Source organism: Diadema antillarum, unplaced genomic scaffold (assembly GCF_040938485.1).
Source record: "Diadema antillarum isolate AM-2024a unplaced genomic scaffold, OU_Dant_1.0 scf00000022, whole genome shotgun sequence".
In the NCBI taxonomy this organism is placed as follows: domain Eukaryota; kingdom Metazoa; phylum Echinodermata; class Echinoidea; order Diadematoida; family Diadematidae; genus Diadema; species Diadema antillarum.
This window is the reverse complement of record NW_027270911.1, coordinates 1,845,449-1,898,620: the sequence shown is the minus strand read 5'-3', so window position 1 is coordinate 1,898,620 and position 53,172 is coordinate 1,845,449. Positions and strand designations below refer to the sequence as shown.

General features: G+C 38.1%; 1 protein-coding gene across 1 annotated transcript; it reads right to left on the bottom strand.

Annotated features, from left to right (window-relative positions):
- Positions 1-8,138: 8,138 nt before the first annotated feature.
- LOC139731021 (polyphosphoinositide phosphatase-like) lies at positions 8,139-51,705 on the bottom strand. The gene is made up of 25 exons (XM_071641907.1): positions 51,646-51,705; positions 50,674-50,772; positions 49,769-49,925; positions 48,442-48,496; positions 47,641-47,742; positions 47,075-47,125; positions 46,413-46,474; positions 45,068-45,208; positions 43,936-44,036; positions 43,153-43,315; positions 40,795-40,892; positions 39,726-39,859; positions 38,838-38,957; positions 37,915-37,963; positions 36,802-36,891; positions 34,837-34,895; positions 34,014-34,180; positions 32,242-32,377; positions 31,580-31,783; positions 30,079-30,159; positions 29,306-29,468; positions 26,326-26,405; positions 22,820-22,846; positions 10,667-10,768; positions 8,139-9,371 (listed from the first exon to the last, which is right to left on the bottom strand). Exons 1-25 carry the CDS (start codon positions 51,703-51,705, stop codon positions 9,191-9,193), a joined length of 2,682 nt encoding a protein of 893 aa, XP_071498008.1. The 3' UTR covers positions 8,139-9,190.
- Positions 51,706-53,172: the final 1,467 nt, after the last annotated feature.

The window sequence follows — 53,172 nt, the reverse complement described above, 5'->3', positions numbered from 1 at the left end:
CTTTGGCTGGAGAAGTTTTTTTTTTTAAGAATTAGGGTAATGAATGAATGAATGAATGAATGAATGAATTGATTAATTAATCAATTAAGAAAACATAAACGTCATGATTGTTTTTAATGCGTGCTTTCCATGCAGTGTAAAATCTTTGAAAATGGGGGCGGCAGGGGAACGGGAGATCTGACTTTTGAAACAACTTCGCTATATACAACAACTTACAAAAGCCAACTAACCCCTCCCTCCCCCCCTCAGAAAAAAAAACAACAACAACACAAACACACACACACACACACACACACACACACATACAATCAACACATACTAAAGTACGTTATTGAGGCACCTGTAAACTGTTAAATCTTTCATTTGAAATAAAAGAACTGGAAATTAACCTTCTAGAAAGTTGAGCACCTTTTTTTCCCGGAAAGTTGCTTCCTCTTGCTCAACTGATCATATTGTACAGTATAAGTTTATCCAGGGCGGTATCACACATATTATACTCCTTGGTCTATCATTATGATATTACTTTACACACGCACGTTATAGGAAAAGAAGTTAGAAAGTAAACGCATTCGCTTTTGCACAAGAAGTGGTCACACAATATTCACCATAGCATTTTATCATTGGTTTATTACAAAGCATACGGATGTTGCTCTTAAGTAAAATTGGAGTATTCTCCTTAGTGATTTGAAAAACAGATCTATAGGCCTCCTTAACGTGTCTTCTTTTTTTGGGGGTAAATCGTTATACAAAAATATTTTACCGAATTAATTACGTCTTTGAATGATTCTGCACACACAAAAACACACACACCCACCCACCCACACAAACTATACATATGCATAGTGAAACATCTTTTCTGTAACTTTTATTATAAAAAATTTAATTGTAAAAATCTATATAATGATAATATTGTATTGTGAAAGGACTGGCTTCGGCTAGTCTACTTGCTCTTACTGAATCTTTGCAAGCAATAAAGTGCATTTTAAAGTGGACTATTTTTGTTATCTGTTATGTTTGTAGACGATACTATTGCTTGGTAAATTTTATTTCAATTCACTACATGTATTTCATTAAATATGATATACTGTATACACAATGAATTAATTCTTCTTTTTTTTTTTGTTCACATACTCGCGTTTTTGCTTCCTAAATATTTTGATACCCCCCTCCCCATATTTAGCCACGTGACTACCAAAATGAGTGTGAATTGTAATGTTACGTTATGTTATGTTATGTTATGTTATATTATGTTATGTTATGTTATGTTATGTTATATTATGTTATGTTATGTTGTTATGTTATGTTATGTAATAATGTGTGGAAACAGAAAATAAAAACCAAAAATGCGTACTCATTGGGAAATAACAAGCTCTTAGTTTCAACACTCTGTTGTCCTTGTTTCAGTTTTAGTTTGATTCAAGTTCCGAATATTTCCACGGAAATTCTACTGACGTAGCGTCGACAGCTGAACATTTTGCCGAGGAAGATATTTCGTATTGAGAATAAAGTTTAACACAAATTTCAGATGAATTTCCATCACAGTTGAGCTTCTACTCTAGGAAATTCTGTATTGTCCATCATGAAAATGCTGTATGGTAAACTCATCCAGGCGCATCATTTCTGCAGTACAAACTGTACATCAAATCTTTCGTCTTCTTCCTTAACCTTAATGGCAAAGGCAGGCTCATCCCTGTCATACATGAAATTAGTTTTCTCTTTATAATTACAGTTTAAACGTTTTCCCAACATCGACTTTCGAGCATTTTACCCGATTCTTCCTCTTTTCTTCCTCACAATGTCCCTGTCTCCTATTAATATATTCTCCCGTCTCCGCACTAGTGCAACCTCAACTTCTAGCTCACCACTGCTCTTTAAATGTGTCTATATTATGCCTACAGTGGACTCCCGTAATACAACGAAGTCCTCGGGATCGGCAGCTTTCTTTCGCTATGCCGAAATTTCGTTGCAAACCCAAAAATAAACAACAACAACAACCCCCCCCCAAAAAAAAAAACAAACAAAACAAAACAAAACAAAACAAAACAAAACCCAACAACATAGAGTGGGTATTGCTGCGGTGTGAGTTTTAACTTCGTTGTAACCGGAATTTCGTAATAACCGTGTTCGTAATGACGGGAGTGCACTGTATTTGCACTCTCCCTATACACACCTTTTCACCCCTTCACGCTTCTCTTCTGTAGAATTTTCTCTCGCCAAACAAGTCCTCTAAAAGGTCTACAATAACCATGGTGTTCCCACAAAGCTCTCTATCGAAAGACAATTGAATTACATACAGTGGAAACTCGATACAAAGAGATCTGATATAACTAACTACCAAATACAATAAACTAATTTCTCTGGTCCCAATGAATGTATTTCCTTTGTGTTGTATTGTTTATTGACTATACTGATATAACAGAGTAACTGATATACAGAACAACAATAATTATCTTGGTCCCAAGGATCTCGTTATGAGTTTCCACTGCATGATAAAGTAAAAAAGAAAAAAAGAAAAATGAAAGAAAAGAAAAAGGGATGTGATGTGATCAAGTCAACGCATATTAGTATTTTTACATTATATAGGTAGTTTTTCCTATGAAGCAGGAAATTTTCGGACATTACCATGACTGAACGAAAAATGTGTGAAATGATGCGCGGGACTTATGTTCAGTGCGTATAAAGCCCGCCGCACACTTTTCGGTCGTACAACTTAGACTAATTGGGATCTGAAATAAATCGGAATAGCCTCAGAATAAACAAGCAAGTTTATTTTAGATCGAGAGTCGGTTAAGGTGGGATTTCACGGAGCACGCGAACGATTTGCGAAGGACGCGAATGACAAAATCCAACATTCGGAAAAGTTTTTCTCCGAATGTTTTCCGACAATGAAGCTGAAAACTATTCTTGCGCAATTTGTGCGAACTTTCCACGACGTATGTGCGAATGTCGTGTGTATCATTGCTAAAGTACAGCATGTTACGTTCACGAAGAACACGCGACGGAAATGCGAACAACGAAACATTTTCAATAATCATGGGAGAAAATGTACCCAAGGAGAGGTGGAAGCTGTCGTGAGTCGATTTTTTTCTTTCTTCTATTTCTCCTTTCTTTTTCTCTCATTTCTCTATCGTGTGCTTGCCTACATTTTTTTTTTCCTACAGTTTTGTAGGACGTATCTCCACTAGTAAAGCATTTGATCTTTTTTATTTTATTTTTGCAGTTCCTCCAGCACATAATCTCTATGCTTCAAATAAAATTTTACATACTTTAGATTAATTTCAAGTGTATTCTGCGATTTGTTATATCGAACATTTCTTTCTCTTTGCTAGTCTTTAATTTCTTTTGTTACTATAGTTGTTAATAATTGTTTGATGTTTAGGTGTATGCTACGATTTTTATTTGTAGAAAACGTATAGGTCATACATCCCCCAAACGTGCGCTAAACGTTCGCGAGAATGTCTCAAAAGGTACGCGAACAGTTTGCGATTTCGTCGTAAAATGATCGGAAAAACTTCGCAGATTTCGCGTAACATACGCGAGACATTCTCCAAAGTTTCGGAGTCTGTTTGGGGTTTAACGAACATTTTGCGAACATCGCGCGTGTCTTGCGAAGGTCTTGCGCATATGACGAGGCTTTAAAGACACTTTCGAGAACAATTCACGAGCAATTCACGACCAAGTGTGCGGAAAAGGTTCGCAGAAAATTTCAAACTTTTTTGAAATTCTCGCCGAAGTAAAAACGACATTCGCGAACAATTGACGACGCTTCCGAACCCTCACGTTCGTTTGGCGATCTTTTGCAGACCAAAATGCGAACGCTGGATTTTGCCATTCGCGTCCTTCGCAAATCGTTCGCGTGCCCCGTGAAATCCCACCCTTAGTCGTGCGACCGAAAGTCGTAAAGTGTGCGGTGACCTAAGACTTGGATACCCTTAAAGGACAAGTCCACCAGCATATACATAAGGATTGAGAGAATGCAGCAATATAGGTAGAACACATCAGTGAAAGTTTGAGGAAAATCGGACAATCCGTTCAAAAGTTATGAATTTTTTAAGTGTCAGTGCAGACACTGCTGGATGAGAAGGCTACTACAGTGTATGATGTCACATGCGTACAACGATATAAGGAAATTATAAAGAGAATTTCACAAAACTTTACTTTTTTTGATGAAGTGCACATTTCTTTGACTTATTACTGATGTATGTTAAGGGTAATATTATTTCCCCCTGCCTTCTGAAAGAGAGAAGTCGAGTGTTCTTTTGTTATGGAAATATGCTGGTTTTTCTTTCTTTATGTCGTTGTACTCATATGACATCACAAGCTATATTAGTCTTTTCATGCAGCCGTGACTGAGCAGAAACTTCAAATATTCATAACTTTTGAAAGGATTGTCCGATTTTCCTCAAACCCTCTGTACTATTATTGCTGCATTCACTCAACCCACATGTCTATGAAGGTGAACTTGTCCTTTAACTTTCATCAGAAAAGCCGGCCAGCAGGATATCGATTGCCGAATAAATGTGGGGAAATTTAACCACAAATACATGTATATTTTAGTTGTAGTTGTCGCAAGTCGTTATGTCATGACGTTGGTGTCACTCTATTGTAGTGGTTTCCAGCAAAAAAACAAAAACAAAAACAAAAACAAAAATCAAAACAAAAACAAATACCGAAAAACAAACATGCAAATAAAATCACTGATGATCATAGGAATTAGATTTACTGCTAGGTACAGGTATACATCAATTTTATATTACCCTACCTCTGACGATAAATTCTCTGGTTTTGCTTTGTTTTGTTTTTCTTTCGTCTTTATACATTCCACCTTGTGTTGTCCTTTTTGGTCAAATGACATTCAAAATACTTAAAAGATTTACAATATTTGTTCTACGTGTGTATAATTGTTCCATTCCCCTTTAGTTAAATAAAAAATAATAATTGTTACAAGGCATATTATGTTCAGAGGCCGTTTTGCTTATTGATAACGGTCTCCTCCACCTGTACACTTAAAGATCTGTAATGGTACTTATGTATTATTTCACATGATTATGCATTTGTAATCCTTAATTTTGTCTATATTTTCATGACTTGTGAATAATACGTGTTCGATATTGTTATACATGTACTTATTTTCTGTTTTGTACAAGTGGAGAAATAAAACTTACTGAGACTGAAAACTGAAATAAGGAGAGGATATCATCTTTTTTTTTCTTTTTTTTACAGTGTACAATACGCAACACAATAGAACTAGGGGCAATTCATTAAGTACATCCGTTTAATTGCACTTTTTAATCTCACTGGTTACTTACAAATTACACAAGCCAGTAAGGACAGGTTTATCAGACGCACGTGAGTACATACATAGATATATGACTACAGGTGTTCTGGGACAGGCGTATGTGTACATTAATAGCTTACACAAATAACACACAAACAAACAAAAAAACACACACACAAAATACATGTCCAGCAAACTGAATTTGGAGCAAGAAAATTTCATTCGAGTTTGGTATACTTGTGTTGCACAATGAGAGTCCACTTGGTATAAGCCTTTTGATCAATCATATTGCAACAATCTTTATCGTCTCTATCTTATTTTGCCCAATTATACAAAATGTAAAGAATCAATTCAATCCAGGCAAGTGACATGCGAACAGATGGTTTTGATGACATAACAGTCTGGTATTCGATATTCGTTCTTTTGTCTGCAACACACACATTATAAACAAACACAACTCGTCCCCGTTCTATTCACAACCTTGCTCTGTTTTTGTTCTTTTTTTCCCATCACCATCCATTGATCTCACAGAATGTGTCAATCTCACACAGCTGTCAGAATACCATGGCATTCAACGGTCGACCTCCAGCAAATACCAACAGATGATACTTTAAACAAAAGCTTACACACTCTACAACAATGCAGACTAAGCCTTGAGGTTTTTTGTATTGTTTTGCTTTTGTTTTTTGAAGAAGTTAGGTGTAAACTTCATCCGTCAAAACAAGGTGAAAGGAAATATGCACAATGACATTGTTACACTGTAGATTTCACTTGTGGAATGCTTTAGAAAACAAAAGAACACCACAAGCGCAATTTGTTACAATTCTCTTGTTTACTTCGCTTCTTTGACACAATAGGTTGAGAAGATGTCCCCAGCTATTGGAGTGTCAACTCCACACTGCACAAGTGGTATCATAGTTTGTTTGTTTGTTTTTTGCTTTGGTTTGATCGTTTGTTTGTTTGTTTCTTTGTCTGTTTCTTTGCCTCTTTTAATGAAACAAGTATCACCCACATACATTGTAACAAGATTCTTCCTGAAATAACATGGATGGTAAAATTATCTGACAAATTACCAAAGAAGATTTGTTCTTAAAAGGTTGAAATTGCTCAGTGTTATTCTTCTTTAAAATCTCATTCATTGTGTTTTTATTGGATACCTTGTAGAACCTCGCATCACCGCATTGTTGGACAATAAGGACCGTTTCAGAAGGGAAGAAACTTGCAAAATATGGTAAACCAGAAGGTTGCATATCATAAGGTCTCAGATCATTCAGGTCACACACACTGCCTTCCAATCAAGTAAATAATGTGCATAATCTTGTGGTAAGAATACACGACTCAAAATTTTTTAAACACACACATTGTTAATTCCTTCATGATTAACTGTTTCCATACCCAGTCATACTAGTAAAGGCAAAGTACTACCGAAGAATGAAATGCTGGTATGGCCTTCAGTTACCTGTAAGGTACATCATGTAAAACTTATGTATATAATATATATGTATATATATATATATATATATATATATATATATATATATATATATATATATATATATATATATGTATGTATATATATCCCTGCAACCAACCATGACATTCAAATACACAGTTCAAATATTTGTGTGGTATGCTTTTTCATAGCTGGCATACTTGCAAGTCTGTATTACACATCTTTTGAAACTGACTTATGAAGAATTTACTCTCGGGAATGTTACAAAACTACCAGAAATAATCAACATTAATGTGGAATTTGGTGCTAGCATGGTCTCAAAATGGGCAGGTCACATATGAGAAAGTTATTTTCAAATAAAAGCACTGAAATAAAAAGCCAAGGATCAGAGGTGGTTACTGAAAAAAAAAAATTCTTGTAATCTCAGAATTATAAGAAAAAGTACTGACATTCTGAATGTGGCCATAACTTCAAGTTTGACATGCATCAATGACTTGGATAAGGTGGCTTTGGTCATGGGACTGAAATGCCAATACATATTCCGAGCAGGTCTTTATTCCCTCTGTACCTTAATTCTTAAAAGACAACAACAACAATGAAGTTTTTACCCTCTTCAGGCTGCATCAGACACTGCATTTATTTTCAAAAGTTCCCTTGTATATAAAAGGTATAAAAAAATTAGAAATGTTGCTATGGAGACTGGTATGCCTCTGCCATAATGCATGGTTCTCCTAATAGGTCTGTAGTACAATGTCTTGACAATGTGTGATAACAGTTTCACACAAGTGGCAAAATATCAAAATGACAGATTTGCCACAAATGTGATGAATGTTTACTTTCCTAGAACTAGGTTCAATTGGATGAATGATTAAAACGTCAGAGTGCAGGTATTTGGGGAACTGATAATTTTTACTTGACTTTTGACCCTTTTATAAGTTTATGCATTGAGTAATTTTCAAGGTATTGAGAAAAAGTATAATTTCAGTATCAAATGGTAAAATAGTATTATCTAAACCAGGCCTTTGACCTTTGACCTCACAGTTCCCAAGAGAATCACTGTTAGGTAGAACATGCATAAATATGTAAGTTTCATGATGATAATTTGAGTTACTTTCGAGATATGGAGGAAAAAGTGCTCTTTAGCACTTTCACTTGACCTTTGACCTTTGACCTTTTGGCAAGAAACTTCCCACATAATATATATTGGGTAATACATGCATACATCAAGTTAAAAAAAAATCCTTCAGTCATTGCATAAATATATAGAAAGTAGTGATATTTTGAGGAGTTGACCTTGACCTTTGACCCCCTGACCTTTGACCCATGACCCCCAACTTCCCTAGATAATCACTGCCCATCGGTACATGCATATATACCGTACTAAGTTCCATGAAGATACCTTAACCATTTGCGAGATATGGAGAAAAACATGAAATATCAACATTTTGACTTGACCTTTGACCCTTGACCTTTGACCCCGTGACCCTACAATCCAAACAGAGTATCATCCCCCCAGGATATACCCTCATACCAAGTTTGATGTAAAACCACCACACGGTTCTTGAGATATCGACAAAAACAAAACAGAACGGACGGACGGACGGACGGACGGACGACCCGAAAACATAATGCCTCCGGCCACTTCGTTGGCGGAGGCATAAAAAACACCTCTCCAGTGAATTTCTTCAGAGAAATAATATTTTTGTTCAGTTTGTGTGCAGTATGAGCTGCTCTAATGACATCGCTGCCTCTTGACCAAGCACTTTTCTGACTTTAGCATAATAACCTGTCGTCAAAGACAGCAAACAAATTGAGAGTCATGATTTCATTTTTCTGGAAAAGTCCATAAACTTAAAGGGTTATTCCAGACAATTAATATACTTGTAATTTCACATCATGTAGCACATTATTTGGTAATGCCATGAAGAGATTTGTGGCATTCATTGTAGTCACTGAGCAGATAAACCAGTAATCTGCAAAACTGAAAACATAAGAAATTGAACTAGGATGATGGAATAGGAGGCTCATGTAGTCCAGTAATGTAGCAATGTAATTCCATTACAATACCACCTGTCTAGAATTTATGCACGCTTTCTTCTTTTGTTCTGCCTCCTTGAGCACCCAATCATGCATTCTTATGTGAAGCTACTTATGACATAATGAGCTGCTATGACGTCATAAGCTGCTATGACATCAAGAGCTGCTGTAATATCATCCTTGTTCATTATGATTTCTTTAAAACATTCATATTCCTCATTGCAATAACTATAAATTCTGAAACTCTGTACACAATATAACCAATTTATAAATGTTCAAACTAAAGCCTAAATAACATCTGGAGGTCTCCTTAAGACCGGGAAAACCAAAATTGCACTCCTCTTGAGATGAACTAATGGAGAGTACACTGTCTCGTATTTGACAGTGCATCCCACATTGATACGGCAGCACGATCCACATTTTCAGCGGAAGCGCACCTCCCTGATGTAGCTCCTATAGAGGGCGACATCCTTTGCCAAGCATGGCTTCGGACCGTTGATGCCGCAGGACACGTGGGCCTCGTACTTGGCCCTGGAGACGCGGCCCACTGTGGGCGGGTCAACTTGGAACGATGTATCTAGGGAGAACACGCTGCTGGGAATGCTAGGAAGGAATGAGCGTGGATTTCGAAAGAATAAATGGATAACTCTACAAAATGTAGTTTAAAGATGAAATGAAAAGGCATCACATGGACCCCTTCAGCAGAAACCCATTATGTCATTCAAGATTAACTTTCTTTCCATTTTTTTTTCTTCACAAAATGTGGTTTGTTTACGACTAAGTTGGAAGGAGAGGAAGTGATAATGGCTTTGTTTTCATCACCCCTGTGGAAGGTAAAGTGAGAAGACTGATGCCCTATTCAGCCACAAAATGTGCCCCTATTTGCATCCAGAATGCTCCTACTTTTTATCTCTCAATATGATGTGCCCCATCACAAGAAAATAAGACTAAAAGTTTTGGAAAAAGACTAAGTGTCATTCCACTGCTAAGTTAGGGTACAAATGATAAAAGGGACATCAAACTATAAAAAAAAGGGTTATTGAAGTTTGTTTTTGTTTTTTTGCATGTTGGAATTGGGGTGCCCCTTACCTCCCTCCAACAGGTTTCCAAGCTTTGGAAATTTGTATAATTGTTTTTCAATTCTTGCAAAGTCAAACATCCATTTCCTCTCAATTCATTCCTATCTCCCCCTTCCCATCACATATTGTCCTCCAAACACTCACTTGATAACATCATCCTGTTACCCTTACTACATCCCAATCCCACCTCTTCCCCATCTTCTCCTCCTCCTCCTTTTTCTTTGATCACATCCAACCCAACTCCATAGCAATCCTCTTCCTTTCTCTATCCAGCCACCTTACTCCATACCCCAAACCTTCTGCACCCCTCCCCCTCCCTCCATCTTAGTACCTCCTCGCTCCATACCCCAAATCTTCCCTACCCCACCCCTCCTCCATCTTTCCTACAACCACCTTATTCTAAACCCCTAACCTTCCCTACCAAACTCCTCTTCCCTCTTTCCTACCACCTCTTTACTCCATACCCTAAACCTCTCAAACCCTACCCCACCCCTAGTCATACCAATCCTCCTTACCACACACCCCTCCCCCATTCCTACCACCTCCTTTCCATACCCCTCGCCCTCCTTCCATCTTACCACCTCCTTGTTCCATACCCCAAACTGTTCCTATCCTACCCCAGCCCTCACTCAGTATCCAAGCCTCCCTACCATATGCCCCCCATTCCTATCTGCTCCTTACTCCACATCCTAACCCAATCAGTTTCCTATCCCATCCCCCCTCCCTCCACCCAACTGCCTTCTCCCCATCCACCCTACTCCCTTCTCCCCCCTCCCCACCCCACCCCTTTCCCACACAAAGCAGGGAAGATCTCCTTACATCCTTGTAGCTCTCTTCATGCAGCGTCTGACCTTGGTGTTGGAGATATCCGAGTGGGCTGTGATACACCCATGCCGCATGTTCATCCCAATGGTGGTGTACCTGCATCCAAAAGCCCATAGATAGACAGTGATTAAACCTTATTCAACAGCCATATAATATGTTTTATTTATGTTTTGTTTTGTGTCATATCACTTGATACCCACCATGAAGACACACTAATCATTGATTGCATGCAGGATTCATATATCTTCATCTATTTCTATAACTATATCTATTTTGTCTGTATGTGATTCCATCTTTATTTCTCTCCATTTTTACATAATGCAGAGATTGAATGCATAAAACAGATAACACCACTTTCCCGGTTTATTGAAGGAAGATCATCCTTAAATAGAGAATAATAAGATCTTTGTAATGATACTGAATGCCTTACATAACAAGAGATATTTTTGAAAATATTAATATACATGTAGATATCACACATACTTTCAGCATTTTCCTTGTTTTTCATCAACTTTTTATCTCAAATATCCTAAGCTGATGAAAAATAAATATATACGTTTTGTGTTGCAAACTCTATATACATATATACAAGTTGATAAGAAATACAAATAAATAAATAGATAAATGAATATGGTACACGTGTATATATATATACTTCATATACATACGTATATATATATATGTAATAACTAGAGACAGACAGAGAGATAGATACATAGAGAGAGAGAGAGAGAAAGAGAGAGAGGTCAACTACTTCACAGAAATCCTAAGACCAGTTTAGTTTCAATTTTCCATTTCAGTCATTTGTGTTCTAGCTATTATCTTTTAAACAAAATATTTTTGGCAATCTGGGAAGGCAACTTCAAGACGGGGGGGGGGGGGGGGGGGGGGGACTCAAGCAAAGGGGAGATGTTTTCAGCAAAGGTGGGAGGCATTTGCATCAGCTTGATTCAGAGCACACACATATCAGTCACGTTCACACGGCGTTCCTAACGTCACAGTAAGCTAACTTTGATGGTAAGGTCGAAGTTAACCAGTTCCACGCTGAATTCTGAAATCCCAATAAACTTAATATACAGGCTGCCAGGTTCTTGTAGGGAAAAATGTACCAAGATCACTCCAAAGTTAGCTAACTTAATGATTACTTGAGGATGAGCACCACAAGATTTCTCAGGGTTTACACTCTATGCATGAGTTGCAGGGGGGGTTTACGCATTGTGTGGACAAGATACTGTATGCCATATATTTTACAAGTCTAACTTTTCAGAAATCGGGACTCCCCAGACAATTTTGTGAGTGATCAGATTTGTGATCGTGGAGTACGGTATCGAAAGAAGAAACATATGCATGCATGTCACATTTATGTCAGAATGACAGTTGATGTTTTGTCGCGTGTTTAAATTCACAAACAGCATCCCACTCGCAAAATCCGCCAAAATGAATACCTCACAAAATATTCGGCGTATAGAGTAATCAACAAATTTGAGAGTAAGCGTGACCTCTCCATGAACCCCATTTCATTGCTCCTCGTACTGAAGTCATCACAAAGCTTCAAGTTCTGTGGTTTAATCACTGAGTGGAACTTTTGCTCGTATTTACGAGAAAAAGAGCTTGTACTTGATGATTAGCCACAATTAATGATGAGCTTTGTCTTGTGGACATGCATCAGAATTCAGGGGGCACTAGCTTTTCATTGCAGTTAGATTAACTTGAAGTTCAGGAACAGCATGTGAACATAACTACTTGTAGTATGTTCAACAGCATACACCAGCTGAGATGAGCACAAAATTTCGCAATGTTGAGGGAGACAAATGCTGTAATGTGCACGGCTGGGATACCACAGTGCAAGCAAAATCATTTTAAATCATTTAGTTAAATGCTAAATGCTGGGATAAACAACCGAACTTTTATCTGTGTTAGCAAAAAATTTCTTTGATACAGAATTTCTACATAATATATATATGCTGATATTCTTCTTCTTTTTTTCCTGGCATGTATGATATACTGAAGAGAGTGTCTGAAGATGGATTTGTTTTTCCCCACAAATGAAAAACACTAATATCCTCTGATGACTAAGCAAGAAAAATTTGTGATAAACAAGATAATTTCAATTCATCTAAACTCAAAACAGTTTATCACAATGGAGGGTGAGTAATATGTTCATTACATGTTAAGTACTTTACACATACTCATGGTTTTGCATCTGTCTCTAATCTTGCATTCTATGAGTTGCACAATTAGCCCATTGAGGATGGACTGATTTTGCTACAACACGCATTTCCCAGACCCCTGCCCGAGCATACTCAGGACTTGTCCTCAACGGGATAATTGTGCCCGAAACAATCATATATTTTTCATTTCCTCACTATCTACCTGGAATAGTGATACCCCTGAGCATATGAACAATCTTATCTTTGAACTAGTATCACAGAGTAGAAAAAAAAAATACCACACTACCAAATATCTTACATTTAAAGTAATCCAGTGCTACCCTAAGCTTTCTGAAAAGAAATATAAACATGTTCATCTACCTTCTCTTTAATGACAGTTTTAAACAAAACTTCTTTCTTTTTCAAAGTGAGAAAAGGAAGGGTGTGTCATGCAGTATCTAAGAGATAGATTTCAGGATTCATCTAGTCTTTTGACTGTTTGAGCATAGCAAAACTGTTTGCTGACTTGCATCTGACCTTTGAAATGACACTGATCTGAAGATTGAATCCACTGGGGGGAAGAAAAACAACATCTGTCGCACAATATTCCCATGAGAAAAAATATATTCTCTAGCCGGGCAAGGTGTGAATAGAATTGACGACAAACAAATGGTTCGATCATTGCCATAGATTGGATGGCACATTGGTCGCATAGCTGGACACACTTCGCAAGGTTGACTTCACAAAAGACTCGACCTTCGCACCTGCAAATCTGTCCGCACAAAACATCCGTAATCCTGTCAAAAGTTCTCAGCACATGCTGAGCTTTTCCATAAATCTTTCAACCTGAATTTGGCATCATCAAAAAAATTCCTGTCATATTTCGATGATAACAGTCCACTTTCAGGAGAAATAAAAGTCAAGGGATGAAATTCTTCCCACTTCATTGTAAGCATGAGCAGTCTCAGATACCATGTGGGGATACTGTGATATACCGTATGTCCAAAAAAAATTACAACGGGACCCTCTGCAATGATAACTTTAAATTCCAGAAAAGCACTCTGAGAGCGCAGACCTCTGCCAAGTAGCTACTTTCCACCATGATCTTGCTCTTCCATAGAGATCAGTGATTTCCATCCACTGAAAAATCGCCCGATTACCCAGTATAGAAGCCTTTGTTACGTCATAAACCCTCAGATGCGTGGCGCGCCTCACCCCAGTAGAAACTCAAGCACGCACTTTGCGTGCATGAAAACTTCAAATATGCGCAGCTTGAACTTCTAAGTTGATTGACCCTACGTGACAAAATTTCGAAAATCCTTCATACAACCCATAAATATTTCCGTATCACTACCACAATTTAATCATCTGTACCTTGTGTCATTCTCAACCTTTCCTGCAAGTTTCATCCAAATCCGTGCTAAACTTTTTGAGTTATTTTGCACATGGACAAACAAACAAACAAACAAACAAACAAACAAACAAACCAATGGTAACGAAAACATAACCACCTCCCTTGGCGGAGGTAATAATGAATCAATCAAAATATGGTTTCAGGATATGAAACTATAACTTATTACGCACATCTTACAGAAAACCCAATCCGATTAGCTTCTGTGGTCAAAGAGAAATGAGGATCTTTGTACAGCATGTCAGGAATCCCTTCCCTCCAAGTTCTGTCCATTGTGTTCACACATTAATATGCAAATACCAAGAGTACCCAAGCGCTAAACTTGGAAGAAAACAGACCCATGACATGCTTTACAACGATCCACATTTCTCTGTGACCACTTCACCACATTGAAAGGGGGTTTTCTGCAAAATATACGTAAGATGTTATCTTTTTAGACCCTGAAATAATATTCAGACAGTTTAATCATATTGAAAGTTATCAATGCGGAAATCCGATTGTACCCACGTTTCAGTCCTGCTGAGTTCTTACATCCTAGGAAAAGATGTTTTGCACCCACAATGTCTCTCTCAACCTCTGTTCAAATATAAATGTCGCTACAGCAACTGGTATGCCTCCACCATATTGTATCATTCTCTCAATAGGTCTATAGTACATCTTGACAATGTGAGATATCCGTTTCACATGATTGGCAAAAAAATAAATTAATAACTTAAAAATTGAATTGAAATCATTGAGAGTCTGATGGCACAACCACAGAAGTGTTGTGTTTACACCTTCCATCACCTAGATTTCATATGGATGGCTCGAATGATTCCGAGAGCAAGTACTTGGGAATGTGTGGTTAAATGCCATGTCCACTCATTACTGTATGCCAAGTATCACTGGGATACCCCAAACAGTTCTCAAGTTATCGATTATTGATCATGGACGCAGAGACAGATGGACAGACAATTGAAAAACATAATGCCTCCATTAACACTTTGCGGCAGAGGTATAAAAATTGATACCTGGCATTCCTCAGTGGAATGATAACGGCAGGGCCATCTTTAACCCTAATCCCACTGGGTTTTTGGAGGGACTTGAAACCACCGGGGGCCTTTTTGGCCCCCCCTTCAGATCTCGGTCATGGATCGCGCGATCCTCGCGAAAATTTGCACTAAGGTAGAGGCCAATGTAATCTACAAGACTGTATAGTTAGATTTTTCAAATTTTGATTTATGTATTTTATATTAATTAATGCTAATCTATGCAAAAATAAATTTTTGCCTACAATTCAAAAAATAAAGCTCTAAGACTTCTAATTTTTGGTGAACATATTCTTTTTAATATCCTCAATAATATTGAAAAAAAAAATTCGGCTTCATAATTATTTCTTACGTGATTTATTGTTTATTGAATTTCTTATGTATTTCATTGTTTTTTACTTTTTGTTTTTGATTGAGTTTTTTAGTCAAAATTTGTCGGAGAAACTTTTTTAAGGCATAATCAGGCTAAAATAAAGCATTATCAGCCATTGAAAGTAAAAATATTAATTTTTACATGAATTAATTGCAAAAACACATTGTCAATTTACATTGGATTTGTACACAAAATCATGTTTTTGAGCAATTTTGGGGTCGATGAATTTTTTTCAAAGGGGCGTGGCTTCAAAACGGTATGCCCGGGAGCGACAAATTTGGTCTCAAAAGTTGCGTGATACTTGAAGGAAAAAAGTCATAAAATGTTGCAGTGAGAGCATCACGTGTTGCGGAATAATCACGCAAAACGTCAACCCCCCCGGTGGGAATAGGGTTAAAAGAAGTGCTAATAATAAAGACGCTACCCTGAGTAGCCATTTAGACCATAGCTTCTTTAGCCCCTTTATTGTCACCCTTGTTCTTCCCGAGGATTTTGCCATCATTAGTGAAGCTCTAGGTCTGTGACGCGGACAATACGACGATGCGTCCTCCCTGGTTGGGCAGTGAAAACAGCTGTCTTGCGTGTATGCAAAACACCATTTTTGGCCTAATTAACATCATCCTCGTGTTCGCAGCATAGAGCTAAAGCTCACCATTATTACCCCAGCATCGTCCGTTAATGATGATGATAATGAATAACACTTATATAGCGCTTAACACTGATGTTTCAAAGCGCATTCATCCATTACAGGGGCAAGAGGGGACAGTGAAGGCAAAACATCATGTCCAAGGATGAACACTCAGGCTGAGATTTGAACCCATTATGCTCTGCCTAAAGATTGTGAGTCTTTTCCACGATACCATGGTGCTCTAAAATCTGGTATTTATCTTCAGCATGTAATCACTGATTTTGGAATTACTATGTCACGTTACTTTCTCTGTCTTTTTTTTTTTTTTTTTTTTTTGGAAGGATGTTGCATAACCATTAAAGGGATAGTACAGTTTTGGTTGAGATGAGAAATAGGCTTTCGAATTTTTGCAAGATACCAAGAAAACACTTATGATATAGCACAGAGCATACCATTTAAAGAGGAATTCAAAGTTTATTTGATGAAAATCGGGTTTGGAATAACTGAAACATCCAAAAACAAAGTAAAACAAAGCAATCGTTACAAAGTGTGGGTCCCACACTTTATTAGAATCGTTCTTTTTTGGATATCTCAGCCATTTCAAAACCAATTTTTATCAAATAAACGTTGGATTCCTCATAAAATTGCATGCTCTTTCATATTTCATATGATATTTCTCATTATCTTACCTAAAAATGTTAGAAACCTGAAATTAGGTCTCAACCAGAACTGTACGATCCCTTTAAGCATGTTGCAGTAACTAGCTGAAACCCTTTGCAAACCACTCTGTATACAGTATGTCCTAATTTGGGCTCAAATCATAATTAAATAAACTATATTTCACCATTAAGTTGTTTCAAAGATTTATTTCTATGTCCATTGTACTCTGACTTTCTTTAATGAATTGATCTGAGTAGCATGACTGGAGTTGTCTCTTTATTTTCCCAGTCAACTGCATTTAACCCATTAAATCTCCCAAACTATATTTCTGTCATTTGACACTATGATCTTAAATTCATATTTGCTTAGATTCATTTTTGGAAGAGTAAATATCATCAATCATTAATAAGCCCTCTACAGTTCATAATCGTACAATGATTCTTTCTGTTAGCTGCCACATCTTCTACAGCCTGCTTCTTATTTGCTAAATTTAGAAAATTTGGGAAGACTGAATTTACTATTTCTCTCTCCAGTTTGGATACTTTGGTAAACTTCACTCTGACTTTGTGCAGATTTAACTGAATTCAATGTTTCCCTCAAATCTTCCCCCAGCACAAATTATATGCCATGAAATTCAGAGTTGCCAATCTAATAAGATAATGATAATTTCTCCAACAAATTTCCCAAGGAACTGATGGGGGTAAACAATTACGTACCTGTATGTGCTCCATAGCATCAAACCTTCACAGATTCCTTATAGACTAGTATGAGATTGCACTGATCAATGAAAGTGTGGAGGATGGGGGTAGAGACGTAATATCATACCATTGTTCATGCAGGCAAAATTCACATGCAATGTAACTCAAGCACGTATTCAATACAACCACACAAAATGTTTTGCTACACAAAAGGAAGCTATGAAACAACTGTCAAGTCGAATATGAGAGATGAATGAAATCACAAGGGTGGGCAACTAGATTGTTGTTGTTGTTGTTGGGTGTGGTGATTTTTTTAATCTATTTTTTGTGGCGGTAATAGGACAAAAAGCCATGCCGTCTTTGCTAGCAGTGAAGCAACATTTTGCTTTTATCTCACAATCTAAAATCTATCTAATATCATCTTCATCATACATCCGCTTTGCCACAGGGAGATATGCCCTTTTAGACCATAGTTTTATATGTACAGTAAGTCAGAAAACAACAAATATTTGTAATTTCCTGATTTGTGGTGGGAATAACAAGAACATTTTGTGAAAAATTTCCTGTCACCTACTCGTCTATTCATTCTGCGCACAAAGGTGCAAATACATTGTGGGATTGGCTATGAGCTTTAGAAGTACTTACTTGCTTATTTTTCATTTTGCCACAATTATAGGAATCTTCCTGAAATGCAACTCGCTATTTCAGTCATCATACACAGAATTGCATAATGATCACATGTGGAATAGGACATTAAAGGATTGTCAAACTTTCATGGGATGCTTTTCCCCAAGAAACATTGATTCTGATCAAAACTGTATGTGGAGATTAGATCCCGTGACAATGGCACCACTCAATAACCCCCCAACCCGTACACAAAAATCATGACAGTTTTACGATAATTTGATGTGAAAAAAAAATGGAGCAAAATCGAACAAAGGGGAGAGGGATTGAGTGAGGGGGTTGGGTGAAGGGTGAGGGATGGGGCAAGGCGGAGAGGTGGGGTGAGGAGGCAGGGGCGGAGAGGGAGAATGAATTTCCATTATGACAAGAATGACAAACTGTTGATACAATTGATGTCAAACTGTAAGAAGCAGAGGCAAGCAGCAAGGAAGATGATGGTACAAAAAAAAAAACAAATTTGGACAAAAATCCTTTTTGGCTTGCAGACTGAGGAGGCACATACAGGCTGTATGTTCATGAAGCTCTCACATATGTGTACTACTGGTCTCTTTCCAACACACCAAATCACAGAGAGGCAGAAAGGGCAGCTGCAAATTTTTTTATTTTTTTTTTTGGGGGGGGGTAGGTTCAACCCCCCCCCCCCTCCTTAGAACTCCTTTTTTTTGGGGGGGGGGGGGGTTAAGGGGTTTAACACCAACCCCCCCCCCCCCATGGTTTTTTTTGTTCTTTTTTTGTTCTTTTTTTTCATCAGCAGATTTGGCTGGATCTGCCTCTAAAGAGAATTCTCTCAAGAGTACAGAAACAATTCACAATGCAAGCAAAACAAGGCACATGCAGTTCAACCTCGATTATCCGGCCTCCTTTTATCCAGAAATCTCTACTAACCGGACACGTTCACGCAGTGACAGACTTTTTTGTTTTTCATCCAAAAATTGAAAAAAAAACTAGTGATTTTAAGCTCAATTGAAATTTCTACAAAACTCCCATGATTTACCAACAATATTCCTGACAGAACTAACATAAATTCACACATCATTATTATCGTAAAAGTACGCAGTCGTGATCTATAAATTCACCACAAGAACCACCGTTGCGGGGTACGCTACCTGTCTAGCTGCCAGTGCACTGGGACGGCAGCTTGGATGGCAGCTATATACATTAACATTGTGTCTCTCATATCCGATCAATTCGCTTATCGGGATGAGCGGCGGTCCCGACATGGCCGGATAATTGAGGTCGAACTGTATCATAATTAAGCTTGACAAATCTGCTGCACGTTTAAACATAGCAGATGATAATTTCTGTTCTCAAGCAACAAAAGAGAAATACTTCCCCCACTTTGTTTAAATTGTTATTTTTGAAAGTCATTTATGTCCTTCGGTCAACCCAATCTAACGACTCAAGTGCCTGGTACAACTTTGCCAAAAGAAATTATTGCAAACACACAAACAAAGCAAGAACGAATACAGTGTACTTTATGTTATCATCATTCACATAATTTTCATTTTGTACATGATGAAGTGAATAAATGCTAATTGAGCAACAAAAAAAATGGCTTAGGCTTGACTTCATAATGTCCTAAGGTACAGGATGTGACACAAACGCGTGAGGCATGAGGCATATGTAGATCAATACTTGATTTTCATAATCTTTTGTGTCATCGAGTATCAAATCAAAACCCAGCATGCTTCATTACAGAGTAAATTGCACCACTAGGGATGCAAAGAACTAGACTCATGCATGTATATTATGTTCTGTACAAAAATGAGAAGAAAAAAAGGATGAAGAAAAAATGTGCCACTGATGAGTCAAGCTTCGTATCACTTTCATTTCTGCCTTTCTACATGACAAAGGGTCAAAGACACACAAAGGGGAACCCTTTCAAAGATCGAGGACAAACTCAACCATGCCTTCTCCCCCTTCCCCCCCCCTTTCTTATTTTTTTTTTCTTTTGTGTGTGTGTGTGAGAGTATGAAGTACATCCAACAAGCACCTCTTCGCAGTTTGGAAAGGCAACATTGTGCATGGCAGAATACACAACATCTGTACTTTAACCCAATAAGGTCTGGGGGAAATTCTGCTGCAGAAATTATCGATGTTGTCTTCGGTAATCTGGCTGTTGTGCATCTAAACGCGTATCTCACAATTGAGTAAAAAACATTCGGATGGAACTCATTGAATTGATTTCAGTCTGGAAAAAAACAAACAAACAAAGTACTGTATACGCCAAATATTTTGCGAGGTTTTTATTTTCCCCAATTTCATGAGTTGGGTGCGATTCGCCAAATTAAAGACTCAGTCTGCTCCCCTACGTGAATGTGATGTACGCAATTACATTTTCCTTTTAGTACAGGACTCCACTATAGTGAATTTAACCAACTCGTGAAATCGTCTAGAATTCCTGATTCGCGAAAATTTAGACTCACCAAATATATGGCGTATAACCTACAGAAACATAATTTTCATGCATTATATCCTTATTTGAGAGAGAAACAGGAATCCACGACACATGATGGTTGTAATCTTCAAAGTTTTACACTTTGATGAATAGCTTGTACTGTATGTCCCCCCCCCCCAAAAAAAAAAAAAAAAAAAAAATTACAACGGGACCCTCCGCAATGATATCTTTAAAAATATTGAATCGATCTAACTACAAATTCAGGGTATAAAACTATAACTCATTGCCCACATCTTACAGAAAACCCCATTCGATTTGCTTTAGTGGTCAAAGAGAAATGAGGAATTTGTAGAGGATGTCGTGAATCACTTCCCTCCAAGTTCTGTCTATTGTATTCACTCACAAGATCATCGAAATGCTAAACTTGGAAGAATCAGACTCATGACATGCTTTACAACAATCCACATTTCTCTGTGACCGCTTTTTCCAAATTGAATGAGGTTTTCTGTAAAATAGAACTAAAATGTCATATCTTAAGACCCTGAAGTAGCATTTAGACAATACAGTCATATTAGGTGTTATCAATGCGAAAATCTGATTGTAATTTTTTTTGGACATACTGTAGTTTTAAACTACAATGTGTGTCCACATGACACCTACTCTTAAGACCAAACGTTCAAGGAGAGTCCCGCTTGATGATTACGAAATACAGACATGCAGTTCTAGCGATAATCTCGATAATGTGCGACAAAACAGTAGTGCACAACACACATTGGAGGTTGACCCAGAAGCTAAGGGGGAATGGGGTTTATCGAGAGGTCATGCTAATATTTGAGCTTGTTGATTGTCGTGTCCATACAACACTAAACTACAATGGAGGACCCCCATGACTTGTGGGCACAGTGTAAACCTTACGAAGGCTTGTGATTCTAATCACTGACTAACCTTTATGATTGCTAACTTTTGAGCATCTACAAAGGGTCTAACTACTAGCTAATCATTGAAGTTTAGAATCTTTCAGATTTGGAATGCCATGTGAGCATAATGTAAAGTCTTCTAAAATGTGTTGTCAAGTAAAGAATCAATTTGTAACCTCAAAGATTTAAAAAAATTCTGCAACCTAAATACAACAATTACATATGAGCAACGTAGGGTTCAATTGAAAGAGAATTTTTTTTAAAACTCGACCTCAAGAATCACCAACGATGAATAGTAAAATATGATAAAAACAGGGAGGTGTTATAGATGGAGAAAGAACCACTGCTCTCCTTTCGAAGTCATGCTCAGCACCGATATGAAGTATTAAATGCACTTAATACGACAGGTGGTACCCAGGTGCTTTGATGAAAGAGAGCATTCAATGATCAAGACTAAGAGCTCTCACAGCAGAAAAGATTTCCCCTGCTGCAGTTTTCTCTTTCTCTGTCTTTCAATGCACCGGCAACAATGAATGTGTGTACCTTGAATAGGAGTGGCACAAAAACCTGCAGTGTAAAAGTTACAGTTTCCACGACAAAAAAGTAGAAAAAGCACACTTAAACACAGTGTAGCAGAGTATTTTCTTTACAGAAATACTCTTTTATAGCTAGATGAATTCTGATAAAATTCTTTCCTAAACTCTTCTGAACAAATGTTGGTATTTCATTCAAAACTTTGCACTGGAAATACAGCTTGTATTATAGTCAAAATTTTGTCTTGGAGCTATAGCAGCACCACGCATGACTTCAAAGCAGAGAGGCATGGTGGGCATCTCATTGTAATGCCCTAGAACCCAAACAAGTGTTAGCATGGATTACAGTGAGTTGCCATTCCATCTATAACAGCTCCCTGATAACAAGACACGGCAACAAACCAAAGTAATGTGGTTTTTGGACTTGATGGGTTAACAAAGCCAAAGCCATGAGGAAGGGGAAAAAAATGCAGAATCGATATGCACACAAGTTTGGAAGTTATGGGTTAACACTTGCAGTATATTCCATGCAATTAAAAAATGCATTTAAAAAAGAAGAAAGAGTATAATTATGCAAGCATCATGAAAACAGGAAGAAAGTTAAAGCAGAAGTATTTCATAATTTCATGCGATATGCAAAGAGACTTTGTATCAAGAAAGGATTTACCCTGCATACTCCATTATTGTAGATGACCTGTGCAAAGATAGATGAAGTGAGCACGGCAAACATAAAGATGAAAACTCTTAAAGTCATTTCAGCGTTTCATTTGACCGCTATATTAAAATTAAAAGAGCTTTAAAGAGAAACTGATAAAGTGTAAAGTTAGCCTGAGAAATAGTGCAATTCTGAGCTTGCATCAGCTAATATTGTTATGCAGGCATCGCTCCGTCCCAAAATTGAGCAAAGATAGACTCACGATAAAGGGAATGCTCAAATTCAGCTCTGATCGTAAAAACATCGGACCATTCACAAGGGTATCTTAAACCACCATATGATCGCCAATGGGAGTTTCTCTGGCTCTTTGAACTTTGTGAGTGGAGGTAAAATCTTTGGCAGGCAAAAAAATAAAAAAACTAGTCTGAAGGTCTTGCGGAGGTCCATTTCATGATAAAGATTCCCATCTTCGTGCAGCCTTCCAGTGTAGTTTGGGTGTCATCGAGTGACCTTCTGCAGGCATTGTATTTGCTTCAGCGCCCGCTTGGTTTTTAACCAGGTTTGGGTCAACTTTGTCCGAAATTGAAAATTTCATATTCATATGGCCATCTTGTGTCAATTTTGGGACAGTGTGACTCCATCTTTACAGGGGAATTAGTCACAAGAAGAATATCTGACTTGAACGAAACCAGTGACGTACAAATGACGGAGAAGTGAATATCTATAGAAAACTTGACGATCGACAATAAAGTCTCTATGCCTGAACATGTATAAAGTATCTCCCATGGCACCCTTCAGGTACCTAAAATGGCTGACTGCTCTTTTGAACATCAATACAGTAGCAAACCTTATCTCAGTCATTTTGAAACAAGAAGATGAACCTAATCTAGAAGATTTAGCCTATGGCGTGATGTGAACTCGGTGCCCTATGCATTATGTCTCTGTAAAAAGATTGTAGTGTGGTAGTAATGGGTGAAATGCTCCCTACAGATCAGTGCTGAGTTGAAGTATGCCAAAAAGATTTTTTGTTTGAGATTCTTCAAACTGGAAGGTTGAGGAAGGGAGCACTGACCCTTGAAGTTGACCCAACCAACCACAAGCACTCCCCCCCCCCCCCACACACACACACACACACTAAACAACCTTTAATTGGGAGAACCTGCATCAGCCTATTAAACATAAGAGTATGGGAAAAGTTATAATCTTTGACATGTAAATAATAATCACTGCCTTTATTCAAACAGCAATGTGTCTAAAATGCAATGAAGGATTTTGTTTACCACTGAGTGATACTGATATTGGCAAGCACAAAATATAATATTGAAAAGAAAGAAAAGGTTAATGACACGGCAATACAAGTATCAACTATATGCATGCCATGAATCTTGGAATTTCACATGGCAATGGAGTATATGCTTTTACAGGTAAATCATTTTGGTAACTTTGCTTCGCATTTTGAAGGGTTAACCTGAGAATATACACCAATGTCAGTGTCTTTCAAGCAATTTTGGGGGCATTTTCTTTTTTTCTGCTGCAAATCACCAACACTCTTATTCATGATATATGCAGCCCTAGCCTCGGAACATAAATATGTAATATTGGATTAGAATACATGAGGTCCCTGCATGTTTGTTGATCATGAAAATTTTCAAGCATGTCAAAGACATGCACTGCAGTAATAAATGCAGGGTAGAGATATAGAGATTTTTGGGTTGGTGTTTTTTTGTTTTTTTGCCCACACCAGCCTTGTGGGACTTACTGCATGTTTACTCAACTGTTATAAATGTCAACCCTTGCCTCCATCATGTTCGTTTTCAGTGTTTTAAGTCTAACTGCGAGCAGCCAAGAAATGATATATTTCACTTGCAGAAGAGAAATATATATTTTATTAAAATATATGAACGAACTACATGAAGGACGCAGCAGTGTGTAACGGCATATCTACCAAAAGTGATGTCCATGGACGTGGGAATTACAGTTAAGTAGCATCCACAAGTTAAATAATGGTCCCTCCGATCTGCTAGATCAAATTCATGCCACATTCTACCAACACAAGCAACATGCTGGGAGCGGGGATTCCAAATTTGCTTCTCCCAATTTCTGTATCTTATTAAAACCACGGTCATTACTTGGGCTAAATGCTTTCAGTATTAAAAGACCTCTACAGTGAATCATGCAAACAAGAAACAAATAATGACTACTAGAAATGTCGCTATGGCGACTGGTATGCCTCCGCCATAATGCATGATTTTCCTAATAGGTCTAGATAGTACATGTGGACAATGTGTGATTACATTTTCACAAAACTGGCAAAATATTGAAATGACAAGTTTGTCACAAATGTGTTGAATGTTCACCTTCCTTGACCTTGGTTTAATTGGATGAATAGGAGAGCATGTATTTGGGGATCTAAGGACTTTAACTTGACTTTGACCCATTCATACATTTATGCATTGAGTAATTTTCATGGTACCGGTATGGAGAAAAAGTGCAATTTCTGTACTGAATAGTAAATTGTTACCATGTTCATCTGGCCTTTGACCCTAAAATTCATAAGATACTAGTAATCACTTTCAGGTAGAACATGCATAAATATGCAGTAAGTTTCACGATAAATTGAGCCACTTCTGAGATATGGAGGAAAAGTTAGTTCAGCACTTTCACTTGATCTTTGACCTTTTGACCTTTGAGGCAAAAAAAAAAAAAAAAAGAAAAAAAAAAAAAAAAACTCTCCAGAGAATTTCTATTAGGTTACACATGCATACACCAAGTGTAAAAAAAAAAAAAAAAAATCCTGCTGGCATTGCATGAACATGAGGGAAATAGTAAAATTTTGAAGTGTTGCACTTGACCTTTGACCCCTGACCTTTGACCCCATGAACCTACATTCTCTAGATAATCACTGCCAGTCAGTACATATATATACTACAATGTATGTTCCATGAAGATACCTTGAACAATTTTCCAATTTACAGAGAAAAAAAAAGAAGTTTTAATACTTTTACGTGACCTTTTGACCTTTGACCTTTGACCTCATGACCCAAACTTTCACCAGAGAATCTAAATTGGGTAGTACATGTATACACTAAGTTTCAAGAAAATATCTTCTGGCATTGCATAGATATGGTGGAAATAGTGAAATTTTATGTATTTGACCTTGACCTTTTGACCTTTGACCTTGAGCACGTGCACCCAAAAGTTGATAGGCACAACTTCACCCCCTAATACACATACATGCCAAGTTTCATTAGGATACCTCAACAGGTTTTGATAGTTACCTTGTCCACAAAATTCATTACGGACGGACGGAAAGACGGACGGACGGACGGACGGACGGACAACCCGAAAACATAATGCCTCCGGCACCACTTCGTGGCGGAGGCATAATAAATAAAGATTTATGTAGGACATTGAGAGCAGAGTGCATAATAGAATACAATGTGCGAGCAGTATTATGCTGATGCGAGATGAAGGTTAATACAAGGCAAGACCAGCTTGAAGTGTAGGGTAAAACTTACCGTTGGTAGAGGGCGATGTCTTTCCTCTCGGGTGATTTCACTTCTACCCCATACACAGCTTTGGTGGTAGGGAAGAGATCCTATGAAGGGGGAGGGGATGAAGTATGGGTGTATTAATGATATAGACTGTTCTGAACATTTTTTGGTTTTGTTGCACAGAAATTTACACATTCATTTTATGTGTAAATAAGGTATGTGTGTATCATAGAAAAAAAAAAATGTTCTAAATATCTTTTAACATGTTGAGAACTAGTCCCGAATAAACTCGGGCAGGTGTTTATGGGAAACGCGTGTTGTAGCAAAATCAGTCCGTCCTCAATGGGTTAAAAACAGAAATAAATTTACATTAGCAAACTGTTATTTCATGTGTAAGAAGCTTCATTCTGATGTCTTCACTGTACAGTGCAATCCTGTTATAACGAACACGGTTATAACGAAATTCCAGCTATGACAAAGTGAAATTTCAAGCCGCAACATTATCTGCTCTACGCTTTTTTATTGTTTATTTGTTCGGTTATGATGAAATTTCAATATTACAAGAGAAAACTGCCAGATCTGATTACTTCATTATTACAGGAATCCATTGCACACTTTATTGGAAATGTCTTCATGTGTGTCTCATTGTTCAACATTGTTCAGCTGTGTTCATGGGGAAAAAAAAAACCAAAAAAAAACCAAAAAAAAAAAAAACCCTCATTCACCTGTAGTGAAATAATTGAGGATGTAAACAGAGTAATTGGAATTGTTATAACATGGCAAAATAGAAGCACTGGAATGAGACTGACTGCTCCATCCTTAATATTTCTGTAAAATTTTCCGCAGTACATTCGTTTTTGTGTGTCTCACGGTACTATTGGTTGGCGTGAATTCTAAAACCCGCAAACATATCTTCACAATTTTCTCTGCACATTCTGAACGAGTTGACAATTGCGTAGCGCAAAATTCAAGAACCCGCAAATATGTTTTTGAGCCGCTCAGCCTGAAAAATTATATCGACATTTACAGTATTTCCTCCAGGAAATGCAAGAGTCTGCATGCATAAGAAATGACATGGATTATTTACTGCACAAGAGGAGGGTGAAGAAAAAATCCTGTTGTCTGACAAAACATGTAGACCCAGAGCTGTCAGTCACTAGAATTCAAACAGGCACAGGATGACAAGCTCTTTGGGAATTAGCTGCAGATATTACCATCATGTCTATTAACCCTATTCTAACTGACCTATTTGAGACCAAGTTTTTACTGAGGGGGGGTCAATTTGACCCCCCGGGCCCCCCTTCAGATCTCGGCCGCCGATCGCGCGATCGCCGCGAAATTTTGCCTGAAGATAGAGCTGGATGTCAACTACAAGATTACATGGTCATACAATAAAAAAAATATTGCCTTTCTATTTTTAATAAATTAATTATGCAAATTTGTGCATGAAATCATATTTTCACCTATAACTCCATTAAAAAGACTGGAGGATTGCTAAATTTTTGTGTCAGAATTCCTCAAGACACGTCAAACAATTTTCGTGTAAAAAAAAATGGCACAATCGAAATCAATTTCTTTTGTTTTTTATTGTTTTGTTAATTTCTTATGTATTTTACTGTTTTTTAGACCTTTTGTTTTCTATTGTTTTTTGCCAAAATTTGTTGCAGGCACTTTTTCAGGCTTATCTACACTAGAATTGATTATTTTCAATGGTTAAAAGTTGAAATAATCTAATTTATATCAATTTAACCAAAAAACACAATTTGCATTGGATTTGCACACGATATCATGAATTTGAGCAGTTTTTGGGTTGACATGCATATGCAAAACATCACGTAACTTCAAAACAGTGTACTCGGGCGTCGCAAATTTGGTCTCAAAATATGCGGGAGATTTCAATGAAAACAGTCGTGAAACGACGCGGCAAAATCTTTGCGCGTTGCGAAATCGTGGCGCAAAACGTCGAGGGGGGGTCAATTTGACCCCCCCAGTTAGAATAGGGTTAATTCTATGAATGTGACTGTATACCTTATACTGGTGAAAGATTAGATGGAATTGGTTGATGCCTTAAATCTGCATAAAATCAGAAAGATACAATGTAAAAAGTTGGCAACTTGAGAAGTAAAAACTCTCAATCTTCTACATATGCGTTGCCAATTTTAGGAACCATTTACAAATTCATCTTTTGGGATACTTTTGAAATTTCTGTAGCAGAAACAAAGATTTTTATACAACAACAAAAAAAATGTTTCCAAAAAAAGACAACTCTTTCACTCTGTCTTACAAAATGCCATGGAATGGAACAAATTTTCTTCTCCCTTCGAACAAAATGAGGTCAAATGATAGCAGCATTTTTTTAACAAAGAGATACAGAAGTAAGCCACAGAAATATGGTTTCTGGGACTAAGGGGGTTTAACTCTGTGCCACTGTCAGTCTCGTTGATGACTTCACCAAGCTTTCTGTCCTGCTCTCTGGGAGGAGTGAAGTGGGAGAAGATCCTATCAAAGTACGCGAGGGTTGCGGCTCTTTATAGCATGATAAAACATTGAATTGCTGTATACACCATATATTTCGCGAGTCTAAATTTTCGCGAATCACGAATTCCCAATGATTTCGCAAGTGGTTAAATTCGCAATCGTGGAGTCCTGTACTGAACGGAGAAGTGTACACACGTACGTCACGTTCACATCGGGATCAGAGTCAATATTTTTGCGTGTCTTTAATTTCGCGAATAGCACCTGACTCGTGAAATTCGTGAAATCAAAAACCTCACGAAATATTTTCGGCGTATACAGTAACTGCCTGTATGTGAAAACAAACAGCACTTTCCTTTTTCTTTAGGGAATGTCAGACACACATGTACATACATGTACACACATGTACGCACATACATGGGCATTATTTGGTGTTCATGTCCCCCCTGAAAATTGAACCCGGAACCTTACGTTTCCAGCAGTCACACACATCTACATGTAACCACTGAGCCAAGCGGCCTCCCTTTACCTTCATGCTGACAAAAGAACTAGAAGCCACCCCGGTTCCACCGTCAGACGAACACTCCGATGTCTCGTCACTGCTCGTCGACGAGTCGGGGGAGGAGGAACCGTCTTCCGACGAGGACTTTGGAGTGCCTGCCCTCGTGGTGCGGCTGGCCTTGGCATTTGAACTAGAACCAATGACAGGAGCAGAGAGTGTGAGTACAAATACCAAGCATTGCCAATGTGGTCCACTGATTATGACAAATTAAATGACAACATAATATGTGAAATGACAGTAATAACGATGGCAAGACAATACTTGAAACGATGACGTTGATAAGGATAATAATACTGATGATAGTAACACTGATAATGAGTGATAATGATAACAAGATGATGATATCAATAATACAATAACAGTGACAATTATAACTGATAATATTGATACCAAGTCCTCAATGCATTAAGACAAATTTCATAAATTCGGCACAAATCAGAAAGAAATTTCTTTTAAAAATGCTATATGTCCAAAGGAAGAAACAGAAACTTGACTCTTCCAAAATGAATGTTGCCAATTTAAGAGTCACTTACAAATTCAGCGATTCACAGACTTTTGAAAATTCAACTACACGACTAAACACTCACATATGAACACAAAACATTTTACACCACCCTATGAAACACTTCAAATGAACAGTACAAATCATATCAAAGAGATACAGTACCAAAATATAGAGAAATGTTTTTTGGGGGACTTCCAAAAGTCAAACTGTCCAATGAAATGGCCATCTTACATACCTGTTTTCATCTTGCCTCTTGCTTCTGACAACTCGTGCCGTATACGGGCTGGGATTCTTAGAATCCTTTGGCATGAAATTTCTGAGGACAAACGATCACGTGTAACAAATTTAAAGACGAAATTTTTTTCTGGTTTAATAAAACAGTACAAAGACAGACCATTTGATAGATTAACAACACAGCTTGAAGTCAGAAAGTCTGATAGATTAAAAATTGCCAGGTGAAAAGTGAAACAGGCCCTATTAGTATTACAGGTTGCAACTTGGGGTAGAGTTCGATTGACAAATTTCTAATGGCACAAGATCTTTTGTTCCCATATGTCACATATCCTTCTTTGTTTTTACCAATTACACATGACTGCAATTATAGATGTTGAAAGAATGACATATTCATTTCATATTTACCGTATACGCTATATTATTTAGCGAGTCTCAATTTTCGCGAATCGGGACTTCTGGACAATTTCACAATTAAGTGTCATACCAGGTTAAGAGTCAATATTCATATCAGGCTAAGAGTCAAATACTTTTGCGTGTCTTTAATTTCGCGAATAGCACCTGACTCGGAAAAATAAAAACCTCGCGAAATATTTGGCGTGTACGGTACTTTGCAAAAATCCCCCAGATGGGACTGTGATGTGAGGGATCTCCAGAAACACTCGTACATGAAATCAATTTGAACATCTCCCTATAGGAAACGTAAAAATTCTTAGAAAGAAAATGATCCATACATTTTTCAAGGCATATGAAGATTATTTTGTACATGTATATTATTAGACCAACAATTATGATAGGAATTCTTGTCTTTTTGCTCCAGTTTTCTATGTTGTTAAAGACTTCCAGACTTTTTGTTTTTAATATCTGCTTCAATACTCATTAACTCTTTGTGAGCCATGGTATAAACCCCCTGTGTACCTCATTATTCTGAGGCTCAACACATGAGCACTTTGGGAAAACATTCTGTTTTTCAAAGCCTTGAAAAGTTTTATAGAAGCTTTCATGCAAAAGAAGCATTATGACAAAATAGTAGGGAAAATTGCAAGCTTAACTGTGATGTGAATATTAAGTCATTGCTCTGACGCTTTCAAAATGTACAGTGGTATATCACGATTATTGATCGTTTGTGCAGGGTTGTGCTTTTTAGCAAAACAATGAGAAGTTGGCAACACCCATCAACTTCAGTCAAACATGCAAATGTGACGCCATAGAGTTATATTGTGAGATAATGTTCCAAACGCTTGAGCCATGCTCTAAAAAGAGAGAAAAATGAAATGATAATAAAGTCAAACCTGTCTATAGTGGCCACCAAAGGGAAACAAAAAGTGGCCATTATAAACAGGTTGCCTCTATAGACGTGGTCTTTCACATAGCTTTTCGGGACGGGGGGGGGGGGGGGGGGGGGAATTTTTAGTGGCTGTACACAGCGGCTGGCCACTATAGACAGGTGGCCACTAAGGAAGATTTGACTGTATGAGGATTCAAATAGCACTTTTTGACCTCACCTCATGGAATGCGGGATGAGCTTGAAGAAGAGGTTGTCTTCGAGGAGAGTGAGCTCGCCGGGGCGGTACAAATCAAGGTACGTGTCGATGCAGTCCGGGGGAACCTCTGCAGGCAAGACGGCTCCCTCGGGCACAGACTTCTTCACCTCCTCCATGGAGAGCGGGAGGGCCTCGAGCACCCCGGGGTCGTACCAAAGGGTGCACCTACAGGTACAATCATTACACAGATTAGAGAAAGAACATAATCACAAACACGTTTGTGCAGTCACACAATTGCTCCTTAAAAAAGAACACTTCTTGCAAATATAAAATGCCAAATTACATATGACACCATGATAAAACTACATGGAGCATATTACACATGATGAGACAGTATCATACATTTATCAGGAAATACGGCAAGTTCTTTTTTGTTGTTACTATCCATGGATAAGATCATTAACTTGTATCTGTATCATTGTGAACAGCAAAAGAAAACAAAAAACAAAGTAGGAACTAGCATGGGATTTGAACTCGCATCATCTACTGCTTAAAGGGCAGCAGTCATGCCATGTAACATTCTCAATTGTTTATTTTTTTTTTAATTAATTGTCTTTTGAAAAGCTCTGATATAATCCACTGCATGGTCTCATGATTGAAATTAAAAAGCTCTAAAATATTACCGTTTTTCCACACCGGTGCCCACTGCGTCCGAGTGGTGCAGGTAATAGTCAGTGGGTAGGTCCCAGAGGTTCGGTAGGCCTTCCCTTGGCACGTAGATGCCGAGGAAGAGATTAATGGCGCTCTGCTTGTCGGCATCTGCAAAGGCACCAAATGACACCAGTTCAAAGAATGCTACACCACTGCCTACTCAAATCTCTGGCTAGCTATGTATCATGTTACCAATCAAATCTGTAATTCAATCAGACACCATATTGTTCTCTTTTGTCAACTGCGGCTGGTTTCGCTCTCTAACCTTACAAAGGACACCCACTGTCAAATACCAAGAGTATTTTGAATCACAAAGAAGAACTAAAGTTATGCTACTGTGTTGGACATACACTGGATTTTTGTCTTCTCTTCACATTGAATGAGAGTGGAAACTAAATTCAGATTTTTGTCTTCTTATCATACTGAATGTGAATTGAAACTAGGTTTCTTTGTCTGCTGACAAACCTATCTCTATGCTCTTCACTCACCATCAGAAACAATTCAGTGATGAGAAGGAGAACCCTCTTGTTCTATTAAAATGTCTTTCAAATGTTAAGATAAATGAGACGATGTTAAAGGTCCAGTTTACCTTTGGGAGCAGTGATTTCAAAAATGTTCAAGATATCACATTTGATTCATATGTGTAGGTCTGTTGTGTCATAAAACATCCTACCATTTAAAAGTTTTGCAATAAAGCCTAAAATATAAGGAGATAGCAGTGTTTTTCTCAATAAACCGTAACTGTATACGCTTTAGTCTGGAAACATTTTTATTATAATTATTGTTTATATTTTGTGTATTTAACAACACTTGACATCGATTATACGGATTCAAATTTTTACAGTGGTTGTTTCTATCCCTAACTCACATTTTAGAACAATTTAAAGCACTAATGCTAGGTTTTTGTTTCATCTGCAAATGGTAAATTATGCCTTTAAACTTAAAGATTCTCTCATGATCAAGCTAAAACAGAGCGACACAAAACTGCAGCCAAACTGACCAATCTTTGGGGTCATTTTACTTCTCATTCATCACCACATGCAATTTGGAGGAAGGAGAAACCAACTTCTGGCATTGAGTTGTATTTCAAAAATGAAAATTGTGAGTTTAAAAAAAAATGGTAGCTTACAGATTCTAACCATCAACCTATAATAGAGCTCAGCAAAAACTGTAGAGAAGCAGACATGATTCTTGTCATATATTGCATTACAGAAGCACATTATTACCTGTATTCATAGGTACAGACCTCACATATGACCCTTAATCTGAATGTTAGCAGCATTCATGAAAAACTTTCAGTTTTTACTAGAAGATGACATTACATGTGAGATAAGTACGATGTATGTGTGAAGTTGTTCCCACATTATTAGCAAAGCCTGAGGCAAAATTTCCTTTGCCGTGGTCAACTCACAATGCACACAAGAAATTTGAAGTTTGTAGAGTTTTTTCTTTATCCATTTAATCAACATGCAGCCTGATATTCGTCATCAGACCATTGTTGAATGTGATTTCCTTCATTAGTTACTTTGTGAGCAAATCTGACAGTTATTCATAAATTCCATCTAAAGTGTATCGAGGATCAAGTTCACTTTACTTTAATATCCGAGCTGAGAATCTCCTATATCTTTATTAAAAGATGAAGAAGTACTATCCTGACATAACGACATAAAATTCACAGCCAGGGACACATGGAGGAATGCAAAAAAAAGAGCGGGGGCTGTCCCGACTGCCCTGCTTCACCCACCGGAGAACGCGTTGCTATAGTAACGGGAGAGTGTCTGCTTGATGTCCCTGGAGTGCGAGGTCCATGGGGAGATCTTGCGGTAGGTGCTGATGGAGTGGACCAGCTGGGAGCCTCCGTACTGCAGGGCGATGGTATCCCCCATGTCTTCATAGAGATCTTCCAACATTCTGGGTATTAGGATGAATGAGGTCAAGAGTGGGAAAAGAACATGATCTCCATCACACTTTGACAGCACACTGTCATTTGCACCTGTTGGAGGATTCAAATTCACTTGCTGATAGCTACCGCATACATAGCCACACTTCATGAACATAACATTTTGTGAATCACAACTTCTAGGCCAATTCAAGTCTTTGAATAAGCTATCGTAAATCACAACCACTGAATGTAATGTACATATCAACCCCAATTCACGAGGCACTTTCCCACCTTGGAGACGATATTCGTGTACATTTAAGTCATGAGAGGCTGTATTTGGGCATGTCATTATTTCACATTAGTTAACTCACAAGTGAAGAAAACATGAAATTTATGATTATACAGTATCTATGCCTAGCTTTAAATAGCCTGCTCTGCATACATACATATGTAAAGAACATAGACAGGTGTATGTAGTGCAGACTAAACTTGAATGCAAGCGTAACAGCACAAAATGCAAACAATGTTAATGATCAGTCTTTCTTTGGAGTTCATCTAACCCAACATGGTATTATTTAGCCGACCTTGGATTAAAACTGTACGTAATTTTATAATCTATTAGCCAATGCAACAAGGAATGTTGTATTGATGAACTGAGAAAAGAATGATTTCTGGAAGGCAATACCTGACAACGTCGGAGCCAAACTCCAAGTGTGGCTTGTCAACCAGTCCCAGCGAGTACAGCTGTAAAGGATCAATCACACACGCATACACACACACACAAGAAACAAGGAAAAGTAGAAATTATGCGGTGCGTAATATATGTCCCCGCCGGAAGTAGCATTTAGTAGCAAAATGTACAATATAGGTAAAAAATCAAGGTCAAAGGTCAAAGAAGTCAAAGGTCAAAATTCTGTGCAAACTTTTGAAGCCCTCACCTAGTGCCATCACATAAAGGAAACAGAATCGAAATCGGGTTAGAAATGGCGAAGGAGTAGCATTTTGTAGCCAATGTACAATATAGGTAAAAAATCAAGGTCAGAGGTCAAAGAAGTCAAAGGTCAAAATTCTGTGTAGAAGTTTTGAAGCCCTCACCTAGTGCCATCACATAAAGTAAACGGAAGTGAAATCGGGTTAGAAATGGCGAAGGAGTAGCATTTTGTAGCAAAATGAACAATACAGGTAAAAAATCAAGGTCAAAGGTCAAAGAAGTCAAAGGTCAAAATTCTGTGTAGAAGTTTTGAAGCCCTCACCTAGCGCCATCACATAAAGCAAACGGAATCGAAATCGGGTTAGAAATGGCGAAGGAGTAGCATTTTGTAGCAAAATGTACAATATAGGTCAAAAAATCAAGGTCAAAGGTCAAAGAAGTCAAAGGTCAAAATTCTGTGTAGAAGTTTTGAAGCCCTCACCTAGTGCCATCACATAAAGCAAACGGAATCGAAATCGGGTTAGAAATGGCGAAGGAGTAGCATTTTGTAGCAAAATGTACAATATAGGTCAAAGGTCAAGGTCAAAGGTCACAACTGAAATTCTGTGTAGAAGTTTCAAAGCTCCCATATAGTGCTATCATATAAAGCAAACAGAATCAAAATTGGCTCATAAATGACAGAGAAGTAGCAAATTGAAGATTTTGATCACACACGGACGCACACACGGACGCACACACGGACACACGGACGGACGGACGGACACACGGACACAAACACGTACGGAGCCCGTTTCATAGTCCCCTGCTCGAACTCGTTCGGCGGGAACAATAAAATGTTAATGTTGAATCTGAGCAAAGTAATTGTGAATGCTGTAATATCCTCAATTTCCTTTTATACAGACAGTATAAGAAGGTAAGTGTAACACTTATCAAACAAGCACAGCACTTCAGTGACCAAACGTAATGCTTCCGTTACCTACATGTAGGATATCACTACTAGTCATAGGCTAATCAACATCAATGGATACCCAGACATGAAAGTTTACAATGTGCACTGACACAATGACAGAGCATGGCAGCATATTTGATTTTATGAACCTTTCAATAGATTGTGAAGGAAATAATTTCTTGGGTCAAAGAAATTAACGTGAACCTGGACCTCCATTCTTCCAATTTTTTCATCAAATTTTGCCTAATTCAGTGATATTTCAAGTACGTTTCCTGCCAATGTATCAACCTGCCCTACTCACCCAAACAATGATGATACACTAGTATTCAGAACTTGATACAAACAAATCATCAACAAGATATATGCAATGGCAATGCTACTACATATTCAGACTTTTGATTGTCTCATTGATCTTCACTGGGTTTATTATTTCATCAAAGTTTCATTAGTAGGTCTGCATTTAAAAAAATTGTTGCGGCAGTAGAGACAAATGCAAATTCGGCAGGACTACTGATCTGACAACAAGAATAGTCCCCGCATCAACTTTGAATAAACAGAGCGTTCGCACTGGGATCATCTGAATATCGTAACTTCATGTGTCAGAGCCAAAAAATCAATGATGATCGCCTGGGTTTGTACAAAGATAATCCTAAATTTCTAGCAACATTTCAAACAAGTCATCAGACACATTACAAGTAATGTTCTCGAGCATATAATTTTCATCAAACTGGATGTTTAAAAAAAAAAGTTCAGATATTCAGGATGCCCACCTGGTGACCCAAGGCGTACTTGCCGATGACAAACTGGGCGGTGTTGGTGCGGTCAAGACAGTCCACGCAGTTTGTCCTGACCACTCCGGTCTGCAGGACAAAAGGGAACCGATTACTTCACGAAAGTCCAGGAGGGCGCTGCCAACCATTTTACATGGTGTATGGAGTGAGCGCCATTATGATTTATCAAAATATGTATACTTTCAGGGGCTTTCAAAGGTGAATTTTGGCTGTTTTCTGTGTGTTCTAGCTGTACACAAATTTGATTTCACGGGTATTGGTACATGTACATTTTAAAAGCATGTAACAGAGACACTTGACATTCATTAACTGTCGACCTAGCCATTAGTCTCGACTTGTCAAAGTCTGGAAATTAAACCCTCATATTGTTCTGACTTTCTACTCACAATTTCTTAAGAAACGTCCTCATTCCCAACAAAAGAAAAGAGTAAGAAAACAGAACAAAGAGAGAATGCTGAGCATTTTTCCAACTTCTGGACTACAGCAAACGGGCTAGAATAAAGTCACCATTTCTTCTGCACATCTACAAAGTATCATTATAGGCACGGTCAGACTGGCAAAAGATCGAGAAGTTTAAGATCGCGATCTTTAAGATCTTGAAGTTTGGCCAGTGTGACCGCAAACTTCCAGTGAAACTTCCCACATCAACTAGGGATTTTCCCCCCCCCACCCCTCCAAACTTCTTGATCTTTTGCCAGTGTGACCACGACAAACTGAAACTTCACAATCTTTGTCACGTGACCAGTCCACCACATGCTTGCGGACAGTGTCTCCGAAGCGCGAGGCCATTGTCACGTACAGGCGCGGATTGTTACGTCACAATCACTAGCCATCAGAAGGCGCGCTCTCTTTTCTTTCTTGCGCGCGCACGCCGATGACCCAAACTTCTCGATCCAAAAATCGAGAAGTTTGGCTGCCGACAGCACGACAAAAGATCGCGAAGACTTCGCGATCTTAAACTTCTCGATATTTTGACCGTGCCTTATGATGCAAAAAGGCAGGTCAACCAATATATCGATCATATACATGTATGTATGCAAACTGGCAGTGTATGTACTCTTTGGGGCAAATCTATGCCCTACAGTCACTGACCTGTCTGATGAATATGTGACCAGGTAGCTCTTCATCAGTGACCTCCATCCTGTGGGACAGCAAGTGATAACAGAATTATCAAACCTCAACATTTATCATCTAATGAGGACCAAAAAAACCCCCGAAAAGTAGCCAATAATATGGCCCTTGTAGCACACCATGAGGAATATTTCATACATTTTGTGAATATTTACACCTTTTAAAAAAAAAACAGAACAGATCGAATTCAACACTAGTATTTTTTTTTAATATTTCAAACTTTTCAATTTCTTCCAAAGCATTGCACATCATTGTCTTGAATTGACCTACTAAATTTTTTAATCTGCTGCATACATTATGTGACTGCATCCACACCTCCAAGTCAATTTACATTATGATGTGTGATCAGCAGGCATGGATTTCAGATAGTGAAATAAACTACTGTAAAACATGATATATTCGCGGCACGAAATTTTCGCGAATTGGAGCCGACGGCCTTTTTCGTGGCAAGAAATTTTCGCGAATTGCCTCTTGCGTTCAATGCATATAGTGTAGATGAGAAATTTCGCGTGCATTTTAATTTCGCGAATCTTGGCGCTCGCGAAATTCGCGAAATTAAAATGCACGCGAACATTTCTCGTTTTACAGTATACAATGCTGTGAAGCTCAGAGTTTAAAAGTGAAGTGATACCAAAAGTATATATCAGTGGGCAAGCTCAGAGTCCAGAGATTGTTGGAATAATTAATTGAAATTCAAAATCAGCACTTTGTGATTTTATCAGGATTTCATTTGTGACAAGTTACATATTTTTCACTGTTGCATGGACAACAGTCCAATATGCTTCACCCATGACCATGATGCTGAGACAATGCCATTCATGAGAAGTCATTCGTATAGATGCAGGCATCCTCCGTCTCCAAGGAGGAGAAGTTTTTACCCTCACCTGGACTCGTCTCTCACCGGGACGCTGGGGTGGATGGCTTGACCACAGAGGAAGATACCCGTCCTCTCAACGGAGCGGGCTGCAATCTTCTCCAGCCGTGCCATCACATCACTGTGCTTACTGCAGAGGGAGGGGGGTAACAAAGAGAGGGCGGGGGGGGGGGGGGGGGTCAGTAACATGAAGGAGAACTTACAGACCTTAAAGACATGTTCCTTCCCTTAGATGCTGGCTAGGGTGGGGGAAAGGAAGAAATCTCATGCACCGTTTCCTCATGACCAGTTTTAGCATCCATCAAAGGTGGATTGTGCTATAATTATCCTGAGGCTGTTTTAATTGGAATTCTAAGCCACTTGGCACGGCATTCTAAACATGTGTACTAAATGAAAATTTTATGAGACATTGATATTCATATTGAGGTGCAAAGCTCTCCCGCATGCATCATTTAGGTGAATACAAAAGGATTTTTTTTTAAATGTTAAGCAATATTTTGTTGGGTTGCAGGCCCGGGAAAAAGGTATATTCCTACCAACTCCCCACCCTCTGATCAAGGGACATTGTCAAGGGACTTTTGGAGCAAAGACCCTTTCATCTTCAACCAGCATGAATAGGCGCCAAACATGTTAAATGTGTGTGATGCCTATCACTACCTGTTCTGGCAGTGAAAGACATGGTACAATGTCTGCAAGCAAATTATGTCATTTTTTAACCCTCAAAATTGTTAAAATCAATCAAGGCCCCTCGTAATGAAACATGTCCAATATAACATACAAATTCCAAGGACTGCTGTGAACCAAGGGACGACCTGCAGGACAGTAGTAGTAACCCATGTTACTCGAAAGAAGGACATTGGTAGTGTCACATGTAAGCCATGGTTGAGACTGAACTCACTTCTTGGTGGATTTTGCCATGTCAAGATGTTTGTACTGGATGTGGTGCTTTGGTGGGAGAAACTGGTTGAGATACTTTACACTCTGAAAGAGAGCATCAGTCAGGTAGCTTTCTCTTTTCCTCTTTTCCCGTTTCTACACAGAGGACATCGAAGAAAATTGATAGAGAATACAAGGTACAATGTAAAAGCATACGCAGTTTTGTTGCATGTGTTACACTATGCAATGAGATACAAAGCCTACCATGCACATAAGATAATTTTGAAAGATATGGGATGGATCTGCAGATATGGTATACTACTGGTTGAGGTGAGGATTCAGCTTTTAACTTTTTGCAAAACACTTAGAAACCACTTTATGAAATGTTTAAGAGCACACAATTCTAAGAGGAATTTGAAGTTTATTAGATGAAAATTGGTTTTGAAATGGTCAAGATAAACAAAGTGCAATCCTAATGAAAGGTGGGTCCAACCTTTGATTAGGATCGCTTTGTGTTGGATATCCCAGCCATTTCAAAACCAATTTCCATCTAATAAACTTTGAATTCCTTTTAGAATTGTGTACTCTTAGACATTTCATGAGAGGCTTCTCATCATCTAAAAAAAAAAAAAATAAATCATCATCAAAAAATGTTGGAAACCTGAAGCCCCATCTCAACCAAAACTGTACTATCCCTTTAACATGCAATTTTGAAATCTGAGTCTTGACTAATACGAATAACTTGTTATTGCAAATTATGCTTTCAGACCAGACTGATCTCCTGCCTTTAAATCACCTCTAATTTGCAATTTAGATTTTTTAAAAAATATCCTGAGCCAGGGAATTTTGAAAAAATTTCATGCTTATTTTACTGGGCCCTCAATTTCCATTCACAAAACCTACACTGCTCACAAGGATCTTTGCCCATATTTACCTAATGCAGGACATAAAAAGCAGGAATGATTTATTATGTCAACACTTTGCATTATCAAAAGAAAGTGGAAAGATAAAAAGAAGTTAACAAGTTTTTCGGCTCTGAGGAGGGATTTTAGCAAACAGCGCTTTTCACTGGTGAGTTCTCTCCTGTTTACCTTAACGAGGTTGACGACGATCACAGGAGCTCCGTAACGACTCAGGAGGTCGTTGACATGGCGACCGGCCAGGTGGGCAAAAGGATCCGCCATGTCAACTATAATGGGGGGTATTGAATATTCATATTCATACTTCAAATATTCATATTTGTTGAGGATGGCCTGATTTTTCTACAACATGCATTTCCCATAGACACCTGCCCAAGTATACTCGGGACTCGTCTTCAATGGGTTAATGTGGATTTAGCAAATGAAGAAAATAAACTTACAGGAAGTTACAGTAAATTTAATAGCTATGAAGAATGGTTAGTGACACCATGGACCTACTACACATACGGAGGTCTTTCTTTGATCCAATGTTCACCACCGCCACCTGATTATGTGCATCTTAATGAGTACATTCAGACGTTTGGACAATGAAGAATGTGTAATCATGCATCATCACTGACAAAAGAACCCGGTTTCCCTCATTTCGGTCCTATTTGGCTGAGGTGCCTTTTCAGACTCCAACTGCCTTCGAATAAACACCAATGATGGGGAGCAGCAAACCTGAAACAAGGACAAATATTGTGTCACAAAATTTGTAATTACTGAAGCGGCCGCTTGCGGCCATGCATGTCACATCTCTGAATGGCAAGACAAGCATGTCGTCTACTGTCACTGCCCATGTTTACTCTGAAATAATGTGTGACAAATGGGGAAAAATAGATTACAAATCACAGTCAACCTGCTTAATTACTTGCTGTTTCTTGTAAAGTACTTGCATTTCGCAAATGAAATCGCTTTAGCGATGATATCACAATATGCACTACAACCGCACATGCATTTTTCTTGATTTAAGAGAGTTATTATCTTCTGCGCACGTAGTTTTTAGATTTCTCAAAGCGCCGTCTTGTTTTAATCCAGGCTGGCTGTCGGTGGACAACACTGGATCAAAGCAGGAAAGCATGTTCAAAATGTTTTTGTGACACTTTTGACAGAAACAGGTGCACGAATTAATTAACGAGCGATGAATGTCCATGTGTAGTAGGTCCATGGTGACACACTCAATTAAAGCTTGAAGAAACTGTACAAAGATTTTAACAGTTATTAAATCATCAAGTTTTGGTTGATTTAATTTGTTCATAGTCAGGAGAAGTTCGAATTCTGAAGGGGCCATGTGACATATTCCAGATATACTATTTTGTGAAATAATTTTTATCATATCGGTCTAATATCATGACATTTTACATCATCGTACAGCTCCCCTGTATGTATTTCATCATTTCACCATCCATAAACTGCATTCGTAACATGAATATTAAAGGCATAATTTACCATTTGCAGATGAAACAGAAACTCAGCATTAGCGCTTCATAATATTTCTAAAATGTGAGTTACGGATAGAAACAACCAATGTAAAAATTTGAATCAGTATAATCAATGTTAAGTATTCTTAAATATACAAAATGTGAACAGTAGATATAATAAAAATGTTTCCAGACTAAACAGTCTACAGTTACGGTCTAATGAGAAAAATAGTGATATCTCCTTATATTCTAGGCTTTACTGCAAAACTTTCTTATGGTAGGATGTTTTGTGATACAACTGACCTACACGCATGCATCAAAAGTGATATCTTGAAAATTTTTTAAATCACTGCTCCCAAAGGTAAACAGGGGGGCATTTCATCAACGAGTTCGTCGGAGTTTTCACCGACAAATTTGCTATCAGCCAATCAGACGCAAGGATTTCATTAGCTTTGAACAGTTGCCAGTGTAAATCCTTGCGTCTGATTGGCTGATAGCAAATTTGTCGGTGAAAACTCCGACGAACTCGTTGATGAAACGCCCCCCTGGACCTTTAATGATACTGTAGTAGTGACAAGAAATGGTGTTGAGTTTTTGAAGTTTTTTTTCTTTTTGCAATAGGCTATTAAATACACAGGCAAACGAAGAATTTGATCATGATTTCGCTTGACTTGTGATCAGTAATTAGAATCTGATACCACAACCATGGGTCAGATCTACACAAATCAGACACAGTGAGACAAAAGTCATGAGATTTGAGAGTGAAAAATTCAGCCGTTGTGAGGCAGCGTAAAAGATTTAGGAGGAGGCCTCCCACCTCCCCCCATTCTCTTCAAAATTTTCATGAAGTGTTCTTTCTCTACTCACTGAGCCCTACACCAACGCTGCACACTAGCACTGGTCCGACGGTCCCTGACCACTAAAAATCACTGTTGGACCAATAACTTTTTCGAGAATTTACCAGCAAAAAATGGAAAATTCTGTCGAACCAGTAGAAGAAATGGGCTAGTGTGCAGCCCCGCCTACATATTTTGGGAAGTTTCCCCTTCAAGTGAAAGAGGCTACTCACTCATGATCGGCGGCTTTGGGACAATGGTTGTGATGTCCTGAGACCAGAGGGCCGGCACTGAGCCCCTGTGCTGGACATAGGATGTGTAGCGCCCCCGCTTGAACTTTGAGAGGGAGGCGTCGTGGACGATCTGCTCCGTCTCAACCTCATTGGCCACTCTTCCCTAAAAAAGACAAAGATGGGGAGATAATAATTACACAATCACTGCCATACTATTAAGCCTTCTGCAGCTGCATTGTAAAAGAACTATTTATGAAGTTCTTTCATGTACACTGTGCATACTGTATACGTTGTTGATTATGTTGCGATGGAGAAAAATAAACAATGAACATGAACATGTTCTATCACACAGCAACCTACTCTCTATCGAGTTGCATATAATGACCATGAATAACCACATTCAACCACATTGTCAGGTCGTGAGCGAGGTGGTCATCTAGCAATAAGACTTTTTGCCCAACTTCTGTTCATGTCAGAATTTCAAAATCATTGACAGTACAAGTCCGGTTTAGGTGTTTGCTGTCGAGTTGTTCATGCCCTAGCTGTAAACTAAACAAACAAACTTCCGCATGGTACAAAAACAGATTTAGAGCAATAATTAACCTGCTACAATGAGCAATATATCCTTGTAATTCCATTATATACTTAAAATGAATGTTTGTCAACCCTTAAGAGCACAGACTCGCAGAAATTTTCACTAATGCACACATGCAGAAAGAGAGGTAGTCGGTGAAAAAAGGAAAGCTTCCCAAATTGGCAACATCAACCAGATTAAAAACAAACCTCCGAGTTTGCACCTCTCTTCAGGAACCTTGTACCAGCAAACTGTGAGGATCTCCTGGCGATCAATGTGATGAGCACCGGCCTCCCAAACACACACACATCTGGATTGATATCATTCAGGAAATCAACTCCTGGTTCCGTCCAACCATTTTTTTTTCTTGATTCACAATTTAAGAGTGTTAGTGGCAAGAAATTAGTCTTGACACAAGCCCTCACAACACCTTGATGTAAAGGCTTATGAACAAAGCATCTTTTAAGAAACGAAAGTACTTTTCAGTAGATCTCATTTCAGTTACACCAGTTGTGCAAAATTGTGCCCGGTGTTTTCTTCAGGTTGAAGGAAACATCTCATCTATTATCACTGCTATTATTATCATTATCACTGTCATATCATTACCATTGTTAACACGACTTTCATTTAACACTTCATCATTAACACTATCATTAGTACTATCCACTATCATCATCAACACCACCACAACTATAGTTTTCTATATCATTATTCTTATGATCATTCTCACTATCATCAACATTACTGAGTGCAACTTCCTACTGTATATAATTTTTGCGTACATAAATTTTCGCGAATTGCTGCTGTCACACATTTTTGCGAGTGGTTAAATTCGCAATTGAGGGACCAGAGAAAATATGAAGTGGCAAAGAAAGTGAATTTTCAACTTATAGCAAATAAGAATGATACTAGTTATACACTGCATGAAAAAAACTCACCAAACGCTGCGAACTAGTAAGTTAGAATTCAACATTTTTGAAGTGGTTAAGTCCATCGCGCTAGATTTCTGATGAGTGGTCCCCTTGCGATAATGGATTGGCTCTCTACAGTATTCGTAAGTAGACGTGGACGTGCGGAAACAAGCTTAGCCAGTATGGTCTGTTCGTAAAGCCATGACATGGTATACTAGTACTGAAATGTTCGTATCATCAAGGCAAGGGATTCATTTTGGAAGGTAATATTTTCACGTGTTGTTAATTTCGCGAATAGCTCCGGACTCGCGAAATTCGCGAAAATAAAACCCCCGTGAAATACATAGCGTATACAGTATATTAGGTCCATTTACAACATCAATGATTTGTGAAGACTATACATCTCTGAGGGCTGAAGGGTCAAGGATACTGCACTGTCCCAGGAATCCGTGGATGATGTGGGTGACCCAGCAGGGATGCACCCTGTCCCTCACCCCTCTCCACAGGTAGTCGTTCCACGCAAACCTGGCTTCAGGCTGGATGGGCACAGCACGGGGCCGACTCGACCCAGCTGCAGACATACAGCATGAATGGAGAATGTAAAGAGGAAAAGAAGCATCAGTGTACAAAGGAGGGCGGTGATTTGGCTCAAGTCGATAGCACGTCTGCCTCCCAATCCAAATGACCCCGGTTTGATTCCCAAGTCTAGCTGAGCAATGTTGTGTGAAATCATACTGTCCCCTCTGGTAAGAGGCAAAACACTCTGTTCCTCAGCTAGGACATTAATTGGAGGCCCCATGTATGAGGGAGTCACAACTAATGCACGTTAAAGATCCCGCTTCATTTATTCATTGCAAAGATCAGAGCAGGGTGTTACCTAGATGGAGTGGTCCACCTACCTACCCACACAAGTAAAACGGGCGAATGATGCTGACCCCATGGCACATTGTGTCATACAAGAAGAAGACTATAGAAAGACCTTCTGTGTATGAGGCCATTACCCCTAGACATATTCAAAGCAATGGCTTTCACTGACCTCATGTTTCATTACATACTTTAATCATAAATGCACATAACTTTTGGCATACACATATATGACTGTGAAAAGTGGTACATCCAAAATATTCTTCCTTGCAAATGAGGACCAAGTTCCTCTTAACTCTTTATGTGCCATGGTGGAAATCCCCTGCGTGCCACGTTATTCTGAGACACGAAGGTAGTCATGCTTTGATGAAGAATTATGTTTTTCCAATTTGTATAACTTCTACAAATTTCTGTAGTGAGCAAAGTTAAAGAAGAGTGCCAAACTTTGTTTTGATATAAATTGTATGAAAAATCTATTTTCAATTTTTCTTTTGAATGACCAGTTGCAACATTACTGTAAAGGCATGACTTTTGCACATAAAACCGTGACAGAAACTTAGAATGTACACGCAAATCTAGTTGGGAACACCGCTTGATAGTTAATCACCACAGCGAATGCAAGCCGTATGTAAGAGGAACAAAAGCGCCAGAAACGCTTTCATCGTACCACGGGATTAGCGATTTATCGATCGGTTTTGGCGGTTTTGTGTGTTGAGCAGAATATGCGAAGATGGCACGCCGTCGACTGAGTCGGACGTGCGAACGTGGCACATAAAGAGTTAATAAGCCTCATTACAATGGCCACTTGTGATAGGGCTTGATATTGCATCATAAACATATGGAAACCAATATAATCCTACTAGCTACTCAGGAAGAGTTGTGATCCAACTGTTGCATCAATGTAAACTTACCACTCCTGGCTTTGTAGCCAGTCAGGTTGTACTGTAGTGAGTGGGTTAAGTCATAGCTGTAGCTGTTCACACAGATTAAGGAAACAAACCAGGAGAGAATAATGTAAAAATGCAAATTTCCACACAATTCACACAATGCAAAAATAAAAGCATACAAATTTTTTGCTTTGTCTTGTGCAATATCATTTTATGTCTTTCCTTTCAAGGCAGGTATATTGTGAGATATGACTGTGATGCTACTTGCAGTTTTCTTCACCTTCGCTTGTCCTGTAGTGTGAGCGAATTTGCTGTTGCAATGCTGACCACTTATCTTTTACAATGTTATGCGCTGCTAAAGCCATTACTGCCATGGCTGTCTGCGAAATTTATCTCATCCAGTCTACAGTGTAATGCATATGCAAAATCAGGAGGTTGTGGGTTCAAATTCCATCCAAGTATGTATGCCCATGATTTTTTATTTTTTTTGGCTATGATACAGACACTGAATAACCAGTGTTCATTTACATAAACGAAGGGCTATTTGCCAATCAGTTTGCAATAAGCAGTTTTTTGTATAATGTGATCTGATAGTCATAACAATGACACATACCCATTCTCACTCAGTGAAACTGAAGAAACTCATCTACAATTTTAATAAATGTAAGAGACAGTTTCAAGCTCACCTGAAGTAAAAGTTGCTCGAGAGATCCACATTCTGGAAGATTTTGAAGTACCTGTTTAATCAGATGAAAATCAAGTCACTAAAATGACAACTTTTACACAGATTTTCCCCATGCTGATATCAAAACATCCCACACTACAGTGTAACACAGGATATCTTCTGTCAAGAAGTTTTGATGCATTACATTGTGCGTTTGATATTCCTTTCTTCTACATATCTTTTCCTCTTTTATATTGAACTGCTAAGAATTGCATGTGTCTAAAAAGAATTTGGCTCCTATTTCCTCATATGTATAATTCAGAGCATGTCCATAAAGAGTCCACCATGTACACTACAATTTATGTACTAGATAAAATTGCGTCTATCAATGTAGTAGTGTAAACACTAATCCCAAATCAAATGTATGTGCACGACAAACTGAAAGAAGAATATGAAATTCTATTACACAGAGTTGTACAGTGACCAGAAGTCACATTATGGGAGGCTCAACTCTGAATACTGCATTCTGTTTGAACTGCACCCATCTGGCCTAATCCGGTTGTGACCTGTTTGCACTGCACTGCTCACCTAGCTTCATCCGGATGCTGCCTCCTAAAGCTCTCGTGGGCAATGGGAACCATTGTGGTATCCTCTATCTTGTAGATGGTGTGTCCCCCAATGACTGCTGATCTGTAGATACAAGAGTATTTCACTTAATTGTCTCATAGACCGTATTGTATTTTGTACTCTACTGAACTATTTTGATTGTGAAAATCGTGACACAAGAATACATTTGGAAATGTAAAATCATTAAAGTACAAAAACACTCTGCTGCACAAATCAAACATACAAAGTCCATCGAAATTTGTTCAATGTAAATTATAAATCATGCAAAATTTAAGCTTTCACAGTAAAATCTAATCCTAAATTCTCACAATCATTTTCATTGCTTTTGATATCCCTGTTTGATATGCTGCCATTGTAATTTTCATTGCGACTTTTATCACTACCATCTGTGCATTCACCAGGACGCTGATGATTAGAAGTAATAAATGCAGATCTACAAAGTATATTTCAGTTAGTCACACCACACTCACCATCATCACCATCACCATCATCATCATCACCATCATCATCACCACCACCACCACCACCACTACCATCATCATCATCAGCATCATCATCATCATTATGATCATCATCCTTGACATTATCACCTTTTGTCTAGAAATTTCTACTTTCAATGATACATGATCAAAGAAAAAAATCATAAGCAAAATGATTGAGGTTAACACGAATTTGATACAGACACATCACTGTATTGACGAGCAAAAGCAGAGTGTCATGGGCAAACATATTGTTTAATTTGTCCAAAAACTTGCCACTTACTTTTTCCTCTTTGTAATCAGAACAATGTAGTATCCCTCCAAGAATCTGACAAAACCTGAAATGCAAACAAAAGAAAATGAACATGTTGTATCTCCAGACATCCTTTTTATATGAATAGAGTGAAATACCGTATCTCTGGATTCTAAATATTTTGCATTACCTTGTATATCAAGTCATTTTCACAAATTTCATGATATCACCAACTTGTCCCAATAAAGTCCTCTTTAAACACAAATGTCAACATGTATTGCACTCCAAGGTGGAAAATCACTAAGTTTTCTACTGAAAAGGGATAATATTTATTTCAAATTTCATCCATATGGTTCTCACTTGCAAACTTAATCGCTCACAAACTTGTCTTTCAAGTCTCAAATTGCAAACTATTACACTAGCAAAGTATACCGCATAGACAGTAATTTGATCGATCACCACTTTCTCATTTTTGAAATACACATACATTTTTGATATTGTCACAAGGACTGTTAATCAAGGTGTGACAATGCAAGTCAAGTAAACCTGTCTGTATCATGCTCGTACAACCCAACAATGTCACATTTTGGCTTATAGCATGCTGATATAATTCTGGCACAATCTAAAATAAAAAACAGAATTGCTTGAAGGATGTTCCAAAGTCAAAGTGTAATGATAGGTGGTGTAATGTAATTATCTCATTAACAAAAAGTTTAGATAGTTGAAAATTGCATTTTAGACACTGACCGAGACAAAACATGTGATATAAACATTAATCAATGAAGCTTGGAAATAAGGTACTTTTTTATACATGATTGTCCATCATTAAAACAAAAAAGGAGTGACAACTGACTGTACTGACAGTAAATTGAGCTAAAGGTAGCACTATGATCAGAAAAGTAGAAACTGACTCTCATGTTTTTCCTTCCACAATGAAATATCTAATATCAAATGGTCTATAACAAACACACAAATTGTAAATACTGGCCAGTGATTGGTCATAATGCAGTCACATGACTAATGCAGGGAGGATCCAAATTGTCATATTGTGAGCAGTGACATCAAACCAGGTAACATCACGAACTTGCCTGGCTGCTGACTTTAAACAGGGCTAAAATGAAATGATGTGTATTTATGTGGACCATATATCACAGCATATTATATTGTCATGTCTATGGTCATAATATCACACCTGACTCCCGCAGTGAGCGAGTCCCTTCGGGTTAATATTTTCCCACAAGATTACATTATCCCGAAGTGTGCAATTCACTTCAGCAGGGAAGTCAAATGTTATATTACACCCCAAAAAAAGGCAATATCTGTATAAAAGGAGTCATTCTCTGGCCAGGTTGCTCACCAGCGATGCCGAACGCCGAAACGCACCGCGACCATCCCGCCATCCCACTGGACGATGAGGAGGACGAAGAGGATGATGATGAAAAGTGCGACGGTCCTTGGTTGCCATGCTTGAGGGTTTGGAGGAGATCTTTGATTTGACTCAAGGTGTACGTAATCTAAATGAAAAAAAAAAAAGGTACCACATGTGTGCATTTAAATTTTGGTTGTTGTTTTATTTCTGCACTGTTCTGAAACCCTCTGTCAAGGTTGTCAAGGAGATTATGCTAATAATGGAAAAAAAATCTGTAAATATTACAAGGTCCACAAAGGGGGAAAAATCCACTAAAGGTATTTTTTACCATTGGGAGCAGTGATTTAAAAAATGCTTGAGTAATGACATTTGATGCATAGTTAAGGTCAGTTGCATCACAAAACATCCTACCATATAATTTTGCAATAAAGCATAAAATATAAGGAGATATCCCTATTTTTCTCACTAAACCATAACTGTAGACAGTTTAGTCTAGAAACAGTTTTATTATAACTATTGTTCACATTTTCTACACTTAACGATACTTAACATTTACTATAATGATAAACATTTTTATAATATATATATTGGTTGTTTTTCTCTAACTCACATTTTAGAACTATTTTGAAGCACTAGAGCTGGGTTTTTATTTCATTCGCAAATGGTAAACAATGCCTTTAATCAGGGCTGCGCACAAACCCATTTTTTCTACTGGTCCGACCTGTCTGTCGGACCCAGTAGGCACCCAGTTTTTCCAATTTTTACTGGTCCATTCCTGAAAAAGTTACTGGTCCAACAGTGATTTTTAGTGTTCAGGTACCGTCGGACCAGTGCCAGTGTGCAGCGTTGCTTTAATATATAAAAACTGGTATTTAACAGAATATTCACTGTACCTTGTCATCTGTGATCTCCAGTCCCCTTGCCTCTGTTCTGTCAATTTTCAGGACTCTAAACTCTGTCTCAGAGTTGTTCGATCCCATGATGTACAGTCGCTGAGGGGATGGAAGAACAGTACAAACGAAATCCAATAAAAGAATTAGCTCCACAAATTTCCGTCCAGCCATCTGAGAAGACGCCACTGACAGTATATCTAAAAACAAAGATGTTCTACTAATAAAAGGTGGGACCCATCTTTCATTAGGACCACTTTGCTGTACTTTGTTTTTCAATACCTATCTCCCCCATTTCAAAACTGATTTTCATCAAATAAACTTTTAATTCCTCTAGATTGTATGCTCTTTATTATTTCATATAACAGTTTCTAGTTATCTTGCAAAAAGTTAACATCTAAATCCCTACCAGTATCTCAATCAAAATGATACTATCATTTACATAAATAGGGCTTATTCCTCCCATTTGAATTGCTTGCTAATTACATGGATCTTGAAGGGTCACAAAGGGGGTGGGGCCAAATACAAGAATGGGGCCAATAACATGATTCTGCCAATTAAAGTAATGGTACAGTAGGTATATATTGGTGTGGATGAGAATTGGGCTTTTAACTTTTTGCGAGATACCAAGAAAGCACTTATGAAATACTACAGAGCATACATGTACCATTAAGAGGAATTCAGAGTTTATATGATGAAAATCAGGTTTGGACTGACTGAAACATCCAAAAACAAAGCAAAACAAAGCAATCGTAATAAAAGGTGGGTCCCACACTTTATTAGACTCGCTCTGTTTTGGATATCTCAGCCATTTCAAAACCAATTTTCATCAAATAAACGTTGAATTCTTCATGGAATTACATAGTCTTTCATATTTTATAAGCTAGGTTTCTCATCATCTCACCAAAAAATGTTAGAAACCTGAAATTAGGACTCAACCAAAACTATATGATCCCTTTAATATCAATATCTTACTGCTTTTGTCTCATATAGCACGATTTTCTGGATGTTGCTGATGAAGAAATCCGTCTCCATGACGATGAATGGATGCTCTCCCCACGGGCAGGTCTGTTCAAAATTAAAAAGGACAAAATCAATAAAGTTTTGGGTCATCAGATGCAACTGACTTTAAATGGAATGTACACTATGTACATGTATGATGCTGCTGCACTTCACTCTTTATGTGCCACATTCACACGCCCGACTCAGTCGACAGGGTGCCAAGTTCACATATTTTAGTCAAATGCACAAACCTGTCCAAACTCATTGATAAATCGCCAAATGTCACAGTATAATGAGAGGTTTAACTTGCAATCCTGTTCCTCTCACATGTAACTTACATTGTGTGATGATTGAATATCAAGCGGTGTTCCCTACTGCTTGGATTTTCATGTAAATTCTGAGTTTTTGTCATTGTTTTGTATGCAAAACTCATGCCTTTACAATACTATACTATATAACGCCATCCAAAGTTTGACCATCAGATACATGCAGAAACCCATGCTTTTGCGTGCAGTCAAATTTTCGCACGGGAGGTCGAACCTTGAAGGTTTTTTTGAAAAACAGAATGTTTTTCGAAAGCCTCCCTGCATTGCAGTCTCAGAATAATGTAGGCAATCGGCAAAGCCAGAAGGGGGTTTAAATTTACACTACAAACCACACGTATTGTAGTACAGTCATTAATTAGTAAAGTTTAATGACATTTGGTGCAGCTACACAGACAGAGTTGATATTAAAAAAAAAAAAAAAAACTTATTGTCTTCTCCCACCACAAAACATTTCTCTCTATGTTTAAAACCATCACTAGATCTAAGTAGGACTACGTACGACTGTACGTGATATACTTCTCGGCTCCGTAACACTGTTCACACTACAGAGTACAGTCATCATTAACACTACATTGCACTGTGCACTGCTACTGTGCTAGCGCGCTGCGCTAGCACTAGTAGCAGCACCGATATCCTCATAAGCAACTCACACAACCCACATAAACTTGTACATGCGGGACTAGGCAAATAAGACTTGTCGAGAACCCAGGGCCATTCAAGTAAAGGAACCTCTCCTCTACAGAAAATGCATTCAATCACTAACCAAAATCACTTGCATTATGATCAATATGTGGATCGAAGTAATGTTGAAGAACTCAAATAGCAAAGCCAATCACGACCTACCTCGGACTCAGAGTATCAAAGTTGACTACCAGTACCAGTATACACCACCAGTCTTACACTTTACGGCCCATTTCCTGAATTGACACGGTGCAAGATGAAAACATTGACGAAAGACACGCCCCTCACAAGGTAGGCCTTCTTATAATAACCGACATTTACAACTAAAAGTAAAACAATACTACTCTAGTATTGACATATAATTTGTTTTTTAATCTGTTTTATAACTTGCAGTATTAATTAATATTCATTGATATTCTTTCCTGAAATATATTATACAATAAAAAATAAATAAATCATATGGGTTTATATCGCTCCCACCTTATAAAAAAAC

What these genes read in the sequence shown, in the direction of transcription:
- LOC139731021 (XM_071641907.1), bottom strand. Translation starts at nt 51,705, where the DNA reads ATGGAGACGGATTTCTTCATCAGCAACATCCAGAAAATCGTGCTATAT. An exon ending in CGGATTCCTGGGACAGTGCA is followed by an intron (nt 44,037 to 45,067) that starts GTATCCTTGACC and finishes ATATCAATCCAG; the next exon opens with ATGTGTGTGTGTTTGGGAGG. An exon ending in ACAATAATGGAGTATGCAGG is followed by an intron (nt 10,769 to 22,819) that starts GTAAATCCTTTC and finishes TTTTGGATGCAG; the next exon opens with GTACACCACCATTGGGATGA.